The sequence below is a fragment of the Rhineura floridana genome, chromosome 1 (assembly GCF_030035675.1).
Source record: "Rhineura floridana isolate rRhiFlo1 chromosome 1, rRhiFlo1.hap2, whole genome shotgun sequence".
Taxonomy (NCBI): domain Eukaryota; kingdom Metazoa; phylum Chordata; class Lepidosauria; order Squamata; family Rhineuridae; genus Rhineura; species Rhineura floridana.
Window position 1 is genome coordinate 185,484,619 of NC_084480.1, and position 72,089 is coordinate 185,556,707.

General features: G+C 40.8%; 1 protein-coding gene across 1 annotated transcript; it reads right to left on the reverse strand.

The window, feature by feature from the left end:
* Nucleotides 1–3,174: 3,174 nt before the first annotated feature.
* Nucleotides 3,175–46,338, reverse strand: DAP (death associated protein). The gene is made up of 4 exons (XM_061589299.1): nt 46,195–46,338; nt 39,901–40,000; nt 7,618–7,660; nt 3,175–4,845 (listed from the first exon to the last, which is right to left on the reverse strand). Exons 1-4 carry the CDS (start codon nt 46,334–46,336, stop codon nt 4,726–4,728), a joined length of 405 nt encoding a protein of 134 aa, XP_061445283.1. The 5' UTR covers nt 46,337–46,338; the 3' UTR covers nt 3,175–4,725.
* Between the last annotated feature and the right edge of the window lie 25,751 nt (nt 46,339–72,089).

Genomic DNA, 72,089 nt, shown 5'->3' on the forward strand with positions numbered 1-72,089 from the left:
CCGCAATATCTGGTGGAACGCCTCTCCCAATACGAACCTACCCGTACACTGCGCTCAACATCTAAGGCCCTCCTCCGAGTACCATCCCATCAAGAAGCTCGGAGGGTAATGACTAGAACTAGGGCCTTTTCAGTGGTGGCCCCCGAACTGTGGAATAGTCTCCCTGATGAGGTGCGCCTGGCGCCGACGCTGCTATCTTTTCGGCGCCAGGTGAAAACTTTTTTATACTCCCAGGCATTTTAAACTGTATCTTATGTCTATTTTATAGTGTATTTTAACAGTATTGCATTATTGTTGTATTTTGGTGTAGTTTGGTTCCTTGCTTGTTTGTTTGTTTGTTTTATTCTGTTCTATCTATTGTATTTATATATTGTGCTTGTTTTATTTCTGATGTACACCGCCCAGAGAGCCTTTTTGGCTTAGGGCGGTATATAAATTAAATTAAATTAAATAAAATAATAATAATAATTGTCACTGTTCTGCGACTGATGTTTCATACACTGAAGAGTTGCCTGTGTTCTTTTGATGAACATAAGCCCCATTTTCATTTACATCCACAATAGACATCACATGTACAGTTAGTCAGATGAACAGACTTTGCATTGCACCTCATAACAATTACACTTGATACAGTAAAACATTTTATTTATTCTTTAGCGTAATTTTCTTTTATTACTAGAAGATGATTTTACCTGCACTTCAAGGAAGAATAGTTTGCTTCATTAGCTAAAGACACACCTTAATTATGTCTTTAAAAATTGCAGAAATGTTCTGGGGAAAAATTAGAACCAATTCATCTTGTCCTCCACAATATTTAACATCTATATAAAGCCACTGTGAACCGTCATCAGGAGATATGAAGTGAGGTGTCATCAATATGGAAATGACACCCAGCTCTCTCTTGTCCATCTGAATCAGGACAGGCAGTTGAGGTATAGGACTGGTGCTTAGAGACTGTGATGATGGATGTGGGCAATAAATAAATTGAGACTGAATCCTGAAAAGACAGAGATGTGTCCAGAGTTCTCATGTTCAGGAGATGGGAGATGGCCTGTCCTGGACATGATTTCACTCCCCTGGAAGGAGCAGGCCCGCAGCTTGGGGGTAACTTCCAAATCCAACATTGTCACTGGATGCTCAGGTGGCCTCGATGGCTAGGAGTGCCTTTTTCCAGCTCTGGCTGGCTGTCCAGCTTGAGCCCCTTTGAGAGCAACACAGAAAGCTTTGAAATGGTCACAGTATACCTTGAAGACAACTTGGAAAGTTCAACTGGTCCAAAATGCAGTGGCCAGATTACTGGCTGGGCTTCCCTTTAGAACTCACAACCCGTTTGAAAACAGTTACATTGTTTGCCCGTTTCTGGGCTCAATTTTAGGTGCTCACACTAGTGTTTAAAGCCCTTAATGATTTGGGTCCTAAATATCTGAAAGACCACCTCCTTTCCTCTTGGATGTTTGGGGCCCTTTTGGTAGTTCCAGCACCCTCAGAAGCTCGGGGGGGGGCAGCCCAGAAGAGGGTGTTCCCTGTGGCAGCTCCTAAGTTGAGGAACTCCCTCCCCACCATGGTGCATCTGGCTACTTCACTGTACAGTTTTCAGTGAATGCTGAAGCCACACCTCTTTACCCTGGTCTTTACACCTGAGATGTATATTTTTAGGGGGAAAAAAACCCCATTTATTCTGATGTGATTTTAGGTTGTTTTAATGATGTATTTTAAAACTGTTGCAACCCGCCCTGGGACCTCTGGGTGAAAGGCAGGTAATATATTTAAATAATAATAATTTTAAAAACAATCCAGGCTTACTCCTTTGACTGCACTTCTGAATTTGACTGTAACCAAATAGAAGCCAGTAACTTATTCTGGCAAATATTGCTAGGACTGCAGCTATTTTATGCACAGAAATCTGATCGGCAGATATGTAGACAAAAGTACAAGATATGTAAGGATTCCCTTGCTGAATCACACCCACTATCTTTAGTCTAGCATTCTATTTCCAGAGGGCAGCTTGATGATTGTGGATGCTCACAAGGCAGGGCATGAAAATCATAGCCTTCTCCTGTTGTCTCCACTATCTGTCATACAGAGAGATACTGCCTCTGTACATGGAGCTCTCATTTAGTTATCATGGATGAGAGCAGAAGAGGCACCCACAAGGAACGTTATTTTCCTCCTCAGAGATATTCTGCCATTTAAATGCCTGCAGGGTTTGAAAGCCCTTTAATTAATTAATTAATTACGTAAATCTTACCCTTCCTCCTAAAGGGCAGTTGTGTGTGAAAAACAGAAAGAACCATTTAGATCGTAACCATTTAGATACAAAGAGCACCATATCACCTCCATGTAAAAAAATCAAGGCAGCATGCTACATGTGACCACTATTCACAAGCTATGAAGATGATGACAAATTAGTGATTGGGTGGGTAGGTAGGTAGGTTCTATGGCACAGTGGCAGCTAGGCCATACTGCGCCAAGCACAACAGGTTTAGACAGTTTGCCTCTCATTTGTTTCTGCTCAAACATAGCTTCCTTCTGTCAGCCAGCAATCAAATCTCATTAATTCCCAAGATTTTCAAAGGAGAAGAGCCAGGCAATCATGTCTTAAAATGTGAGAAAACTATCTAGATTAATGTCTTCAACAAGAAATAAAATGATCCATATGTTGCAGATCAGGTTGCTGAATTCACAGAAAAGCTGGTGAACAGTTATAGATGACACTGGAGCAAAACATGCTTGATATGAGAGGAATGAATGATGCAATGCAAGCAACTAAAGCTATGTGTGGGCCCCATGTGCAATCAGTAGTTGAGGGCTATTATACACTTGCAGTTCTTCAGTGACACTTTTGACCACAAAGCAGATATTGATTTCCATTTAAAGAGCTTGTTGATGATCTATTTTCCCACAGTTCTGTCATCAGTTAAGATGAGGGGTAAAGAAGATCCTTATGTGCCTAACTGGAAGGTGGAAACCTCTAGACATGGAGAAAAGGAGTAGTACATACCCATACACACTTGACAGTAGCCAAGAAAGTCAACTGCATGATTCACCCCTTTGCGAAGCTTTGACTTGTGTTTTACCCACAGTCAACAGGGTTGAAGACACCAAGGTTGTGTTGTTTCTGTTTTGCTTCAAAACAATGGCAGTCATAAAATAATTACACATTTTTATTTAGCAGTATTTCAAAGGGTTTTTATTATTATTAAAACTCTCCTCTTGCAGTTTTCTCATGTTACTTGTCATTAAAAATAAATGATTCTCCAAAGCCCAAAGGGAGTGGAAATTTCCCATGGTTTGCCAGAAAAGGAATTGCAACAATGATTTATTAGCAGCCACTTTTCTGAAGTTATTAAAATGTTTTGAAGTCTACAAGATAAAAAATGGAGTACTTTAAAGTACCTATAAAACTGCATGTGAAATTTGGGAACACAGAACTAAGTGATTCTAAAGTACAAAGTTGTATGCATGACTAGACCTAGCTTTAACTAATAGCAATTTTTACATCCCCCCCCAAAAAAAACTACCAGTGGAGATTGTCATGTGCAACTGATGGAGATATACAGCCAGATGTGCATTCCAATGCTCACCTAGTTCCCCACTGAATGTAATGGATCCAACAGATGCATATGGGAATATGCACCTACATCTGGGACCACTTCTCACACACCTGAGGTGGTTCATGGCCTTTTTCTTTCATTGCTTGCTTTGATAAAGAAGGGATAAGGACTAATTATTGTCCATTAGTACATGTTACTCCACATTTTACTGTATTAACATAATATACAACTTAAGTTACCAATGTAAATTGATTCAAACCTGGAGGAATAGTATATGATGGAGTCTTTCCTGGACTGTAGTATTGAGACTGCAAATGGGGCATTAAAACATAAGATTCAGCCTGCTCCTACAATCTGAAACTATACATTTAGGAAAGACTGTACCATATGCTATTCCTGCATGTTTAAAAACTGTTTCAAGGGCCTGAAAAGTTCCTGTCTTTTCTGACTATCTAGAAAGCATAGCAATATGCAGACCACCTAATCTTGCCATTTTAGATTCTTGTTTCTTATTGCTCTTGTTATTTTGGAAAAAATGCAGGGAGTCCTGATAAAGATTATGAACCAACCAATTGATCAATCTTTGGCTAAGCCACCAGATCTATGACATGAATATTTTAAAGATCTACCTTGCAAGAGAGCTCTACCCATCTGAGAAATTTCTGGTCTTTTCATATCCTTTACTAAAATAAAAATTAAGAAGCATGCCCTTCCTCAAACATATTTAAGAAGAGAAGAAAAATTAAAAAGAATCACAGTGGCCCCATAAAAGTCTGACCCACACATTAAAAATCTCTCATTAAAGGAGGGCAAGTGAAAGTTATACATCTCTTCCCCTTCCCCCACCCCAATATGACACATTCCCATCGTGACAAAATCAAGGAATGAAAAAGTTTAAAATAATTATTCATCAAAGACATTGTCTGATGTAGGTTATCCCCATCCTGTTACATTTCTATGACCATAACATTTTTGACTGACAGTACACAGGAGCATAGTTTTCAGTTGAGGGGATGGAACTGAAAACTCTCTCCCCCCTCCCTTTATTAAACTATTTAAACCATAGGCAATTAAGGCAAAAGCATGAGATACCACTTTTAAAAGATCTGGTAGCACAAATCTCTTAATCTTCCCATCCGTAAACACTATGGCTGAGTCTTGGAAAGGCGATTCATTTACGAGGCTGGTGGATGTACTGGTTGACGTGCTGTGGGGGAGGAAGCTTTTCCACAGAGGGATGAGGTTTCTGATGAGCCACCTGGGCTGCAGCTGGGGGAAAATCTTTATCACCCTGATTAAAGAACAAGCACATCATCATTATTATTTATTATTATTATTTATTAAACTTATATACCGCCCGACTAGCAATAGCTCTCTGGGCGGTGAACATAGGAAATACAATAAATGACACAATATTATAGAATAAAACACAAAAACAGTCTAAAATCAATACAACAAAATTTTAGGATTAAATTAACTTAAATTAAAAAAGAACACGTCTCGTCTGCAAGTTGTACAAATCAAACTAACATAAGTGTTGCTGCTCCAGCCTGATGTATCAGAATGTCAGAGATTCATACAAACTGCTTTCTTAACCAAAATTCAGACTATAGAATACGAGTCTGTGTTCATTTTCAGTTTGTCATTTTACAATATAACACTGACCTGTTGTTGAAATGACTTTGGTATACACATTACAGCTTCAACCTTCAGATCAGCTAAAATCAATTGCTTGATAGGAATCTAGGAAGCTGTATGGGGAGGCACCAGGTCTGCAGAAACCATGGCAAGCTTTACTTAAGTAAAGGGTGAAGTTATACAATTTATAAACTGTCTCAAACTACAAGTGTTACACTTTTTTTTTTACTCTTGAAGCAAATAGCTTTATAACTTAGCAAATTGATGCATGTGATTTTATAATACTGTGGCAATATACACCAGCAGCAGCTTGCCCAATGGGGTAGAGCCACAATAATAGCATCCCAGCAACAGCATCACTGCTGAATACCAGGAGGGGGGAGGTGGTGGTGAAGTCAAGACTGTATGAGTGTGCTGGCAGAATAAATCCAGTGTTACACCCAATTCAGCTACGTTGCCCAACCTTGCTGTCACAGCATCCCTCTCCCTCCCAATATGCAGCAGTGATACTGCTGCCTGGAGGCTATTGTTGCAGCTCTGCCCTACCAGGCAAGTCACTCCTGATATATATGTCTGCAAGAAATACTTAATTTTCATTCTTTGAGATGGCTGCCTAAACAAAGCTGTCCAAGCTTTACCTGGACCATATCAAGTAGGGGTGGGGAACCTGCAGCCCTCAAGATGTTGTTGGCCAATCGTAAGAGGTGATGGGAACTGTAGTTCAGCAACATCTGGAGAGCCACAAGTTTCCCATCCCTGATCTAAAATCTCTGTCTGTGCATGTTGTCTGCATGTTCTCCCACAGGGAGGGCACTGTGAGCTGAGTTAGCAGCCTAGACAATAAAGAAGTGTCACCTTCCTGACAAGGACTGTCTAATCTAGTTTATTTATTTATTAAAATTATTACCTGCCCTTCACCAGCAGGTCCCAGGGGGGTTACAACAGTTCAAAATTAAACATTACAAACAATTATAACAATTGTAACAAATAGGGCTGTCACCTGATTAAAGAAATATTAAGTTGATTCATTGCATGATGACTAATCTATTAATTTGAATACAGACAACAAAATAATTCTGAATCAAGAAACAGGCTTTCTTTGTTTAAAATGATGTACGAATATGTCACAGCAAGCATCATTCCTTCCTGTCGTATGTCATAGCAAGCATCATTCCTTACCATCTGCAGTTTTAATAAGTACTTGCAATATATCACATATACACCCACCCACCCACACCCTGCTGTCCCATTAATCAAAAGCATATTTTAGTCGATTAAATATTTTAATGGATTAATCTAACCAATTAACTGAGTAAACACTGCAACCCTAACATGTGTGTCAAGATAATCTATATTTTGTGACAAGAAAAGTAGAATACAGCTACCTATAAAAAATTGGGCAAATGTGCATGGCTTTACTTACCTTATGCAGCTTTGGCTAGTCAAAGGGTATGACTAAGCTGGGGTCATGTTTGCAGCCATAATGCATGACATGTTACCTCACCTCTAGCCATAGCTTAATATCAACTTGAGAACCAGCAATACGAAAACCACTTGCAGCTTCTAACTGTAGCAGAGCGGCAAATTTAATTTAATATTGCTCTACTTATCCCCCCCCCCGTATGAATATGGGTCATCACTGCAATTGGGAGCTGGTCTTACCCTGGTGGCTCTTTCTCCTCCAGTACCACCTTTTCTTTAGAGTAATGGTTATCTCTCTACAGTTTTATATTTTATAGGATAGTTTTATGTTGTGTTTTATCTTGTATATTGTTAACTGCCTTGGAAACAAACGTGTGGAAAGGCAGGATATAAAATTTAATAATTATTATATAAAATATAATGTATCTCAAATGATCACTAACTGTTTCCATAACACAAACATACATTTAGATTTCACCACCACCTCATGTACCGGAATGGAGAAGAACATATTCTATAATATGCTATAAAGTGCACACCTACATTTTCTGCTAGTAAAGAAGACACAAAAAGATAAATGAGGTGCTCCATGCAGGACCAATTCAGATAATTTTCTCTTTCCTAGTGTGAGCCTGTGGGCAGGGACCATATTTTAATCTTTGTACAGCACTTAAAACATTAAGGATTTTGTAAGTGAATAATAAAAAAATTAAAAGTGAGGAGTAGAGACATCAGATCAAAACCAAAAAAATGTGGCAATGTTGTCTCTATGACATTGATTTTAGTTTGTTTTAATGTTTTTAGCTCCTGAAGAAGGGTAATTCCGAAACGCGTTGAGCTTACAATAAATCTACTCAGCACCAGAGCCTGTCTCTCTTTCCTGCCTTCAGTTTGCTGCTTTTCCCTTTTGCTTCTGCAGTTCATACTAAACTTAATTTCATACTAAAATCAAGGCATTCCTTGATTTTAAAACACATGAAAATTAACATAGATGAAAACTCACCCTTGCAATGACTCCAGAAATGAACACAGTTGGTTTAGGTGGACTGGAAAATTAAAGAGAAATATTTAGCTACATAACTGAACAACTCCATTTGATATAGCCAGAGGACAAAAACAAAACAAAACAGATAATTCCAAAGACTTTATTACTCAGACTTTATAATCAATTCAAGGTAACCCAGCCAGTTGCAAACTAACATTCTCAAAGCAACCCCAATGAATTCTCCATTTAGCCTACACTTGCTGCGCTACTTAATGTATCAGAAGTGCAAACACTGTTGAGTTTGAGAGAAGTGTTCTTAGATGTTCCAAGATTCAAAATTAAATTATGGAGGAAAAATAAAAACGAGAGTGCAATCATAAAATCTTCATCAGGAATGGGGAACTTCCAGCCCACAGGCCAAATTAGGACCAGCGATGCCATTTTCCTCAAGTCAAGCCCACCTGCCCCATATGATAACAGGTGCAGGACAGGTATAAAGACATGACTGCAAAAGACCAATTGTTCCTTGACAAGTGGGGCTTGCATTCAGTGTCTTTTAAATCTGATGCCAAATGCAAGCCCCACTAAGATTAGTTCCACTCACGAGCTCTCAAGTAGACCATATCTGCCAGAAATGGGGCTTGCAGTTGGCACTGATCAGCACTAACTGTAAGCCCTGCTGGAATCAGCAGCACTTGGGACTGCTAGATCTTCCTTTGTTGTCTGGCCTGAGTTCAAGCTGGGCTTCAAAAAAAAAATGTTTAAACTTTAAAGCTGCACTTGGCAAAGGAAGAAAGGAAACAGCCAAGAGCACACTTGGAGAGTTGGATGAGTCACAGGCAGGGCACATAGGCAATAACCATTTCCTAGAATCTGTCCCCAGGATTAGGCATATTAATGAACAGCTATTAGCCAAGATGGCTAAATTAAGCCTTCTTGCGCAGAGGGATGTCGCCCCTGAACACCATATTCTGGGGACATATCACAGTAGAAGGCTGTTACATTCCTACTGTGCTAGTGAGTGACCTCCCAGGTGTTCTAACATTCTTAGAGTGACATCATGTTTGCAATAAACATACAATACTGTTTCAGCAAGCTAGCAGTAACGTCTATGAAACACAGCACAGGCAGCATTTTTGCTTTTTAGTTTCTGAAACAGACCTTCTGTATCCAATGTCAAATGGCTCAGTTGATGCATACTAACATATGAGAAGGATTCACCTGTAATGGATAACATGCTGACAGACACAACACATTTAATTTCTCTTCAGTCTCTCTCACCCATTCAGTGATGGCCACCCTGTTCCTCTCACCCATCATCTCCCTTGCCAAGTTGCTATACATATTCCTCTCCGTGATACTGCTTTTTTGAGAAGTTTCCTGCAAGACACCTCTCAGATAACAGTATCACTACCCACCTTTGAGCAATACCACTCAGCATCCTATAAACAAAATGTTGACTCCTTGACACACTTTTTAGGGGGGAAACCATAGGGAGAGGCATCATCTTTGAAAAAACTCACTCTAAAAAAAAAGTTAATTCACACTTTTAATGTTTTTGCTTGTGAGTCTCTATCTCATACATCTCATACTCAACTACTCTTCTTTGACTAAAATAACACAGGTCTGGCCTCTGAAACTCCCTGGAAAAGAGATACATGAGAACCATACAAGAACTGTTTGGGCTCTTCGGAGAAAAACAGGGTATAGTGTAATAAGTAATAAAATAAAAGAGAGAGGGACTTAAAATAGATTTCAACGCTATTCATCCTGATTTCCAAGCAGGGCCAATCAAGCTATTCAGCAGGGCCAAGCTTCAAAAGGCACCATAAATGGGGTGGGTGGGTGGGGGGTTAGATGGATAGACAGATGAAGGCAGGAACTTTTTAAAGCACTGGCCCTAGAGAGGGGTTGGGGTGGCATTTAGGCTCTGCTTCAAGCAGCAGATCATCCTGGGCCTGCACTGTTCCCAAACAACTTTTTCTTTCTCCCCTCAGGTTTCTGATGAGCAGAGGCCAGTTGTTTGTTTTTTAAAGAGTGGATTTGTGTTTCCCACAACTGTGCTATCCATTTGTTTTTGCCTATAACCTGGGACATGGTGGGCAAAAATATAAACAAATAAATAAATAAATAAACTGCCTTGGGAGAATAATTTGTCCTGAAATGTTGCATTTTAAAAAGTCATTAAATAAATAAATTCACCAAACCTCCAAACCACACTGTGCCTCTGACCACTGGAATAAGCAAAGCACAAGACAGCTCCAGCTCCTTCTGTCTATTTTCTCTAGGGTCCAGCCATCACCTCCCCTCCTTTGCTCTGCTTAGTACAATGGATGGGGGGGAGGGGAGAGAGCTGGTGACAGGACTGTGGAGAGGATGGGTGGTGAGTGGGAGGAGCTATGACTACCTCATCACCTGCTTTAGCAGAAGATTAAAATGAACTGTTCCCAGGTTGGAAAGTAATCTCGCTCTCCCATAGGTCAAGTTTGAGTAGTAAAAACGAGGCAAACAACTTGAAATTCGTCTTCAAAACTAACACTACAACATCAGAATCAAGGAAAAGTAGCTATAACATTTCTCAGGAGGATGTTTGATTTACAAACTTTTAAAATTTGTGTTAAGCACAACAGACATGAAAGGAAATAAGAAAAAAGAATAGCAAACAATCTGTTAATCAAATATCAAATCTAGTTTTCACACATTATTTGCTTGCCATGACATTTTCTGAAAGCCTTCATAATGGCAAACTTGAATTTGAATGATTTCTTCACATATTCTCTCTATGGCCTTTCAGTTTTCACTGTTCTCTGTTGAACCATGAAGTTTCAGAACAGCATTTTCTGAAAAGCACTTACTGCCACTCGATTTATCTACTGGCACCACTCAGGACTATGCTTGTAGTGATGCCTTTTGTATCAGAGAAGATGGTAGCTTGAACTGGTTGTCTCTTCTGATGAAACTTTGGAGCTTTTCATGTGACAGCCATTTCAACCTAATGACAACCCCCCCCCCAAGAAAATGAGACAATACAACCACAAAGAGCACACAATTCTGTCTCAGAAATAAGTTTGGAAGTTGATTCAACAAGGGGCCCAACACACAAGCATCCGTGGGTTTGTAGATTACGAATCTGAACAGGGATCATTGACCCACGTCCTATCATTAGTAGGCTCTGATTGACAGAACCTAAAACAAACAAGAGCAAAATTCTAAAGAGACTGACAAGTCAAAATATTGAATTTTCACACCACTTTCTTTTTGTGAAAGAAACAAGTTAGGAACTATGAAAAGTTATAGGGAGCATCAGCTCATATTTTTAAGTACCTCTATAGTACATCACTACTACCACAGACTAGTACATACTATTTGTAGCAATTAAAAAATTGTCTCCAGACAACCAGGCAGGAAAGGTTTAACAACTAGAAGAGAAATGGGATCCTTCATAACCTTGTTCAGGTTTTCAGTGTCCCACAAATTCTTAACATGGTGTGTTGCACTAGTTAGTGTACACTAAAACTGGGTTAACAAAGGCTCAAATCCCACACAGCTCTGACACTCACTGGGTGATGTACCTCACACAGTTGATGTGAAGATAAAAGGGGGGGCATGTACATTGCTTTCAGCTCCATACAAGACAGGTGGGATATAAACAAACATCAAATCAAATCAAATCAAAATAAAGGTGTGGGCAAGGCTGAAAGAAATAACCTCTGACAACCTGACTGCAAAATATAATTTGAAAGGGTGGAATCCAACTGGTGCCCTTGTGCTCATGAATGTGCTTTTGATTTAGTGGGTGCCTCACTGACAGAAGATGGGTGGTGATTTTTTCTGATTCCCACTGTTGCGCCCAAAAATCAGCTCCAGAGAGTTGGAGGACCCCTTCAGAATAGAGTGGAAGGAGTCATGAATTGCTGCTGACAGAAGGGCAAACTGGTGAAAATCACCTACCCTTAACAGAGGCACTGCTAGATCAAAAGCTAAGTGTAAGGGTGCCAATTGGATTCCACCCACTGACATATTTTTCTTCCCAAATGTAAGAACCAGGCTGGGGTTGTGACTGATTGTACCTAAATACAAGCCTGGAGTATGTGTCTCCAACCAAGAGTCTCTGAGCTGATTTACTGGAAGTGAGGACTTGCTGAAACCTGCTTGCTCTGTTGATCAGGATGGGGAAGAAGACCAGGGTACGAGTATTTATATCAGTCCTGGCCAATTCAAAGCCACCAAACCGCCTGCCAATCACAGGGTTCAATATTACATATCTCTGTTTCCTGAAGAAGTCTGAGTCTATTTAGTCTTCCATCTTAGACCACAAGATTTCTGATGCAAGACGTAGAATCCATTATTTTAGCTTGTTTACAGCATCTCAACACTAGCAACACTGTCTCTCACAAATAGGTGCTAAAAATAGAAAGGGACAGAGAAATCGTGACAGCAGTCTCCCCCCCCCTTCTCCAATCCTTCAAAGAAACGGAGGGGAGGAGGAAACAGGGTTTCACTCTTTCAAGTGCTTAACATGCTGCTGGTGTTTCATGCAGTGTAACCTACCATTCTAGTATTTTGTAAGCTATAATGGCTGCTTTGAGGATATATTTAATCTGATGAAGAAAACCAGTTTGACAGATGTTGTTTTGAAGATACAACATAGCTTTTTCTTTAGGCTTTAGTAAATAAAAATGTGTTTTTTAAAGTCCATTAATAGATGGAATCCTTGCATTTCACAAATATAAATAGGTTTTTTTTAAAAATTGAAGAAATTCCATTATAAAACCTACTTTCAGAGAGAATATTCTCATCTGTTTTAAAACCAAGAATTTATATATAATTATAACTATAACAGATGGAGAGAAATCCAGCACCTGCTTACAGTGAAATGTTTAAAGCACTTACTATATGCTACTATTAAGAAATGCACCTGCTGAACATCAATAACTTCAAGGAGTTCATTTATTCTTAATCCTATAAGGTGGAACTCTAACATTTCCTAATACTAAAGATTAAACAATGCATTTATTGACATTGCAAAGAAATCAGACAGAAGATTAATTAGTTGAAAATACCACTAAGTCAGTGAAATGAGATATGATGAATACTAAAAATGTTTTTGCTTTATCCTGTAAGATTTTGGGTCTATAGTTTCAGTGCAGTCATTGTTATTCATTATTATTGTTCTAGCATTTCCATAGCTCTTTGTATGAAGTACTCATATGCCACTCTGAAATTTGTTCGAAGCACTTCATATACATCATTGCAGTAACCTTTACAATAACTTTACAAATAACTACAAGTATGGTATTATGCGCTTCTATATTCTCTCTATGTGTACTATTGTCATTTAGATCTGGAACAGGATAGTCTGTGTGGATCAAGGGCTGAAACTGAGCCTGGAACACTTGATCCAAATTCTTGCTTAGTTATGGACAATCCTCTCCTAAAGTATACTCAGCTAGAGATATAATGGTAGGATATATGGGGTGGAATGGGGTTGAGGTACTCTCTTAGGTATATTAGCTTCAAGTGGTTAAGGTATTTGCAGGTGAAAATCAGTACTTTGGATCATAAAAGCCCTCTTCAAGCGTTATAATCCCCCACATGAGAAGCCTGGTGCGGGGAAGCAGGGAGTCTCCTGCACTCTTGAAAACTCCCCGTGCACTTTTAAACTCTAAGACCAGGGTACTAAATTGCACAGGACATGATTAGAAGCCTTAATACAACTGGGCACCTGGTGTTATCAGGTTTCCTCATCTCCAAGGTCAGAGGGTGCCCAGGAAGCAGAAGAAGTTGAGGAAAAGAGCAGCATGCACTGAATGGATGAAAAGGGGCTCTGGAAATGCTGTGTTCCAGTAGGTAATGGAGGGTGGGATCCCAAATCTCCATGGAATTCTGAGAGCCAGGACAAAATTCACATTTTAATTATGTACAAATTGCTTATGGAACTATCCCATTGCTGCTATGCTCATTCCTTTGCGGAAACTGGATAGTAGACCAGAGCTCAGTATAAGCCATTAAGTGTAAAAAAAAAATGTTCACAAGGGCAGAAGAACTGTAAAGTTTTTCTAAAAAAAAAAGTGTTTCCCCTGAGGGAAGATAATAAAAACTGTCTATTTTGACACAGCTGGAAGTAGGTCTCAATCCTACAGGGTCCAAGTGTGTATCTAATAAGGGAATTATTTTGGTTTTCCCCCTCAAGTTTTGTTCTACTGTTTTCAGTATTTCACGTGATCAATGTGACTTTTCCAATGAGTGGTCCTAAAGTTACAGTTGTTTGAAATTCTTTACCATCACTTACAGATCATTTGCTTCTCAGAGAGCTAATTCCTTGCTAGCACATTGACACAGAATCAAGCATTCTGCAACACTTCACATAAAGAAGTCTGCTCATCTGGCAACTTAAAGTATGCTGCAAATGTGCAAGGTTTTCCACAGGATGGCACTGCTGAGCCTCCAAAACCTGTGGAGATGCAAGCAGGCAGACAAGCTGATAATTTTTTCATAAATTACAAACAAAAACACAGAGTTGCATTCTCTCTCTCTCTCTCTCTCTCTCTCTCTCTCTCTCACACACACACACACACACACACACACACACGCATATGTTCAATTCATGAAGGTATCATCTAGAAGTTCAACTAATCTTAAACAAAGCATATCATATTGATCTCTTTTCCTTCCTCCAAGGAACTCATGGACACATATGGAGTTTCTCATCTTAAATCCACAACAACCCAATTAAAATAGGTAGGACCAAAGCCTTATTCACATGTTCAAAGAACACATATGTGTATAAAATATGGCAGGACTGTGGGGCTATGCACATCAGCCAAAGCCCCCGTCTGCTCCACCGGAACCTTTCCACAATGAGCAGGAAGTTCTAAAAGGGGATTTTTCATGCAGGGTTCTTCATCTGGAGGTTCACCAGAACGGCCAAGTGTTATTCCTTCAGACCTTCAAGCTCAATGTAGGATAGTCAGGATAGATCTGGTAAGGACAGGATGGCACTTGCTGCCCCACCCTCCCTCTGGACTTTATGTTCACACATAATTCTTTGAATGAAAAAATAGGGTTTCTGAGACAGTGATTAGCCTAAGGTCACCCAATGAGCTTCATGGCTGAGTGGAGATTTGAACAAAAGTTTTCCTAGTATAAGTCCAATGCTCTATCCATTATAATTCACATACTTTTAGTCACACAAATAAAAACATGCAGATATATTGAAATAATCTAAGTTCTCTCAATGAAAACAATTTACAAATTGATTCAATAAATGCAATCTTTGTTGTTGTTATGTGCCTTCAAGTCGATTACGACTTACTGCGACCCATGAATCAGTGACCTCCAAGTGCATCTGTCATGAACCATCCTGTTCAGATCTTGTAAGTTCAGGTCTGTGGATTCCTTTATGGAATCAATCCATCTCTTCTTTGGCCTTCCTCTTTTTCTACTCCCTTCTGTTTTTCCCAGCATTATTGTCTTTTCTAGTGAATCAGGTCTTCTCATTGTGTCCAAAGTATGACAACCTCAGTTTCATCATTTTAGCTTCTAGTGACAGTTCTGGTTTAATTTGTTCTAACACCCAATTATTTGTCTTTTTTGCAGTCCATGGTATGCTCATAGCTGTCTTCCAACACCACATTTCAAATGAGATGATTTTCTCTTATCCGCTTTTTTCACTGCCCAACTTTCACATCCCTCCATACAAATTGGGAATACCATGGTCTGAATGATCCTGACTTTGGTGTTCAGTGATACACCTTTGCATTTGAGGACCTTTTCCAGTTCCCTCACAGCTGCCCTTCCGCTCCTAGCCTTCTTCTGATTTCTTGACTATTGTCTCCATTTTGGTTAATGACTGTGCCAACGTATTGATAATCCTTGACAAGTTCAATGTTCTTGTTGTCAACTTTAAAGTTACATAAATATTCTGTTTTCATTACTTTAGTCTTTTTGACGTTGAGCTGCAGTCCTGCTTTTGTGCTTTCCTCTTTAACTTACATCAGCATTCTTTTCAAATCATTACTGGTTTCTGCTAGTAGTATGGTATCGTCGGCATATCTTAAATGATTGATGTTTCTCCCTCCAATTTTCACACCTCTTTCATCTTGGTCCAATTCCACTTTCCTTATGATATGTTCTATGTATAGATTAAACAAGTAGGGTAATAAAATACACTCCTGTCTCACACCCTTTCTAATGGGGAACCAAACAGTTTCTCCATATTCTGTCCTTACAGTAGCCTCTTGTCCAGAGTATAGGTTGCGCATCAGGACAATCAGATGCTGTGGTACCCCCATTTCTTTTAAAGCATTCCATAGTGTTTCATGATCTGCACAGTCAAAGGCTTTGCTGTCATCTATACAGCACAGGGTGATTTCCTTCTGAAATTCCTTGCTCTGTTCCATTATCCAACATATGTTTGCGATATGATTTCTGGTGCCTCTTCCCTTTCTAAATCCAGCTTGGACGGCTGGCATTTCTTGCTCCACATATGGTAAGAGCCTTTGTTGTAGAATCTTGAGCATTACTTTACTTGCATGGGATATTAAGGCAATAGTTCGATAATTACTGCATTATCTGGGATCCCCTTTCTTTGGAATTGGGATATATATTGAACGCTTCCAGTCTGTGGGCATTGTTTAGTTTTCCATATTTCTTGACAAATTTTTGTCAAAATTTGGACAGATTCAGTCTCGATAATTTGTAGCAACTCTGTTGGTATGTCATCTGTTCCTGGTTATTTGTTTCTTCCAAGTATTTTAAGAGCAGCTTTTACCTCATATACTAAAATTTCTAGTTCTTCATCATATGGTTCCTCCATGAATGAATCTGTCATCCTTGCACCTCTTTTATAGAGTTCTTCAGTGTATTGCTTCCATCTTCCTTTTATTTCATCTCAGTCAGTCAGTGTGTTCCTCTGTTGATTATTCAACATCCCTAGTCGTGGTTTAAATTTCCCTTTCATTTCTCTCAATGTTTTGAATAGGGCTCTTGTTCTTCCCTGTTTTTTGTCCTCTTCTATTTCTATACAATAACTATTGTAATAGTTTTCTTTGTCTCTACGTACTAGTCGATGTATCGTTGCATTTAGGGTTCTGACCGTGTTTCTATCGCCTTTTGCTTTTGCTTTCCTTCTCTCTTTAACCATTTTAAGAGTTTCTTTAATCATCCATTGAGGTCTTTCTCTCTTTTTAACTAGAGGTATGGTCTTTTTGGATTCTTCCCTGATCATGTCTCTGACTTCAGTCCATAATTCTTCTGGTTCTCTGTGAACTAAGCTTAAAGCCTCAAATCTGTTCCTTATTTGATCTTTATATTCTTCTGGGATGTTATTTAAATTGTATTTTGGCATTATGAGTGCTTTGTTGTTGTTCTTTAGCTTTACTCGGATTTTCAATACAACCAGTTCATGATCTGTACCGCAGTCTGCTCCTGGTCTTGGCTTTGCTGAAAGTATAGAATTTCTCCATCTTCTGTTGCCAATTATATAATCAGTTTGATTCCTATATTGACCATCTGGTGATGTCTACGTGTACAGTCGTCTTTTCGGTTGCTCATAAAATGTGTTTGCAAGAAACAAATTATGGGCTTCACAGAATTTAATGTCTTTCTCCTGCTTCATTTCTGTCACCTAAGCCCCATTTCCCCACAATTCCTAGTTCTTCTTTGTTCCCTACTTTTGCATTCCAGTCCCCCATGATTATCATCATATCTTGTTTTGGTGTGTGATCAATTTCCTCCTGTACTTCTGCGTAAAATCTCTCCAATTCCTCTTCTTCTGCGTTTGCCGTTGGACCGTAGACTTGGATGATGGTTATGTTAATAGTTTTCCCGGTTAAACTCATTGATATCGCTCGCTCAGACCTTGTGTTGTAGCTCCTAATTGCTTTTGCTACATCACTTCTCACTATTTAAAGCAACCCCGTTTCTTCTTGATTTCTCATTTCCTGCATAAAATTTTTTGTAGTTGCCTGACTGAAAATGTTCCATTCCCGTCTATTTTAATTCACTCACGCCAAGTATTGTAATGTTGATACGTTCCATTTCTTGCAATTTCTAACTTTCCCTGGTTCATACTTCTCACATTCCATGTTCCTATTGTGTGCATCGTAAAACTCTGGACTCTCCTTTTGCATTTGGTAAGCCTAACTACATCATCATCTGCATTGTTCAGAGTTTTCAAAATCTCTTAGAGTACTTAAAAAGATAGTGCTTACTATTTTTGCTTTGCTCTAACTTTTTAAAAGATAGTCATATACAAGTAGTCAGGATGTGCTACTGATCCAGTTCTGAGGGCACATTTGGAATTTTGAAAAAGTGCCATTGGTGCCAGTCACAAATGGCTATCACATGGCATGGGACAACACAAAATGGCTGCCACATCTAAAACAGCAGAGAAACAGACAGCGCCACAAAAGGTGTGGTTATGTCTCCACCATCACCCACCCCATCAATAGGGGAAAAGGCATCTATATCAGCCACCACCACATTCATTCACAAAGAGAAGCTCTTTACACCTTTCATCTGCTCAGAATGGGGGAACTGTGTCCAATGAAATATGGGTATGTTAAAAGGACTGTGTGTGCTTCAATGTACAAAATGTTGAGCCAGGAACTGAGCACAGACCTAACAAGCTCCCATGCACTGTGGACTTTTGAGGGAATATTTGCCCTTTTGTGGGTGCTGTAAAAGGTACTGATGGGTAACCTGGTGCCCATGGGAAACTTCTACTTTAATCTCTCCTGTACCCCATCACTACAGTTTGATGGCAGGTAGCACACAGAGGTAACATTCTGGGGCCTCTCCAATCATTACTTCTTCCCCTGGGCCAATGGAGGGTGGGTGGGTGTGTACATGTGTGCGTACACATGCACAGGGGGGTGTCGGATGGAAACAGCACTAATGAGGCTTTTTGTTAACTTTGAGCAGATTTTTCTTTGCCTGCGTTCAAAGTTGTGAGTTGTTTGCTAGCTTTTCCCAATAATTGCTGTTTTTCAAATAAAATCCTGCTCTTAAAAACCCAGTTTGCTTTCATCACTTGTCATTATTGTAAGTACTCATTTCAATAGCAACTAGAATCAAGATCCCTTACATGCAGGCCATGAGACACAGGAAACTTATCATACAGCAGCAGATTACATCAGTATGTTTTAAAAAGTGGGACAAACATTCCATTATAAAACAGAGTTGTCTTCTACCACCTTCATCTGATTCATAAACCGCAGTCATCTCTGGATAAAGATAATCTGACCACAGGAATCCATGATCTGATAAACCCTATCTCCAGATAGATTACTGTAATGCATTATATATGGGACTGTCCTTGAAGACAGCCCAGAAGCTTCTGTGAGTATAGAACTTGGCTGCCAGAATTCTAACTGGTTCAGCAAAGTTGGACACCAATTTTAAAAGAACACCAGCTGCTCATTTGCTTCCAAGCCTAATTCAAGGTGCTGATACTTTTGTTTGTTTGGTCTCAATTTCCATGGAGGTTTGAACAGAACATATTTATAAGTCAAACTACAGAGGCTTGCAGTGTCAGGAAGTGTTGTTACTCTGCCTCTTCCAGGACGGCTCTCACCACCACTAGGGGTTCTACTACTGCCCAGTCTAGTTGGGCTTCTCAACTGGGCAGGGCTGCCTCTCTGAATCCCTGTCAGATAAACAGCCTCATGGGCCAAATGGGGAGGCCCAGCAGGTCAAATTGGGTCTGCAGGTCAGAGGTTCCCCACTTCTGATTCTGATCAGAGTTTCCATACAAACTATGAAAAGACTCAAATCTGCAGGGAAACCATTAGTTGCCGACAGTTTAACTTGATTCATCTACCTGTACACCAGTAGTATATCCCACTATCTGTTGCACCATTACTTCACTGCTAAGATCGTCTTACCCCTTAAATACCCAGTCGATCACTGTGAGGCGAGGGCTTCCTGCAGATACCATGTCATCAGGAGGTCTGTCCCGCACAACTTAGGAAGTGGATTTTTAGTGTTGTGACACCTACCGCTTGGAATTCCCTCCCCTTAAATATTAGACAGGTGGCACCTCTATTATCTTTTCGGCGCCTACTGAAGACCTTCCTCTTTCCATAAGCCTTTTAAGTAGAGACCTTATCCCAGTCTGCATCTGTGTTGGAATTGTTTTTAAAGATTTTTTAAAGCTTTTTAAAAGATGTTTTGTTTTAACATATTTTAAAGTCTGTTTTTAAGATGTTTTAGAGTGTTTTTAGTGTTTTGTTTGCTGTCCTGGGCTCCTTCTGGGAGGAATGACGGGATATAAATTTATTTAGTTAGTTAATTAATTGTTATTGTTAATATTATTGTTAATAACAACAACAATAATAGTGGCAGTGTTGTGCCTATCCACAACACTGCTGGTAATATAAAGATGATTGGTTCACAAATGCATGAATGTCACTTGATTGCTCTACAGCTGACAAATCATGGGCTAATCACTGTTAAAAAGCAATTGTCATTGGCCAGGACAGCAGTTGTGTTTGAGGTGGCACTGGCCAATATCAAAAGTCCTGTCTCTGTGTTACACTTGTCACAGCCAGGGATGTAGTTGTTCAGGGTTGTGGCAGGTCGCATACCCCTGACTTTTTTGGAAGAAGAGTCCCAGCCAGGTCCCTATGTACAAGCCAATCATCATGAAAGGGGAGCGTGTTACCCACTGAGAAGAGTACCTGTCCTTTCGTGCTGATTGAAGCCAATCAAAGGGAAAGGAGGTGTGTCAGCCACTGAGAAGACTCTTCTCAGTAGCTAACACAGCTTCCCCTTTCATGCTGATTGGCTCCTAGAGATGTCTGTTGCAGTGGAGTGTAGACTCGCAGACAACATGGAGAGCAAGGGAGATGAATGAACGTGGGAAAGGTGATGGGGCTGTGAAGGCATGGTGTGACTATCATGAAGGGGCCCACCCTTCTGAATTTGTCACTGCATTACTGGTGACAGCTCATTTGCACAAGCTAGCCATCACTTGATGTTACAGTGATCAATGCAATAGCAACAAAGATGCATGGATGAACTAACCTTGAGAACTGGTTCCAAGGATCTTATTAAGTTTTAAACTGTTTTCAGATATGGGATTGACTAGCAAGTACGCTTCCACTTTTTTTTTTTTTTTTAAGGGAAATATCCTTAAAACAAGCTACTGCTCATATGATTTAAGAACAGAAGACAGCAGAAACATGAGTAAAAGGGTTATGATAGCAAACTTCCACCACATCTCTGCTAAGATGTTCAGCTTCTCAAATTGTAATTTTTTGGTATTCCACAGGAGCAACCAAATAGATTGGGGGAAAGTCTCACAGATAACTGAAGACTGATTACACTTGTTTCTGATTTTTAGTGATGTTATAGACTATATATTGCAAAAGCCTCCAAGAAGGTTTTCTTCCATTCCAATTTCCTCTCATTCATGATTTTCCCTGCACAAGCACAAGGAAGCAAATACCCTCAAAAAATAAAAGTATTAAGCCATTGATTCTGTTGGCAAAAGCTGAAAGAATACAGCAAGAGTGAGAAAAATGTTTACAATTCCATATCCTAAAGGGCTACTGTCTTCATCTGTTTTAAGTCAAGTTAACTACCAGACTGTAATCCATCGCTGGGACAGAGTTTCTGAGCAGACAGTTTCAGGCACAAGCTCTTAAAAACAGTAATTCATTTCTGCCAGATCAAAATATTTCTGTTTACAAGGCATTTGTGAGGCACTATCTGAAGCCATGGGCTATCTCCCCTTTGCAAGAGGGTGTATTTATGTGGCATGTTAAGTTTCTTGATTGCAACTACATACCTACTGGTAATGCCCCTATTAATATTATGTTATCAGTGTCTATGTGTTATAGGTATTGCATTTTTCCACACACATAATTATTTTGTCAGGGTATATATAACTTTCCCCCATAATTTTACAACAGCAGCTTTTCACATGCAAGCAATTTTCCTCTGTGAAAAAGGACCTCTATAATAGGATAGATGTTTTTTCATTTGTTCCAGGACAAGAACTTACAAAAGAAAGAAGGGCAATATAACTCTGGAGATTCACCTACCAGGCAATCATCTAATGGGAGAGGGCCCTGGGAGATAAATGGGGTGCAACTGTAATTTTCCACTGAGGCACTCCCCTCAAATCAAGGGCACTGTCAGGGCCAGGCCAAGGCTAGTTGTACCCAAATAGATACCTGAAGGATGTGTTCTCCAGCTCAAGGTAGCTGAAGTCAGTCAATGAAGTTGACAAAATTGGGCTCCTACTTGGGCAGGATATAAATACATACATACGACAAACAGCACCTTGCTTATAATAATCAGAGCCAATTTTGAGGATACTTGAGATCGGCTGATTGCAGGGCACGATGCTGCACACACCTATATCCTTACTGCTTTTGAAGCTGTCTCCATGGACACAAAGTCTACATTAGTTCTCTGGGCCAGGCTCAGGTTTAGATTTTGAGGTTCCTGATTCAAGCCACAGAGTCCCTGTTAGGCATCATGTTGCTTGCAAGAAACTCCAAGATCCTATATTCAATATTCAGTGCTTTCTCCTTCAAGGCATGTGTCATCTGACTGACCTTTCTGATTTTTCCACCTTTTAAACCGTTTCCCTGTAACCCCAATCCAGATTTAATCTAAGCACATATATTGTTTGTACACCAGTCTCTTTGCTTGTGTATCCAAAATGATACACATACATGTACATAACCATAACTAAAATCAATATCCACACACTAAAACAGCCTTCCTCAACCTAGTGCCCTCCAGGTGTTTTTGGACTACTCCTCCTGTCATCCCCTGCCAACACGGCTATGATGGCAGGAGCTGATGGGAGTTGTAGTCCAAAAACATCTGGAAGGCACTAATTTGGGGAAGGTTTCATTAGAACATAGAAACAGCCTTCTGGAACAAACCAAAGGCCAATTTAGTCCAGTATTGTATTTCTCACAGTGGCCAACCAGATGCCTCTGGAAAGACCACAAGTAGGACATGAGGGCAATACTACTCTCTTGGTGTCATCTCCCAGTAACTGGTAGTATTCAGAGGAACACCAGTAATATTATATCCAAAATGTCACAAAATTACCTAGTGAAGCACAGAAAAAGGATGTCAGTTGCTAGCCTGAAGACAGAAGTCTCGGGGGGGGGGAATATGTTGGTCTTAATTTCATTCATGGGGTAGGGAGAATGAAAAGAGCCATCTGCCACATTACACAGATTACATGAAGATTACAGCGTTGCTCAAAATAATGCTTTTTCAGCTCCTGCTTCCAAAACCGCATGTCATTTGGCATTACATAAATGGCTGACAACAGCAATACTCTGCAGAGAGTTATCCAATGAGCTGAGTGGCATCTTAGCATAATGTCTTACTATTACCAAGTTATGCAAATATGTCCATTATTTTAACTCTAAAATATGTCTGATCAAAGCAAGGACAAAAATCTACTACTTTCTCCATACACTCCAGTGAGCTCTATCACCATGAACAGAGTATGGGGGCAGGGGAGAGAGAGAGTAAGAATAATTGTGTGTGCCTTTCCTCTTTGGTATACTTTTCAAGAATACACCAATTAACACCCCCTTTTTTCTTGGAATTCATCAATCTACTATATCTATCCTCCCGGGTTACATACAATTCCCTGTGGAATTCCCTCCCCTTAAATATTAGACAGGCGCCATCTCTGCTATCTTTTCAGCGTCTTTTGAAGACTTTCCTCCTTCAACAAGCTTTTTAAGTTGAGACCTATCCCAGTATGCATCTGTGTTAGAATTGCTTTTAATATGTTTTCTTTAATATGTTTTTAATCCTTTTTTAAAAGGTGTTTTTAAAGCTTTTTTAAAAATGTTTTTAACGTTGTTTTGTTTTAATGTATTTTAAGGTCTTTTTATGATGTTTTAAAGTGTTTTTAGCATTTCTGTTTGCTGCCCTGGGCTCCTGCTGGAAGGAACGGCGGGAGATAAATCAAATAATAAATAAATAAATAAAATGGCCAGTTCCTCTTAGAATCACACACTATTCAGAAGTTTGCATTGAAAGAGCGGGGGGGGGGAGAACCCACCAGTTAACCCTGATGGACTGTTAGGGGACAAAAAACTCCAGGTAAAACTAGCTTCTGTATAGGAAGGTTTTTGAAGCTGGCTCACAACAGGCAAACCTAGAGAACTCTTCCAGAGTGGAGTGGAGTGACCCAGAAAACTAAAGCTAGCTGATTCTATAAATATAGCTGCTAACCACACTGCTGAAGTTTTCTTGAGGTTCTAGGCCACACCCTGCTTTCTTCACTTAGAGGGTCAAAATATAGCATCTCCCATGTGAGATTTTGAAAGGGAATCCATCCTCTCCGTAACAGAGACATTATCCTAACTGTAGATTTTCTAGTAATCCATCATAATGTCTAACCTCATTTTGAACTCTACTAAGCTTTTTGGCCTCAATGACATCTTGTCAAAAACAACCTTTGCTCTCTTGTATACCAAGTGCCCAAAATACACTATTTTACAACTTAGTAGGAATGCCTGTGAAGAGTGAACAGGTACACAATGGTGCCTGGTTCCAACTATTTACAAAAGCTGCTTCACATGCTGTGTTAGGGTCATGGGACCTCGTCATGTGAACATAAAAAGGGGCCATACCAAGTCAGGCCACCGAGTCCATCTAGCTCAGCCAGGGTTCTCTCCCATTGGAGATGGTGGGGATTAAACCAAGGATCTGCAGGCCAAGCAGATATTCTACCACTAAGCTGTGGCACAAAACTTAAAACATACACATGTGCACACACGCACAGAGTAATATAAAGAAGGAACCTCCATCAAGACACTTTCAGAATTTGTAATAATTTCTTTTGCAGCTTCAGAGTACCTCCATAACCTGTTGCGATGCAAGTGAGCAGCGCGTTCTTCTCCCTGCTCCCAGGTTCAGAGGTGCTGTGGAAAAGCACTACTCATGACTACACACTGTGCTTTGGATTGGGCAAAAAAGCTTCCAAGTGCATTCCAGTCTGGTTTAAAGTGAGAGGCTGACCACTCCTCTTTCTGATTCCTCATGGATAGGAAACTGACTCCACCCTTTCTCATAAGAAGCAAGGATGGGAGTTGGCAGTCTTAAATTCAGTTCCCCACATTTCTGCAGCAATTCACAATTTATTTATTTTTTAAAGTCCTCATGAAAATTCTTCAGCAGTTTAGTGCAAATTTCTTCTAATAGACACATTTTTGTATGCAGTTCTGACGAACGTACTCATTTTTGCAAGCAATGTCTCCTAATAAAATGCTGTATTAGGATGTTATTTTAATTAATTTAGGGTGCAATCCACCTCGCATTTACGCCAGGCTGAGGGGATTTGGATGTGGCAGATCTCCAGCTGAGCCAAATGGGTCCCAGTTCAGCTGGGCTACACCGGCATAGGTCCCTCAGCCCAGCTCAGCCAAGGCCAGTGTAAGGTAAGTTAGCATAAGTCCCCAAAAAGAGGTGTATCAGGTGAGGGGCCAAGCTGAAGGGATTCAGGCCACATCCAATTTGTATTCAGAGCACTCCTGCAGGTGCCAATTCAGGCCAAAGTTACAACGGGAAAAAGGTTGTATTTGTTTTCTTAAATACAATAGAAGTCAATGAAGAGAGCTTACTTTCCAGCAGGGGTATTTGGGAGAGCGGGCTTTTACTTTCTGGTCTCTGCTTGCAGCTCCCGGCTGAGCCAGTGTCCAGCCAACCGAGAGGCTCCTGAATGTTAATGCAGCCAGTTTCTTTCAAGCTGAACTTTATGCTGGTTTCTCTTGTGCTGGCACCAATTATGCCAGCTTTCCCTGACTTGGCTTGCTCCGATCGTCATTTTTAATGCACACTTTCCCCTAATATATGCATTTTTGTAAACAACATTGTGCTGGAAAACTGCATTGCAAAATTTAGGTAAGTGTGAATGCAGAAAGATGGGTGTGTTTTGGTTCTCATGTTGTTTCAGAAAGTGTGAATTTGATAAGATTCAGCTTTAAATGCAAACCGAATTTCTCCCCCACCCCTAGCTGTAACCGAGACCAGCCAAAACTTGTGTACCCCCCCCAGGCAAAAATGATACATAAGAACGATAACGTCTACAATCCTATCCAAACTTCAAAATTATGCAATTATGTAGGGTGAGTTCCTTCTAAATTAATGGTAGAGCTCATGCTTTGTATGGGAAATGTCCCAGGTTCAATTCTTAGCATCTCCAAATAGGACTGAAAAAAACTTCTCTCTACAACCTTAGACAGCCACTGCTAGTCAGTTCAGATAATATTGAGCTAGATGGGACAATGGTCTCACTTGCTTCTCACTTGCCTTCTAGGTGGCGGATTTTTCATCTTCATGCCATGTTCTGCCACCACCCTTGTATGCAAGAGCAAGTCCAGGAGGATGAGAGATTGTAAATTGGCAGTGGCAGCCAGGCAATTGTCTATCTAGCCAAGACCTAATCCAGGTTGATGTCTGAAATCCTATTCTTATTAGCAGCAATTATATTTTTTCATTTCAAAGCCAATATCACTGTGGTACACTGTCAGTTTTCATCTTATCCTGGACAGAGCCTCAGAGCATTCCCTGACTGTGGAAGAGGCAATTTTAATTACATTGGTTTGGAAGATAACAATACCTTACAGAACAGACCCTTAGTTATCTGGGTTTCAACCAATTCTTTTGAACTTCTGCTTTGACCAAAGGAAGCAACCTCACTGCCCTTTTAAGATTCACTGATGAAAGTCTCATATGACCAGAACTTTAAATGAAATTTTAAGTGTGTTACGATTTTTTTAAAAAATCAAGAAGTCCAAGCCTTACATACTTTTGGGACACGGTCTAAAAAGAAAAAAAGAGTAGTTTGCTGACTATGTATTTTAAGGAGCTGTCTGTTTTTAGCATCGGTCTTCAAAATTAGCAAACTTATTTTGCAATCTTAAGGAAAAATCCACTTGTAGAGTTATATGGTAAAAGCCTTCTCCCCTCAAACACAGACAGCTTTTTGCCCCATGAACTTCGGCTGCTTGTGGAATGTAAGCATGTCAGAAAGATAACTAACCTCCCTAATGTGTCAGTTTGCTACAAAGAGGGACGGTATGTTTTACATGTGGGGACATATAAACCTGTGAACCCCATTTGTATTTTGAAGTGGTATATAGGTCCTAAACACAGTTGGCATTGATGCTAACTGAAGTTAGAGCTTACCAAGTCCTCATTTCACCCAGTATCTGAACGAGGTAGGATGGGAGTTAACTACAATAAGGTATGAAAGCAGAAATTTTCATTCCAAAACAGAGAGGTTGGAAGCACACAATATCACATGTAAGCAATCAGCAGTGTTGCATCTGAACCAGCAGTGTGAGATATTCCCACAGAACCTTTAAACGTTTATACAAACCAAAGTCTCTCCTTCCAGTTGAGCAGCCATTATTTTTTTCCACACTATATGTTTGTTGCATGATATTTCAAGTTTAATTTAAATACAGGGTGAGGTAATTACATTTGTCATTTGTCCACTATCTTTAACTCAATTATTCAAAGTAGTAAAACAGTAATTAATATACTGATACTTGTTCCAAAGTGAGAAAAAACTGTAAAACATAAAAATTTATTGATTTAAGTAGGAAAACATTCTCTAGTTCCAAATACTCCTCAAGTTCCCCTTAATTAAGAAACTGAACAACATGTGATCACATAGCTTTAGTTTGTTGAGTGTTCAGTTATTGCTGGAAGTTTACAGCTATGTATGAACAGCATACTGAATAACCATCTTTCTACCACTTCCAAATCTTTCTTCATCTATGTTTCAGAAGACGATGTGCAAAAGGTAGGTAAAATGTACATAGCGGAAGAAGGGCCGACATTTTTTTTAATCTGCTAGAGAGTAATAAATGATATTAACCAATACACACAAATAATATGGAGCAAGAAAATCCAGCCTAGGGAAATTAAAATAGACTAAGGCTTCTTGACAGGCCTTTAGAGAGCCAGTGTGGTGTAGTGGTTAAGGTGTTGGACTATGACCTGGGAGACCAGGGTTCGAATCCCCACATAGCCATGAAGCTCACTGGGTGACCTTGGGCCAGTCACTGCCTCTCAGATTCATGAAAACCCTATTCATAGGGTCGCCATAAATCGGAATCGACTTGCAGGCAGTACGTTTACATTTTTTGACAGGCCTTTAAACTAAAGCTTTCAACTCTATAAAACATTCACGGGCCTTTCTGGAAGAATCTGGAGCCACTGGATTAAACTGGAAGTAATGGCCAACTCAAGAGCTAATTCTTTTAACAAATCCATTCCCAAACCACCCTAGGTGTACTTTACCTACTCCTTTGCTACACACTGTAAATTTCTACCTCTTTCCCCTTCCCTTCCTGATGTTTTTCTCAAATAGACTGTAAGTTGTTTAGGGAAGGACCATGTCATTTCTATATAGGATACTATTAGTGATCCCCAAAAGTATCAAACAGTAGCACATTCTCATATTTTCAATGAAAAATATGAAACTTTCATTTTAATCCAGAGGTTCATGAAAGCATAGCAAAAATAGAGGGCAATGCTGAAGGCCTTTTTTCAGAGCAAACAATGCTGAATGCAGAACTTAGCATCACTGGCATTTATATAGCAGAGTCTTACCTGATAAATGAGAGCCAGTGTGGTGTAGTGGTTAGAGCGTTGAACTACAACCTGGGAGACCAGGGTTTGAAACCCCACACACCCATGAAGCTCACTAGGTGACCTTGGGCCAGTCACTGCCTCTCAGCCTCAGAGAGAGGTAATGGTAAACCACCTCTGAATACCACTTGCCATGAAAACCCTATTCATAGGCTCGCCATAAGTTGGGGTCAACTTGAAGGCAGTCTATTTCCATTTTACCTGATAAAAATATATTTACAGATATGACGGAGCATGTGCAAGCCAAGCAATGCTTACAAACTGCCAACAGAACACTTTTCTTTTTCCCTTCACCTTATGTAGTCAACTATAGCTGGACTGGAATCCAGAACAAGTTTTAATTTTTTAGCCTTTCAAGCTGTCACCCACATGGTAGATATGACAGGAAAAAATGCAGCAAAGAGCGCACACACCACACCAATGGTCTACAATACAACAGAGTTTAAAATTTGCTTCTTTAATTGAACTGTGACTGAAATTCCAAGTACGGAGAAGGTAGCAAAGTATTTTTCCTGACCCAACAGCATACCAAAAGTGAGGGATATTTTATGTATGTGTTTTAAAAGGAACATGAGTCAAGAGGGCATGAGATCAAGCATTTAAGGGATTTGTCTTATGAAAAGAGGCTTCACAGGCAGCACAATCTGGTTTTTTCACTGTGTGAGAGATAAGACACCACCTGGGGTATAAACCATATACTGGGTAGCTGAAAAGCTTGCAGTAAACTTTGTGTAAGATCTGTATGTTTACAGAAATGTACTTCTAAACAAACACTCTCTGAGTTTTAACCTGAACTACTATGTCGAGATTGTTATAAAAAGACAAATGTCATTAAGGGCAGAAACTTCTTCATCCTTTTCAGTTATTAAAGCTGCTGTTATAAAATTGAATAAACTCTCGTGCCCAGTTGTACACAGTTGAGCACTTGGAACTTCCTCTGTGTAAGCAGCACTGAAAGCAATGGAATCTGTGCATGTGTATTGTGCAGCTCCCATTCATTTCAACTGAACTTATAAAGGAAGAATTTTCCACTGATCAGTTCTTTTTACAACAGAGCTAGTCATGTGGAAATGAGCGCAAAACAAGTATGAAATTATGAAGGCTTTTTAATATGATTTGTTAGCTATAAATATAATCCTAGCTGGGTTTCATTCCTATTAGATCTAGTAAAAATTGAAATGAATATTTGAGACTTTCACTAATGTTGGTTGATTTCCTGAAGATGAAGATATATGTATTGTTACACATGAAAATTTATCTGATACAAGCCCCCTCTCAGAAATGCTTCAGCTTAATACAATCATCAAGAGACTTCTAAGTAAGGATGACACAGGAGAGGCTATTGTGAACAAATATACCATAGGTATTGGCTGCATTCAGATACAAACTTGTGCCTGCATGTGCAGCCCCTTCTCTCCTCAGTGCATCATATTTAACCCTGGAAGTCTTCAGTTAACCATTATTGCCCATGAAGGATACGAACAGTGTGTCAGTACTGAGAAGGGTCACTCTGGTCACCACCTGCCTTACCTCAGTTGACAGGAGCCCCTGGAAGAAAACAAGCCAGGATCAAACTGTGGCTTCAGATCCTGGCTTCTACTGAAGTAATAGCTTCAACAAACCACATAGTTCCCAGAATTCAGATACTACATGGAACTGTTATATGAACAGATCCATCAATTACGTGTTGCTCACTTTGGCCTGGTTTTCAGAAAGAGCAGATGAAATGGTAAGCTTGTTTTTTGACTATACCACTTCAGACCCCAGGTGGGGAACTGTGTGAACGAATGCTCCTTCATACGAAAACATTTTCTCCACAAAGAAAACTACCTCCTCCTCAACATGCAAAATAGGGGGAAATTCAGTCATGTGATTCCCCACATGCAATCTGAAGTGATAAGTAACACGTTATTTTCATTTGCTATTTGTGAAAACTAGGCCTTTGTATAAAAATCTTGTTGATTATTCGCACAGTGCGATGAAGGGGCCATGTTATTACAGCAAAGCAGGACAGTCAAGCTTGTTTTAGCAAAAGCAAAAATATGCATTTTTAAACTTTAGACTGAGGGGAGATAGTATTTCATATCAATTTTCCAAAACATGGCTTATGTACCTTATTGTTAAGCTTCAACAGGGCAGGGTTAGAGTATTATGATCTACTTTTAATTAAGAATGCCCTGGGAACCTACAGAAAGGCGGACTCCTCCTCCTCATTGAATTTATATTCCATCCTTCCTTCTGAAGGTGCTCAGGAGGGCAAACATAAGATATCAACCAATCAAATCAAATCAAAAATGTTGAGGCAAAAAATGTTCTTTGTTCAAAGCAGCATTCAGCATTTACAAAGTGGCAGAGAAAGAGAGCATATCCTTGCTGATTCCAATGTCAGGTTAAAATAATCAAGTAAAAGGACTCAGATTTGACCTGGAATAAATAACTGCTCCAATTAAAAACATTTCCCCCATCAATCAGAAGCAAGATCAATATTCAATGACAAATGTCACCCTTTTGAAACATATGCACACACAACACACTGGTAGAAGCCTGTAGTTTGGGAGTAATGGAATAAGTATGGCATAGTCATGCCCTTTCTTCTGTACGATGGCATTTTAAGGCATGTAGCTTATGTTATAAATCTGCAAAATACATTGACCTTCAAAGTTCTTTATCACGGGGAAACAATGATAACCGCAGAGAGGTCATTTTGAAAGCTGCCAACCAATGGGCCAAGAGAGGAACTAGAACAACTTGTACTACATCACCTCTAGTTGCTGGGAGCATTCAGTTCCACCTTGAATATTTATTTGTACTACTTATCAACCTGCCTGCAGGGGGAGGGAGAGCAGATGTGTTTGCAATACAGTCAGTATTATAAGGGAAGAGATAATTGAATAATGTATAATTTTCCCCTATACAATCCCAAGTAACCTTTTCAGACCTAGACATTGCCTTTAACATCAGCTTCTAAGATGCAACATGCTTTTATTTTAATTTTTTAAAATACATCTGCCTTTGTCCATTGGCCTCTTTCCTCCCCATCTTTTCTCCACTCTTTCCTTCTCTTAAAAAATAAAATAAAATGATGCCACTGCAAGAGGAGTCTAGTTGTGCATCATAACCCAGCCAACTTGAAGATCAGTATTATAAACAACAGCAATAAAGGCATGTCAAAATCAGATCATGCTTGTAGGCTGTATAATACACACCTAAGTCACACTGTGGTAGATGGGGTCAAAGGCCTTGATGCAGGATTTTTTTAAAAAAAGCTCTTCAGAGTATCTAGAACAAGGACATTGATAAAAGCAGTAACAACAAAAAAACTGATGGCAAATTAGATGCGATAGCAGCAGACCATGCATTTAAACTTTGATCTGCTATAAAGCATGGAAGCAGGGGGTAGGGGACCATTTTATTTTTTTATCTTATTTTATTAGAGAAAAGGTTTGTGAAGTGGGGATGTCCTACCTTAAGCTTACATCCTCATAGTCTTTTCCCCCAAGGTACTTTTCTCCTAAGTTGTGCTGATATCAGAAGTGGGCATGGCTGGGAGAAAACTGCTGCTGGGAGAGGTTACAGGGAGGCAACAGATGAGTGCAGGGAAGGTTCAAGCTTCCCTCAACAATGCACTCCTTCTGCTCTAAAATTCAGCCCCTCTCCTGCCCCTTGCTTTATATTCACGTGGGCACACTCAAGTTTTAATTGCCACTGTCATGTTTAGTAAAGACAAAAATGTGTGCTTTTATTGCTTATTTCAATGAAAGTCAGTATTGAGCCCTTGGAATTCATAAAAGATAAAAATGTAGTCAGGGGTCAATATTCTTCCATTCTACCCTTGTCAGAAAGCAGCTACCTACAAACAAGCAAACAGAAGGAACAAAAGCAGATATCAAGAAAAGAGAGACTATATTCCTTCCAAAATAGCTGAACATTGTGTGTGAGAGAGCGTCTGTATGTGTGTGGGAGTGTGCACATGCGCAAACATACATATATCCAGAAGGCCAGGAAAATGAAAATAATAGAGCTGACAAATGACAGCATGGTTTAAGTAGCTGTCTCTTGAAATGGAAATGGTCTGCCTTCAAGTCATTTCTGACTTATGGCGACCTTATGAATAGGGTTTTAATGGTAAGCGGTATTCAGAGGTAGTTTACCATTGCCTTCCTCTGAGGCTGAGAGGCAGTGACTCGCCCAACGTCACCCAGTGAGCTTCATGGCTGTGTGGGGATTTGAAACCTGGTCTCCCAGGTCATAGTTCCACACTCAAACCACGACACCACGCTTACACATGCATTTTAACTAAAAAGAAATCTAGAATCAGGTTCTGTTAATGCATGATTATCCACAGGTTTCAAACCTATTCAGCTATAGTGCTTTTTCATGAAGATTCAATGCCTGGTGCATGATAAAACAATTCTAGGGAGTAGTAGCGTTGTTCTGTAAGGTCAAACAAATTGACCAATCCACAGAATATAGCTTTAACTAAACTAAAATATATATAATGTATGTGCTCACTGTTGCATGACACTGGATTACAAATTACAAATGTACTCTTGAAACATTTGTGACTGTTCACCTAATACCTAAACAGAGCCAAGGAGCCTTGTAGCATCATAAACACTGATCAATTTATTCTTGCATATGCTTTCAAGCACCAGAGTCCACTGCATCAGTTCCATAACAGCAGCTGAACAGGTTACGGAAGACTCATTTCAATCAACTGAAGCAGAAAATTTCACAGTCAAACAAACTATGGAATTCTCAAACACTACAATCTGCATTTATCTCATGATTGAGGGTACCCCTCTCTTTTGTCACGTTTTTCTATTTGTTTTTGTAAACTAGCAAACCTACTGGCTCTGTGCTGCTTCAATGTTGTACTTCATTTGTCTCAAAACAATCTTTGCCTTATCCTAGCCAATTATCTGAAGCTGGTTTTGACTCTGAAATATAGAAGATAACTATAGCAGCAATAAATTAATGCACAAGCAAGTACCTCACCACTGAGGAAGTGTCCTTTCTACTGCAGATCAAACAAAAGTAATGCAAACAATTTTGGAATATTTAGAGCCAAAACAATCTTGTTTCTCAAAGAAATTAACTATGAGGCCACCCATATTCTTTTACTAAACTAATTGCTGCTTATATTTCTTGAAGTGCACAAGCAAAGGCTAATAAACACTTTAAGAATTACAAAGAAATGCTGCCTATGTGTCCTTCAAGTATATCTACTGCATTAACAATCTAGATTTTGAAAGACAAGTCAGCATGAAACTCTCTGCCTGCTTCATACGTACAACTCTGGAGGCCCAATGCAACAGGTATGAACATTTTAGTCTAAATAGCTCAGAATATTCCACCATCCTGTCATCATTTGTGACAACAAATGATCCTGCAAAATGATCTATCGTTCTCTCAGGAATACCTAATCTAAGGTTTTAATTAAAGTTCTTCATCTTAATAAATATGACATGGCCAAGCAGCTGCAGTTTGCATATGACTGCCAATCAAAACTACAGTCAGACAATGAATGAATAAACCAGGCTATGAGCAAGACAACTGCACAAAACTGCTCTTAAATATATAACATAAATGTTTAGATTTTTATTAGAAACACAAAGACTGAAAACCTATAATCTGTATTTAAGTATTTTTCTATATTTAGAATGTCCAAGTTCAAAGTTAATAGAGTAACTAAGATGGGACTCCATTCCGAGCTGCCCAATAACACTATCTATATTCGTTCACCATTTGTTGTAAGTTCAGTATAACCTTTCAATACTTCTGCAATCCACAAGCACCTTTAAGTGTGCAGAGTGTACACACAGCAGGATCAGGATCACCACTATCCTCAGTTTGTCTTGTTTCAACAATCAAATCTTCCCTAATGTGGAAGACATGTGTCTGTCCGGCCTGTATCAGTTCAGACTACAAGTGGAGGCTCACATAATAGAACATTAGTTCTTATTTTAAAAAACCTTTCCTGCACTTAGACAATAAGCATGTGAGGGAAGAAGGGTAAGCTGCAATGTCTATATCAGTCCATTTATGTGTTAAGTACAGCACGCACAAACCCAGCCCATGAGAACCTTAGTGCTTAATGTCAGCGATAAAGGTCATCTGAGTCAGGCCTATGTATACAAGTCCCATACAAGTCTTGAGCCCAGCAAATGGATACAAGTTGGACCTAGAGGCAGGTCAGGTACACTTGTGGGAAAACAATTCCATTTCTTCACAGTAAATACACTATACAATTTAAGGTGTGCAAGAACAAGTCTTGTGAATTATCCCAAGACAAAACACTAACATGGTTTTGCCAATTCAATGTTATCTTCTGCAGCTAAAGCTTGCTCCCTACCTATATTAGCTAGGAACCTACCTATTTGCTAGGAACTTAATAATTCTCCAAAGGCCGTTCCCACAAAGCCACCTTCTTAACCTTCCTTTCTGCAAACTCCTACAGTTTCTTAAAATACCAAGGTTTTGCCCCAAATTAAAGAGTAACTGCATACAATGTTAAGAGGAGAAACGGCACAACCAAGAAATGCCTAAAAAAAGCCTGCCTTTTTTATTCACTTTATATGACACAGTCTTTACTCCGTATTTCTCATAATGTATTTCTTTTAGAACATTCAGTACATATCATCCCTACATTCCTTAAGACCTCTGCAGTTTAATGTGGTATTCTGGCCCACGGTTGTCTTACAAAAGCAGCAGTTGACTTCCAAACTGAACAAATATAGTATATGCCCCACAACTTGGGTGTTTTAAAGAATTAATAATGTTACCACTGATAACACATAGGCAGAATATTCTTCAGGGTAGCCGAACAGCATTCCCTTAAAGATTATTCCCCATTATTTACGTAGGGGAATATCCACTTGAACATTTCACTTGTGGCAGTGGGGGAGGGGGAAGAATAACTATCACAGTATATTGTAGGCATGCATTTCCAAATATAAACGGAACAGATAAACAACAATGCGCCTACAGAACACAGAAAATCATTATAAATAATAAAACACATATTTACAACACTGATGTTGTAATTTATCTTGAAAACAGCTAAACCAAAACATAACAAAGTTATCCATTTTATTTCTAAAACTATCAGAGAAGTATGTCTATAATGTAACATTCAGTCTGCATATGCTTTTTTCCCAATGAGTTCCAATAGATATTTTAGCTGCTACTGGCTCTTAGGAAACTTTGCTAGCACCAGATGAGATACTGAGTTTTCTTATGGATCTGTAGCTGGTTAAAAAAATTAAGCAGAGAACAGGAATAAAACTTAAAAGTTCTCACAATGCAGAGATGTAAGAAGTGGGGTTCTGCAAGGACCTGCTTTGGGACCAGTACTTGTTCATAAAAGATCTGGAATTAAGAATGAGCAGTGAGGTTGTCAAGTTTACTGATGACATCACATTATTCAGGGGCAGGGGTGAGAAATATTGTAAAGAGCTCCAAAATGACCTCTTCCAACCAGCTGAATAGACCCAAAATGGCAAATGAGGTTCAGTGTAAGCAACTGTAAAGTGATGCACATTAGGGAAAAATCTTAACTTCATATACAGTAGGGCCCTGCTTCTCAGCGTCCCATTAATACAGCGGTGGCCCAGCAGGGAGCAAGAGCGCCCTGCCCTGGAGTGGGAAAGCTTCTTGGTGCTGTCATTGGCGGCACACTCTGCCTCGGTCCTGAATCAGGATACCCCGAGCCAGTTGGAGGAGGAGGAGGAGGAGAAAGAAGCAGCCAGCTAGAGACTCCCAGTACCAGCCTCCCTCCCTCCCTCTCTCCAGCCCGCAGCGAGGGCGAAGTGGGCCGGGCCAGAGAGGTGAGCCTCCCAGTGCAGCCAACGCTGAGGCCAGCCCCAGGAGGCAGTGCGGTGCGAGGAGGCACCGGAACCCTCAGCCTTCAGTGGCTCCTGCAGAGCGGCTGCGGCACACTGGCCAGGACCAAGATGCCCTTTGTGGAGCTGGAGATGAGCCTCCCGGCTGTGCGGCTACCCCGCAACCTGCCCACCAAGCTGTGCGCAGCGGTGGCGGGCATCTTGGGGAAGCCCCAGGAGGTGAGGAGGGAGGAGGAACCTGACGGCCTCCCCTGAGATGACACAGTCCCTGCGCAGCCCGAAGAAGAGCAGGGAGGCTGAGGCTGGCACGCCCCAGACCGCCCTCATCACCGCTTCCGACAGCCTGGCTGCAGCCCCCCTAAAACAAAACCCTCTGAGGGACCCCCCCCCTCTGGAACCACCGTAATCTACTTTGCAGCGATTTTCACTCTTCAGCAGGGTTCTGGAACCTAACCCACCATATGAGTGGGGCCCTACTGTATACAACATTTCGGACTTTTTGGGTTGCAGGGCATGGAGGTTTACAAAAGCATGCATGGTCTCCAGAAAGACATGGAAAACTGCTTCTCTCCTTTAAAATACTAAAAACTTGGGTCATCCATGAAGCTGAATAGTGGGTGACTCAGGACAGACAAAAGAAAGTACTCCTTAACAAGTTCTATATTTTAACGATGCACTGTGTTATCAGAAAATGTGGTGATGCCCACCAACTTCGATAACGAACAGGGGATTCGACAGTTCATGGATGATAAGGCTACAAATGGTCGTGATAGCTATATACGACCTCCAGGATCATAGGAGGCATGCCTTTCAACATCAGACACTGGGGAACAACAACAGGAGTGTGTTATTGTGCTCTGTCCTGCGTCTCAGGTTCACACAAGCATCTACTTGGCCAATATGAGAAACAAGAGTCTCAACAAAAAAAGCCTTTGGTCTGATCTAGCAGAGCACTTCTTATGTTCATCAAATCTAAGAGTTGCATTCAATGCTAGCCCTACTCAAAGTAGACCCATTAAAATTAATGAACCTAAGGTAATGTTCATTAACTCAATGTGTTTACTCTGAGTAAGATTAGCACTGCATGCAACCCTAGATTCATTTACACATCACCTTTTAAATAACCCAGTGGGTTTTTTTCCCCTGGGGTGGGGGATCAGCAGTGAGTTGATAATGTTATTTCATAAACCTTAACCAGGATTTCTTTCCAGGATTTCTGAATGAAAGGGCAGGACCATAAAATAAGCAAACCTGCCTCTGAAGAATTACATCTCCAACATGTATTATAAGCTATGGAGTAAAAGACTTTGTGCCTATGCAGTGTTAAGATAAACCATTTTGCAAAGGTTTTCCTTGGAGCTGGCATCATTTAATCTTGTACTAAAAATCTATGACCACTTCTACTCTTATAGCACCTTTACCCTATGTCTTTTTAGGTTGTGTTCCTCAGCAAATAACAGCATTATAAAGCCAGCAAAATATTTTATGGTGCTTACATAACAATTGCAGTAAGTATGCACCAGCACAAAAGGATTGGGCTGCAACACTTTAAAAAAGAAAACTTACGGTGTAGTCTAAAACTTTTCTACTAAGTCTTGAGTTTTAAATATGCATATGCAGCTACATTACCAGGTTTCTATGAACAGAAATTATATGGATGCAAAAGATACAATCTGCTTACTAACCGGATGCTAGGGACAGGGGTGTAGCTGTCTGGGGTCGTGGAGAGTCATAGACCCCTTATTTTTTGGGGAGCAGTGTTAGCTACTGAGAAGAGTCGTCCTCACTTGGCTAACAACATGCTTCCTCGTCCTTTCATGCTGAATGAAGTCAATAAGAGTCAGTCACAGAGAAGACTCTTTTCAATAGATAATACACACCTTCTCTTTCATGCTGGTTGGTTCTTAGGGTATGTGTGAAGTGAGCTTCATGGCAAAGTACCTTGGTCTCCCAAATCCTAGTCCCACATTTGGCTTCATTTCAGAATTCTTAAAATCAAAACATTTCTGGCAACGTTTAGTCCCCAGACAGAGAGAGAGATTGAGCAGGAGGAAGCCTATGCACGTATCAGTTTTATTCTGGTTCTATAATTATGCAATTGCAGACAAGATGGTGAATCCGGGGGATGTGGCTGAGAGAGCGCATGGTGAGATGATCATAAAGGGACCCTGCACTTCTGAATTTGCCACTACACTACTGGCAAGAGTGATTGGCTACGTCCTCCATGACCTGTTTGTGAGCTTCCCAAGAGCAATTGGACTGACCACAGTCAGAGACAGAATGCTGCACTAAATGGATCTTTGATCAAACCTGGCACAGCAATTTTATGCTCTCAGAATTATTAAGGAATAAAATTCTTCCGATACTTAAGTACTTATTTCAAATACACGCAAATGAGCACTTTCTGTATTGATTTTTCCCTTTGTTATCTACTAGCAAATGTCATCTGATAAAAGGTGAGGTTCTTTGCCAAGTTTACTATATGCAAACAATTGCATCATATAAAGAATACCGTACATGCCACTGGTACCTCTGAATACCATATGCTGGGGAAAAACAATAGAGAAGAATTGTAGCCTTCATGCTCTGCTTGTGTGCGCTCTGTGTAGGCATCTGGCTGGCCAGTGTAGGAAAGAAAATGCTGGATCAGACAGACCCTTGATTGGATCCAAGAGGTTTCTTATTTTTTTAGGCCTATCTCAGATAGGATCCCTAAAGAAGACTAAAAACATACAGAAGGGAGTTAACCTTTTGGGTTTTTTTTAGAAAAATAATTAAATAATTGTTTACATTTAAAACTTGAGATTTTAACAATTAAAAATCCTAGGATACAATGCAGGCATTCTTGGCACATTTTTTAAGTCTTTTTTTTACATAAACACTTTCCCCCTCTATTGCCCACCTGACTGCAGTGGTTATAACCTCATTAATATGGTTCTAGGTAGTAAAACATGAATAAACTAGTAAATCAAGTAACATTTAATTTCTACTGAAAAAGTAGCTGTGCATAATAAGAATGTAAGAAGAGCCTGCTGGATCAGGCCAGTGGCCCATCTACACCAGCATCGTGTTCTCACAAGTGGCTAACCAGATGCCTATAGAAAATGTTTCTCTCCTCTTATGCAGACACACCATGCTTACAACCCAGGCAAAAATAACCAGTGCTACTGGCCTCGTTCCATCACTTCCTGTGTATTTTCCATTAAAGCCTACTTGGAAAAGCTCTGTGCTCAAAACATAATTATTTAAACTGCTTATAGCCCTTTTCCTACATATCTTGAAGGAGTAAAAAGTTGGTCTCTATGCCTTGGGGAAAAAGTTGGTCCTGAGAATCATTCTTAACCTTTGAATAATAAACACCCACCTCTCCAGTTAATAGCCTTCCCAAACTGTCTCCTCATTTCAAAACAACCTTTCCCCATCCTTCATTAAACCACCTGGCTTAGCTCCTTCTATTACCCCCAAGAGAAAACAGGAGGTAGTCAAACTAGCTTTAAAAAAGAAACAGGCAAACACATGGTCATCCCCACCAAAGCAGTTCTTAGGAATCGTATGATTCCAGCCTTTTCTCCTTCAGGTTTTGCCCAGTTCTCTTCCCTGTATTTTACTCTCTGCTAGACTGTGTTATTAGGAACTGTGAAACAATCACAGATAAGCCATGGACTAGAATAAATATGGTTTGTCAAAAGTGTGCTATTTTACTTATTCATCAAAATTGTCAATTTTTCACATAACACTGCTTAGTTGGAACAGAGTAAGCACCTCACTCATTTATAATACTTTATGGGAGGGATTTCACCTTGTGCCACTTTCCCAGTCCTCCTGTTCCTTGTCTTTGTCCTCTTTGGCATCTACAGTGTGTGGATGTTTCTGCACAATTCTCATTCCACCAGCTTTGACTGCAATAAAAATGGGGGGGGGAAGCCTGTTAGATTAAGACAAAAAGCACATGAAACATTAGAAATTAAGGTCTACAGTATAGAAGAAAACACAGTTTGGGATAAATTAATTTGGAATGGGCCACTACAGTCATAGGTTCAAATTCAACAGTCTCCCACCATGATGGACCTGGTAACTGAATCCTTAAAAATGCGGGGGAGAGTTCAACAGTGGAGGCATGTCCTATTATTGTAGACGGTCCAAAGTTCTACATTTCCAGTTAAAAGATTATCAGGGGACAGGGCCCAGAAAGACCTCTGCCTCAGACCTTAGATGGCTGCTGTCAGTTGACACAGACCAGGGACAGGAAACCTGTGGCCCTTCAGATGTTGTTGGGAGTACAGCTTCCATCATCCCTGACTACTGACCTTGCTAGCTGGGGCCAATAGGAACTGGACTTCAACAACATCTGGCAATACAGGTTGAAATTGTCACGCAACCTGGAACATTCATATGTACTCATATTCAGATTTCTGAGCCTTTTGAAAGGCCAAGAAATGCCACAGGATTTCTTTATGAAGCCCAAGGAGTGATCATGACCAAGCTCTCCAGAATGTGTGTGTGTAGTGGTGCAGAGTAGTAAGCGGCAGTAACGCAGCCGAAGCTCTGCTCACGGCCGGAGTTCGATTCCAATGGAAGGAGGAAGTCGAATCTCCGGTAAAAGGGGTCGAGGTCCACTCAGCCTTCCATCCATCCGTGGTCAGTAAAATGAGTACCCGGCATATGCTGGGGGGGTAAAGAAAGGCCGGGGAAGGAACTGGCAATCCCACCACATATATACAGTCTGCCTAGTAAACGTCGCAAGACGTCACCATAAGAGTCAGAAATGACTCGCACTACAAGTGCGGGGACACCTTTACCTTTAGTGGTTAGGGTGTTGGACTAGGACCTTGGGAGACCAGGGTTCAAATCCCCACGCAGCCATGAAGCTCACTGGGTGACACTGGGCCAGTCACTGCCTCTCAGCCTAACTACCTCACAGGGCTGTTGTGAGGATTAAATGAGGAGGGGGAGAACCATGTGCATCATCTTGAGCTCCTTGGAGAAAAAGGTGGGATATAAATGCAGTAAATAAATACATAATAAATGAAATGCGATTGCGACTCAAGTCATCCTTAAAACAGAATTTGTTTATGCACATTTCTGATTATTCAACATCCCAGATCTTGTAATGCCCACTACACAAATGTCATTTGTTGTTTATAAACATGAGAATGACATACAAAAGTGATAGTAACATTACTTTCACTGTGGTCCCCGACAGGAACAGAAAAAAACAATTGTTTTCATTTCCTATAAATTATATTCCAACCGCAGGAGCGTCTAACTAACCACTCCTTTCATTCTCCTGAACCTTTTAGTTGCACTGCTGATGCCGATACCAAACTGGCTATAGAGAGTACCAAAAGCAAAAGCTTTCCTTTACAGCCATGCCGTTATCTTACTTTATTTCCGCAGTTTCTGAAAACTAAATTTAGACTTTCAACAATATTCAGTTTCACTCCTACTGAGTCAAATTGCTACAATGAGTTTAACAGATAAGCCTGATGGCACAACTGAATTTTGGGAAAATAAAATTCTTAAAGCTATTTTTGCAGGGACAGTGTTTCCTTGTGAATCAAATCAAGACACTTACAAATCCATGTCAGAAACGAAGTTTTCCCACCAAGGCTGTGAACTATATTGTAGCTGGCAATAATGTGGTCTGGAATTAGGATGAAAAACTCCCAATCTTTTTAACTCCAGTGATTAATCTCCCAGGGATTGTGGGGCACAATCCAGTAATTTGAAAAAGAAGTCAACACAAATCTGCAATGCACATGCACAGCTGAAAAGCAGTGGTGTGAAGTATTACATTACAGAGGATAATTCCCTGTTAGAAGTTAGTGAGATATCCCTCAATACAGATCTCTGAATTCATGTAATAATACGTTCGTCACTCTGAACAGCAATATCCTTTCTCTGCAAAGATTCCTTTCAACAACAATTCCCTTCAGAACTACAAAAGGGTGGTGGTGGTGCTGTTTTGCAGATAATCCAAAAATGCACATCTTGTCTAAGTGCCTTGTGGATTTAGTTCAACAGCATCACAACTGTTTGGAATAGCACAGACCCAATACAGGAGTAGATTTGGACCTGCCTATGACATAGACTTGGTCAACTCATTCTTAACCCGAAAATTTAAACTGGAATAGTGACCTATTTCATTAGGTGAGGTCTGTAAAGCACTGTACCTGAGAACCATTCATCTGGTCTTCTAATACAATCTTCAGTTTGGGAGTACTTACGCAGAGCTCAAGATCTTGTTTACAAGGCCTGTAGAAGCATCACTCTCTTCTGGACTGTGTTGATGCACATGAACTATGTACGGACTGACTGTCTATACCTTACATGTTTTTCTGAAGCAGAGGGACTTATGATTGTTTATTTGCACAGCCTGGCAATTATAATGAGTGTCTATTAACGTAACATATTAATAGCCACCTGTTCCTCTCCAGAGTAAATTGGAAATTCTGTAAAGGCTACTTCTCTTGTTCTCTCCGCACGTGAACATCACAATCCATTGCACAATTACGAGCACTTAAATCTAGGTGAAATTTAATGGAGCTTAAACCTACACAACGGTGTGCTAGACTGAGCCTAAAAGCACTGCATATGACTGCTGGAAGGGGGGTAAGCCAAGGAAGTCACCAGTTTGGGCTGGTTATTGGGAGGGGAAGAATCAGGAGCACACACACTGGCCCTTAGAAGGGCAGGTGACTCGCAGCCTCTCAAAGCAATACAAATTGTAAACTAGTTTCAGATCATTGGTTTCCAGAGATTTATTTTTGTTTATTTATAAATATGTATATACCACTATTTCATTTTTTTAAAAAAAATCAAAGCGGTTTACAACAAATAAAAAGCCATACAGTAAAAACCATTAAAAATAATTAAAAACCATTAAAAATACAGCACAGTAATACACTGTGCTATAACTGCATTCATCTTTAAAAAGCAAAATAACAAAGGGTTTCTATAAGCAAACTATCAATGCATCTTCCCCCCCCCCAGCACTCCGCTGCCTGCCAGCTGGCTCAGGTTTGCCATCGAGGGGTCCTTCAAGAACCCGAGCATCAATCCTTGTTATTATAAAATTTGCATAGCTTTGCATATGCCTGTGTGACATCAATAAAATTGTTCTCCTGAGTCTCTGATTTTCTTCACTGGTGAATTCTGGCCAGCACTGCCCAAATCTATTGTGGCCACCCTGGTTGCCATGATAACTGAACAGTTATTTCAAATCATGTTTGTGTTTATTGCACCCGTAAAGATTAAAATCTGAACTACTGCTGTGGACAGACATGTGAAGGCCTTAGGGGGAAAACAGGAGGTTAAATGTAGCAGCACCATTTTTTCCAGGCCTTCACATTTCTGAACATCTGTCAAGAAGAACAGGGAAAGAAAAAAGCAACTGCGGGTCCAGGTGAATACTGCAATTGTTGAAGAGCATGTCTAATGGCGCCAAGGTAACTCAAATGTTTCTCAAACTTTTTGAACTTGCCCTTCCCTCCTAAACTTAATCTGCCTTTCAGCCCCCCTTTTCTAATCATCTGTTTGTTTTTTTATTTATTTTTCAGAGTGTATATACCACTTGATTGTAAGAAAACCCCTAACTGGTTTACAAGAAACATTAAATTATCAATGAAAACAATTAGAAACAAGTAATTTAAAAGATTCAAAAGACAATTAAACAGCAGTAAATAAAAAGACTAAAACACATCGACATCTATGTGTCTGGATAGTTTGTTCGATGAGGTAATACAAACAGATCTGTGGTGAGGCATGAAGATATTTTATTTGGGGGTCCACATCATATTACAGAAATAGACCAGTGCTACCCTGCGTAAGAGTCCAGCATCCCACCAACTTTTGTAACAGGAATCCATCTAATGAAAGAAAACGCAGAAGGGTTCAAAAGCTGCCTCTTGTACAAGTCCCTTCTCTTCTGTTGGATGGCATCCTAACAGCTTGATTCTGTAACTGCAGTCAGAGGAAGGGAGAGATCAGTAGCTGCCAAGGAGGAGTAAGGCTGTTTGTCTCCCAGTAGCACTTACAGACTGGGGAAGGCTTGTAGCTCCGTGGCAGAGCATATGTTTCACATGCAAAAAGTCCCAGGTTTAATCCAGGTAGGGCTGAGAAAACATACCCCAGACTGGAACCCTAGAGAGCCACTGTGGAGTAAATAGTACTAAGCTATATAGACCAATGGTCTAATCTCAGCATGAGGAAACTGCCTAGGATCCTCTGCAGCTGCACCCCGCCCTATTCAAGGTGTTTTACAGAGTAGAAGAGGAATGCATGGGCCTATGACTATCCAAGGATTTAGGAAACAGTTGGAAAGGAAAGGTTTTCTTCACTCCCATTTAATTAAAAAAAGAAAATAGAATATAGGGACAAATTTCCTAGATCTCTGGCCGTCCTTTTATAAGGAAATTCCTTGAAACTGTTTTCCAGACTTTCAGCGTAGGATTTACCATGCTCAAGATTATGGAATCACCCAATAACAGGCAAAAAAGTTCGTGTGGGTCAGTAACAGACTGAGAAAGGGCGGAGATATAAGATCTGTTAACCACAGTAAGGCATGTACTGCCTGCATGCAAGCAATATATTCCAGGAAGGAAGAAATATCAAATGTAGAGAGACACTCAGAAGTGCAGTTCTTGTTTCTCCACTGGTGTTTTCTCAAATCAAAATGGTTTACAAGCACAACAGCTTGAACACAACTCCATATTCACTAAGAGCATTGCACAATGTTCAGGAAGTTGCTTAGCCTTTGCTTTGAATAACAAATGTTAAAGTTTGACAGATGAGTTATTCAATATGTGAACACAAAACCATTACACTCCTGTTACCTCAGGACTGGGGGTGTTGTTTTGTTTTAAAAAACTACTGAATATTTTGCTTCTCAAACATTTTATTTTTAAAAAATCCAGAGGAAATATGAAGAATAAGAATTTCCTATGCACTAAAATGATTAATACAAAATAAGAAAACTGCTTACATTTTTTCCCATCTCTTATTTTAGGACATGACAAATTCTATTGATAGTTGCTTTGGGGTTTTTTGATCAGTTATTTAACAAAGTTTTGTTACTTTATTCTATTCTACTGTTTATTGCTTTTAGATGTAGCTTTAAGTGCTATTATTGCAGAGAATGCAACAAATGTGTGTAGGATTGCTGCAGATCTGGGATTAAGCACCATGAAACTCAGTGGACTAATTTCTGAGTAAAAACATATAGGATTAGCCTGCAATAGTAAACAATACACTTACAAAGAATCTTAACTATGTATTATGGCATCCGCACATGTTGCAGTGTTTCTCCAGATTATGAAGTCCATAAACTGGACTCCTATGGATCCTTAAGAAAGAAGCCCAACCCTAGGATCCACCTCATGGCCTTCAACTGGCTTTTCACCAGACACTTGAAGGATCTGTATACGTTGGCAAAACGTACTCAACTGAAAAGGGACGGCCAGAGTCCTGCTTTCTAGGAGTTTCATCATGTCCACGCACTGCATTTAGAAGGTCCCTGTATTAGCCCAAGAGAAACTATCATCATTATTATTAGTTGCTTACTACAGCACCTTTTGACTCAAAGCGACTGTCAGCCCAAGAGAAACTTTTGTTGTTTCAGGAGAGACGGCAGCCTGCTACGAGGGAATGTATGATTTGTGAAACACCTCCCATGCAGCCCAAACCTCAGGATGTTGACTTGGAAGTAACACTGCAATCCTGTTTTCTCTTAAGAAAGTGATTTAACGGGACTTATTCTCTGGTAAGCATACTTTAGATTCCAGCCTAAGCCTCTAGAACGCGTGCACAGGATTATAGTCCTATTTAAAGGGGTTTACTCACAAGTAAACATGCATAGGATTGCAGCTTTAGAATTCCTGATGTGCGAAATAACATATACACAAACAGGATTTGGGTTCCTAAATTGTCTATTCCGCACTATCAGTTCGGAAGCACATGCAAATATGGGGGGAAATTTTAAGAAAAATAACCAACTTCCTTCCCTAATCGTACCGCCCACAATAAACGCCCTGGAAGATACAAGCAAGATCCGGGGAGATAAGAAAGAGAAAGCGGTCGCGAAGGGCAGCAGTACCAGCAGGAGGATGTCCAGCTCGGGTCTCTGCTTTGACTTTAGGTGGTGAAGACATGCTTGTTCGGCTGCTGCCGCCTGCCGCTACCGCAAACAGAGCGCCGCTGGTCTCGCACCAAAAGCTGGCAACGACTCGCTCAAACATAAGACCCGCCCCCGTGTCCTCAGTTGTCAACGTGGCCTCTCCACCTCCGCAGCGCACGGCTCTGTCGTCAGAGCGCGGTGCAAAGCGGGAGGAGAAAGGGTTACTCCTTCCTCTTCCTGCTTCTACTGGTAGCAAGTAGACGAGCGGCTTACACGGGCGCTGCATCTTTCCTGTGCTAGGCAGTTGCTCGTAAACGGATAGAATTTTTTTTTGAAGATGAAAAGGGTGGCTTGTTTGATTTTAGTATGCGGAAAGTCTACGGAAGACAGACCTATCAACAACAGCTATTAGTCGCATTGATTAGCTAGAGCCAACACTTTCAGAGACAGTATACCTCTAAATACCGGTTGCTTAAAATGACGGGAAGTTGCTGCTACTGCTGCGTTTATGTCTTCTTTCCTTGAGACATCAGCGGAAACAGAGTGCCAAACAAGACAGATTAAAGAAAGTAAAAGTGAAAAGAACATTTTGACTAGGAAAAAAGCAGAAAAATAGCAATGCAGTATTTCTTAGTGTAAAAAAGAGCCTGTTTATGTTCATAGCCTCGGATTTACGGCTAGCAGCATTCCACAGTAAACTTACAGTACAATCCTGTATATTCCTACCCAGAAGTGTCATACTGAATTCAATGGAGCTTATTCCCAGGTAGCTGTGGGTTAGGATTGCAGCCTTAGACCTAAATGTGTGATCACAACCTTAGAGTGTTCCAAAAACCTCATTTTGTTCAGACTGTTTCAAAACGGAGGTAACTACATGACGTCAGACGAAGGGGTAAGGACAGGAAGTCTATCTCCTGTTGGAGCAAACAACAGCTGGAATCTCTTGAAATGTTTCAAGCCCAATCCTGTTGTGATCCAGCATTCCCACCTGAGTGCACCAAAATAAAATAAGTGACAGAAGTACTGTATATGCCCCGTTTCAGAACCCTCAACCTCTGGAAATTTTTTAGAACTGTCACATTTTTAGATTTCATTTTGGTAACTCCAGTAGCTACAGAGTGACCAGTTCTAAGAAATATGTCAAAACAGTTAAAGTGGGCCTTTTAAAATGTGGTTTTAAAAATGAAACAAGTACATTTTCCAGTTATCCCCCACCTTCAAGTGTTATCTTATAAATATTGTACTTTGATTTCTAAAGACAAATAGACATTGGCATTGTTTCATCATTTGTAGTGTTTCTTGCTCCTAATCTAAAGCAGGACCTTAATGCCTTGCATAACTGCAAAGTCAGAAGCTATTTAGCAGGCGCTTCTCCTGCCAATGAACTGTTGGGCGTCAGACTGTTAAGCTAGAGGTGCTGAAAGACTGGTGGAGAGATTTTGTTTATTTGGTGTTTGTATTTTTGCAAACAGTAAACTTATCACACAAGGGAGATACAGTTGCTAACTGTTTTGAGTGCACTATCAGACGTTCAGGCTGTTAATGTGATGGTAGTAACTGGGTTAAAGATATAAAACCTGGACTGTGACATCAGTTGTGCAAGCTTAGATACACTGAACCTGGACATCCATCTTCAGAGCCGGACATGGTGTGACACTACCTATGCTACTGTAATATTCCATTACATGACTCTGTGGCTTAGAAACCTCACAAAGTGTTAGCTGACATATCAAGAGGGTGAATGAAAACCAGGGAGTAATACTAGATGGAAGAAGTTTTAACTGCTTTTTAAAAATATTATTAAAATTTAAATATATATGGGTTGAGTACAGAAAAGCCTAAATAAATGTACTGTAACATGTCAAACAACAGAACATAAGAAATGGAAATGTATGTAAAGAAAAGGAAAAGGGCATGAGGGCAAAGGGGAGGTAGGGAGATGGGAAGAGGGCAGGGAGCAAGAATAAGGGATCGTGCTGTTTTATTGTAATAATGTGAAAACCCTAATGAACTTATATACATCTCTTGCTTGTATTTTCAGCCCCCACTTGCACCTTTACATATGTGATAAGGAAATTCACAACAGGGATAGGAAACTTTTTTCTGCCCAACGGCTGCATTCTTTCATGAGCAGCCTTCTAGGGGTGCATGCTTGCCAGAGGCAAGTGGATGGAGCAACAGATGTGATTTACCTTTGTACAGTAAGCTACATTCAGTCAGAGGGTTCATTGTAGATAGACACAGACACACATTTCACTAGCCAGCCAGGCAAGCAAAAGGCATTATCACATTTCAAGAACACATCCCAGCCAGGAAAAAGCACTTGAGGATGTAGAACAGGGCCAATGAGAGGTTTGACCTAAAGAAGATGTGGCCCGGGCAGAATCCCAAGGGCCAGATGCAGTCCTTCAGGCCTAAGATTCCCCACCTCTGGTATACATCTTGGAGTTGTTTGCCCCCGTATCAGGTTGTGCTGCATGTGGATTTCTGTGATCTTGGCTGACTGGCTGCCAGGATTTGTTTAGTTTTTGTTTTTGTTTAGGAATCCTGACTGGTTGTGGGATGCTGAGTTTTCTGTTTTACTCATAGGAATCTTCTTGTGGTTGGTATGGTATAGCATTTAGGAAATCATCACTGTCTTTTGTTGTTCTGTTTGCATTTCATTTACCTTTAACTCTTATATTCATAGAAGTAATAACAGTGGTTCCATGCGCTCAGCTCAGTGCCCTTAAAGCCACTGATGATCTGACCTTCGTGGAAGAGCAGGCTATATGATAGAAGAAAATGTATTCACCTGTGGTATGATGCAGGTAGTTAGCTCTGTTTCAAAGGGAAAACATCAGGGTGTTTCCTTAGGGGAGCTTCAGAGGCCCAGTGTTATGTGAGAGGACTTGAGTACTAGGGTTGTCTGGTCTCTGGCTTTTGCCTGGAGACTTTGGATTTTTGGAAGTGCTGTCTGGGTGAGTCACCGTAATCTCTGGGCTTTCAGTTTTCATTTTAAATTAAGTTTCTAGGTGATCTGGTTAAGAGATATACGCCAAAACATCAGCCGCCCCCCCACAACGTCTGTTAAATGAGCTGTAGTTGGCTACTCTAACCCCACCATGTCAGGTTTGTAGCCAATAAGTGAAATCATGATTGTGATTTTGTTGTCCTCCAGGCAGTATCTAGACTCTCCAGGTGCTGAAAAGAGTACGATGAAGGCATCTGCCTAATGTCAATAGGCAGGGAGTTCCAAAGTGTAGGTGCTGCCACACTAAAGGACAGATTTTTTGCAAGAGCAGAACAAGCACTATGTGGCACCTGTACCATGGAAAACACATATTGAACTTGGCCTGGTAGCAAATCAGCAGTCGGTGCAGATTTCAGAGCAGAGGTATTATGTGTTGATAGGGTCTCATGTCAGCAATCATGCAACAGCATTCTGCACTAACGTCAGCCCCCGTGTCAGGTTGTGCTGCATGGGGATTTCTGTGACCTTGGCTGACTGGCTGCCAGGATTTGTTTAGTTTTGGTTTTTGTTTAGGAATCCTGACTGGTTGTGAGATGCTGAGTTTTCTGTCTTACTCATAGGAATCTTGTTGTGGTTGGTATGGTATAGCATTTAGGAAATCATCACTGTCTTTTGTTGTTCTGTTTGCATTTCATTTACCTTTAACCCTTATATCCATAGAAGCAATAACAGTGGTTCCATGCGCTCAGCTCAGTGCCCTTAAAGCCACTGATGATGCACCTTGTTGGTTGCATGACAGTTTGTTTCTTGCCCAATAGTGGTAAAAAAGAATTCACATACTGGGAAGCGTAGCTGCAATTGCTGTTGTTCCCAAGCCGCTACCTGTAAATCTAGACCAAACCATGTCTGTTTTCTCTCTGACAATTGTTACTCACTGAAATTGGGTTGGCTGTCAAACTGAGTTTATAGCAGCCCACACGGTAAACAGAAAAGGGTAGAGAATCTTCTTACTCTTACTCATTTCTCAGACCTCTTTCTGAAGTGAAGGGTCAAATCTGTAAATAAATTTGGAGCAGCCATGTTAAAAGGTAGGGGCAGGGCATTGCAGGCAGGGATGCTTGGATATGGATATCTTTTCAGAGGACCCCTAGTCAAGCTTTACCAACAACACGATCCAAACTATATCTACTCAGAAGTAAGTCCTATTGAGTTCTATGGAGCCTAGTCCCTTAGTAAGTGTGTTTAGAATGGCAGCCTCCGGGGGTATCCATCTTTACTCCTGAGTGCTTCCATCTAACATCACAATGCTAGGCTCCTTTCTTTTTACAATGGTCTTCTGGTGACTAGCTTGGCCTGAGGGTACTTAAACCCTTCTTGCCAGAAGCAAGTAGGTTAGATTACATGTTCTATCTTAATTTCCAATCAGATAAATGTTTTTATTTGAATTGTATGCTCCAAGCAACTGTGGTTGATGCTTAATGTATCATGCTTAATGACATCACTAGGGCCCGCCCCTGAAATCTAAAGGTTTGTGATGCTTGTGACCTGGCAACCCTATTTATAGTGATATTTCCCAGCATTCCTCCAAACTCCCACCTCAGCCTCTCCAGGGCCCAGGCTGGAGCTGCAATTGATTAGGAAGGAAAGGGTTAATCAGTAATTTTTTTTTCTCAGTCCTGTACTCATCCTGACCCCACCCCCTCCAACTGCTTTTTAACATCATAAAATATAGTGGAGAACAGGAATTGCAGCATTACAACTCCAAGATATTGTCTCCAAAACTGAGCAACAAATGAAGGCCCAACAAAAAAAAACTGGTGCTACATTAAGCTTTCCATATTTCCAATTCCTGTCAGCAGCTTTGCTTCCCTGTTTTCTTGTCTTACAAGTAGTCGACTGGGTACTTGCTGTTGCATGAGCTGCAGGTCTCTGGTACACGATTTAAGATTTCTGTTAACTTTGTTCCATACTTTATCAATCACAAGGTTCAGGGCTTTGCTCCCTGCATTTTTCTCCCAAAGAATATGAACTGGTAGTAGGCTATAAATAATGCATTGTGAAGGCCTTGCATTCTGTCTCTGCTAAGGCTGTGTGTAATATAACCTCATCTTTTTCATGTAGAGAGCTTGGTGAAGTGTATATAGCTAGGCTGTAGTAGACAGTATTAAAATAGGGTATGTTTATTTTAAGAGAAAAATCATTTATTTAGAGAGAAAAAGGTACTTTCAGCCTGTTTTTAAGTACCAGATAATCCTCTAATTATGACAGTTGTATCCTCAGTGAATGAAATCTGGTGTCTTCAGAACTGATAATTGTTTTTTCCTGGGCACTTTCTACCTAGAAAATGAAGACAATTAATGCTATTGGACTGGCAATTCATCATAGTTAAGCACCTTGTGGGAGGCACATTTTTCTTCCAAATTAATGCATTCTAGGCTTCTTCCCATTCCTTTACAATCAGATGGCTTTCCAATTTCATTTGGGATGGAAGGAAAGCAAGAGAAAATACAAATGTAGGTATTGATCCATGGGTTATGGGTGGGTGAGGAATCCCAAAGATCAGAAGTTATCATGAATTAGCAAACAGTATAGTTCCTTGTTTCAAGCATATGTTAAAGGACCAAATTATTACTGAGCTAGAGCAGTCCTGTACCTGTACCCAAACTTTTGTTGGATTATTTCAAAAGTGAATGAATTTTTGCTGGCAGCTCAACAGGTTGTGGGCATATGTACTTCTCCATTTCCAGTGTTCCTTCCAATCTCAGAATCGTCCCTCTGAGCATTACGTCTTCTTCTGGACCACTTCCTCTTCCAATCCCCACCCCTTTGCTAGCCTCTCCTCCTTCCCTTGGCTCTGCTGTCTTCTCAGGAGCTTGCCTCCTCCTTTTGAACTCCACCACAGTTCTCCAGTACTTTCCACCTGCTATGCCCCTCTATGACTTGGGCAGCTCAGCGAATCACAGCCTGAAACTTCGCCAGGATTCTAACAACCTTCAGTCAGTGCAATATACTATTGTAGTAGTTTATGGGAACTAGGGTTAAGCCAAAAGTGGGTTGGTGCTTTAGGCAGCAGTCCTGTATCCACTTACCTGCAGTAAGGAGACTTACTTTGGAGTAGACCTGTATAGGATGGAGCTATTGTTTTTAGCTGATCAGTTGTGTACTACGAACTTACAGGAAGGGACAGTGCAGTGCATACATTTGTGCATAGCCAACATCTTTTCAAGTCAGTCATCCTTTCTACGTTCCATTTTTCCTAACAGAGGCTGTTAGGATTTCTTAGGTGGGTGATAAGGGGTAAGGAAAATTATTTTTCTTGGACATATTGCAGCTTCTTGTAGAGACATATGAAATATTCTGACAGCACCAGGCTGGGCCAACAGTCTAAAATGGGATGACATATGCTAGCTTAGTAATGAGACCAATAAAAATAAAAGCTTTTGTTTTGTCGCTGGTTTTTACAAGCAAAGCTGCCAGGCATGGCATGTTGCAGGACACCTGGGGCGCTTTCCCATGTTAGCAGCTTCTATTGTATGTGTATGGTGATGAGCACCAGTCTGCCTTTTTCTAAGATTTTTTCCCTCATTGAGACCAATTGACATTAATGTTGCTAAATGCATTCAGCATTTGGTTTACTGGAATCCTACAGGATTCGGTCTCCTTTCCAACACATGCTGGGTTCACATGGAACAAGGATGTGGCACACACAGTTAAAGAGATCTCCTGTTCAAATTCTGAACTGCAAAGATCCAAAAAAAGGATTAAAGGAATGCAAGAAAAGCTACTGGCAAATGTATTATGCCTGATGTTGACACCTATATTTTGTTGAAGTCAACACATAAATGATATGTATGTTTCCATATTGAGAGAGCCGGTATAAGACCTCTGTCTAGACTGGCAAACATGGATTGCCATTTATTTTTTACTGCTGGAACTTCATCATTTCTCCACTCCTTTTAGTGCCTGCACTTGATCCTCAAGACAAAATGTGGTCACATTTAGCCAAATACAGTTTTCAAAGCTCTCAATTTGCAATGAAATGTTAAGATTTATATCTGCCTGAGGTCCCCAATCCAGTTCAGCCAATGGCAGAGGGCTGATTCACACCACTTGGTTTCTTAACACTGATCTAATTACTGTATATTTGATGACTGGCAACTGGATTTGTGAACTGACCCCACTGTGTTTCAGGTGATGGGAAATAATATGAAAGGTCTATCTCTGGTGTTATATCTGTGATGGTCCATTCACACATGCAGGTAGGTTATCTTCCCATATCATAGTCATGAACATGCATGTGTTCAATGAGTCTAAAGCTGCAATTCGAAGGATAGTTTCTTAACAAAAAATCCATCAAAATCAGTTGGATTTACATTTGAGTGAATGTTACCAGAATTAGGATGAAAACTAGCTTAAATCAGGAACTTCTAGTGACCTACACATCAGGCTGAGTGGGGGGGAAAATCAAGTATTCTGAGAAATAATGTGAGAATCCATGGATACAGAACAACTTAGTGGTACTTGCAGGAGATCATTATGTGGCTGACTGCAGGCAAATTGCATTTGCTCAGTGATTGAGAAAATGGGATACAGATGGGAAGTGAGCGGTAGGAAACACCCTACTGTTGGAGTGTAAAATAAAGCAACTGTTATAGGATATAGCATTACCTAGCACGTTGACGTCAAGGAAAGAGGCTGAAATTACCTTCCCCCCACACACTTTTTCTGCTTAAATAGCTCTTTTAATTAATTTTTAGCAATGTGTGGTTCTTGCCAAACAAGTGTCATAATGGCTGAGAGCAGCTAGTAATGTAAACTTTTTACTGGGTATAGTTGAAGCGATTGGTAGCATTTCCTGCAAAGCAGTGAAATAAATATCAGTCTATGCAAGCTGCTTTCAATTCACAAATGTAAATAATCATATGAAGATGATGACCCTTCTTTATTCATTTGTGGTGTTAGTAGATCACACTTGGCTGTCGCCTGTAATGGAGGAGATAGTTGCCAATAATTGGAGAGCCACAGACAAAGGGACTCTGAATAGTTTGGCAGGCTATTAAATGTGAAAGACTTTCTAGAGATGAGTTATCCAGCTGGTTCTCCATTCTTGATATTTGGCTGCAGTCAAATATAAATACTGGTTAGCATTAGTCCTGCTGACATCTAGAGGATAAGTGAATTAAACAGCTTAAAGACTGCCATCTTGCAGATGCCATCTTATTGATAATTTCTAGAATGCTACCAAATATTATCTGATTTTGTTATTTGTTTTAAAACTAACATATTTTTATGAAGTTGAACAATAGCCAGGGGTGGAGTGGGATACTCACCTCAAAATAGTGTTGAACCAAAGCTGTTGGCCTCTTGTTTATCTGGCTGCTGCTTCTCAAAACCATTTTCCTTCTCCCTCGTCACTTTCACTGTCTTCAGCCTCATTGGCCTATACTGCCATTTAATCCTATGGAAAACGGCAACCCACATCATTTTGTTTATGGCACCCATGATGTCATAACATTCTATCAAGTGTCATGCATGATGTCATCAAACAGTTTGTCATAGCCATCAGGATTAAATAGCAATGTTGGCAAACAGGCCAAGGACAGTGAAGGCAAAGAAGAACAATATTTATTTGTAAAAATATTTGTACACCACAATTTCATAAAAAATATCAAAGCAGTTTACAACAATTATAAAAACAATAAAAAACACAGAATTACAGATCAACAGTTGTTTATTACGGAAAATGTTTTTCTTAATTATCTTCTTAAGCCTGGCAGCAAATAAAAGTTTTCAGGAAATATTTGAAAGTTAATGTAGAAGGCACCTTCAAGAGGATTCCACAGAATTGGGCCAATAACAATGAAGCCTTGATTTCATGTTGATGTCAAATGAGCCTCACCACCTCAGGGGACAACCTACATAATATCTCATTGATTGAACTGGAATATAACTGTTCAGGAGGTCCCTAAGGTACCCTGGACCTAAGTTGTTCAGGCTTTGTAAATGAATATACCACCACCAAAAAGAAAAGCAATGAAACAAGTGAATATGTGTACAATGGATGCCAACAGGTTCCAAGAGGTAGGTGCATTTGACACTGTAACAGAGCTGGCACCAGAGGGCAGCCAGGTTGGGTCCTGGCCAAGGGCCCCTGTGGCCCAGAAGGGACCCTGAAGGGCCCCTTCTCAGGATAGGAGGGTGGTGCTCCCATTCCGTGATCTGCAGCAGTGCTAGGTCCTGCAACCCAACCCTGCCACGGATTTCAGAGACGAGCTCACAGGTACCCCCACCAATACAGACAGTGCAGGCTTCAATAAGCCCACCTGCATACCCCACCTACCTCTCCCATCAGTGTGAAGGCTGTGTACACATACCTGACATCACTCAAGGGCTTCCCTAAGGGCTGATGCCCTCACCGCCACCTTGGTTGATGGTAGGCATGCACGCTATGCACACATGTCATTCACACAACACAAGAGGTAAGTGGGGTACATGGGCAGGCTTATTAGCCCTGTGCTGCCTTTATTGGGGGGGCAGCTGTTGGGCTACAGCACCGTGGGCCTGGGCCAGGCTGGTACCCAAGGGCCCAGTCATGCCTGGTGCTGACCCTGCACTGTAAAAGCAAACAGGAAAGAAAGTATGTCATTTTGATACCCTGGACCCATTGGTCTGCAACAATTACTGACCAGTCGCAAATAACCCCTTTTTGGAGAAGGTGATTGAGAAGTTTGTGGCACAGCAATTGCAAGTACTCTTGGATGAAACAGATTATCTTGACCTGTTCCAGTCTGGGTTCAGGCCTGGTTATGGGACTGAATCAGCCTTGGTCGCCCTGATGGATGACCTTTATCAGGAGAAGGACAGGGTTAGTGCAATCCTGTTACTCTTGATCTCTCAGCAGCTTTCGATACCATTGACCATGGTATCCTTCTGGGCTGACTTGGTGAGATGGGTATCGGAGGCACTGTTTTACACTGGTTCCAATCTTATCTCCAGGGTTGTTTTCAGAGAATAGCATTGGGTGATTGTCTTTCGGCCCCCTGGCAATTGTGCTGTGGGGTGCCGCAGGGTACCATCTTGTCCCCCATGTTGTTTAACATCTATATGAAGCCCTTGGGAGTGGTCATCAGGAGATTTGGGGCAAGGTGTCAGCAGTACGCTGATGATACCCAGCTCTATTTCTCTGTAACATTTGAATTGGGAGAGGCCATGCAAGCCCTGGACCGGTGCCTGCACTCGGTGGTGGGCTGGATGAGGGCCAGTAAACTGAATCCTAGAAAGACGGAGGCATTGTGGGTTGGTGGTTCCCGAGTTCAGATAATTGGTCAGTTGCCTGCTTTGGATGGGGTCATACTGCGTCTGAAAGAGCAAGTCTGTGGTCTGGGGGTTCTCCTAGATCCATCTTTGTTGCCAGAGGCCCAGGTGACCTCAGTGGCTAGGCATGCCTTTTACCATCTTCAGCTGGTAAGACAGTTGCGACCGTTTCTGGACCGGGATGACCTGACCACTGTTGTCCACGCACTGGTAACCTCCAGGCTGGATTACTGTAATGCACTCTATGTGGTGCTGCCCTTGAGGTTGGTCCGGGAGCTGCAGCTGGTGCAAAATGCAGCTGCGAGACTGCTCACTGGGGCAGGGTATTGCCAACATGTTACCCCGCTGCTGAAAGAATTGCAGTGGCTGCCCATTTGCTACCAGGCCGAGTTCAAGGTTCTAGTTTTGGTGTACAAAGCCCAATACAGCTTGGGACCAGGATACCTGAAAGACTGTCTTATCCCTTATATACTCAGTCAATCACTGTGCTCTGGAGGTGAGGGCCTCCTGCAGATACCATCTTATCAGGAGTCCGATCTGCACAGCATAGGAAATGGACCTTTAGTGCTGTGGCACCTACCCTGTGGAACTCCCTACCCTTAAATATTAGACAGGCGCCATCTCTGTTATCTTTTTGGCGCCTGTTTAAGACCTTCCTCTTTCAACAAGCCTTTTAAGTTGAGACCTTATCCCACTCTGCTTCTGTGTTGAAATTGCTTTTTAATAAACTTTAAACCCTTTTTTAAAAAACAATGTTTTTAACCTTTTATTTAAAAAAATATCTTCAAAGCTTTTTAAATGTCTCTTTTTATGATGTTTTAAAGTTTTTTTTAGTGCTTTTGCTTGCCACCCTGGGCTCCTGCTGAGAGGAAGGGTGGGATATAAATAAATAAATAAATTTCAACATATACCTTGGGCTAAACTCAGCAGGACTACAGCTGAATGTCAAGAAGACTAAATTATGACTACAGAAGATTTATGTACCTTTAAAGTTGAAAGTGAGGACACTGAACTTATCAATATCTTAGCACAGTCATTAACCAAAATGGAGACAATAGTCAAGAAATCAGAAGAAGGCTTGAACTAGCGAAGGCAGCTATGAGAGAACTAGAAAAGGTCCTCAAATGCAAAGTTGTATCACTCAACACTAAAGTCAGGATCATTCAGACCATGGTATTACCGATCTCCGTGTATGGATGTAAAAGTTGGACAGTGAAAAAAGCAGATAAGAGAAAAATCAACTCATTTAAAATGTGATGTCGGAGGAGAGCTTTGCACATAACATGGACTGCAAAAACTACTAATAATTGGGTGTTAGAACAAATTAAACCAGAACTATCACTAGAAGCTAAAATGATGAAACTGAGGTTATCATACTTTGGACACATAATGAGAAGACCTGATTCACTAGGAAAGACAATCATGCTGGGAAAAACAGAAGGGAGTAGAAAAAGAGGAAGGCCAATCAAGAGATGGATTGATTCCATAAAGGAAGCCACAGACCTGAACTTACAAGACCTGAACAGAGTGGTTTATAACAGATGCTATTGGAGGTCGCTGATTCATAGGGTCGCCATAAGTCAAAATCGACTTGAAGGCACAGAACAACAAAAACTCGAAGACTTGTTTGTGATCATGACTGGATCTCTAATTCCTTCAGGTTTGTGATGGGGTGGAGAGCCCTATTTGGATTAGGGCATTGTAATTCCAGAAGGAGTGTCTAAGCTTTTCTCCTGGGTCATTTTTTCCATGTATACCCTCCTGGCGGCTATTTGGCCTGTTGGGGAAATATGCAGGTCATTAACAGCTGGTGAAGAGGGGTAATATATTTTGGGGAAATGTTACAAGGAAAAAGGTTAAACCCAGTGTGGGGAACCTTTGGCATTGCTGATGTTGCTGAACTATAACACCTATCATCCCTGGTCATTGGCCTGGTTGCCAGGGCTAATGCAAACTGTAGTTCAGCAACATCTGGACAGCCAAAGGTTCCCCACACCTGGGTTAAATCTTCATCCTCCAGTGTCACAGCCATGATCTGAATCAGGTGAGTCCACATCTGTTTCTAAAAGTAATATAAAGAGATCTGAAATATGATCATGGATTTCTAATATCTTGGCCAGTCTGGCCCTTAAATATTTCTACTATGCTAAGCTGACAGCTATTTTCCTGAAATAGATGCCTTGCATAGCTTCATAAAGGGAAAAGTCACACCTGCTATCTTGCCATGTGGCTAATAAACACATAAGACTTTCTGCCAGGAAAGGAATTGAAAACCATTGTTGCAAACTTCTTGATATTTCATTTAGAAGGCAGTTATACTAACTCCTTCCTTGGTACTTTATGGCAATGTCTGTGAATTTCTCTTATTGTTATGGCACATATTAAAGTTGGGATAGGCAAATGAGCTAATGTGTGAGGTCCGGAAAGGAGATTCCTTAAAATAGTTTCACATCATCATCATCATAAAGTGAGTAAAAAGGGAAAGAAAAACACAGCAATATTACACACCAGATAAAACAAACCAAAACAGTCAAGAGGAGGGCAAGGGTAGAGTCAAACATCTACTAAAACTGCATATTTTATTCGCACCTAAATGCTGTTAGAGAGTTAGCTGAGTGGATCTTCTGGGGCAGAAATTTCCTCATCCTGGACGCTGCCATGGAGAATGCCATTTCACAAATCCCATCTACCACATCTCAGACAGAGGAACAGAGAGAAATTGATCCTCCCCCTCCCTCACCTGAGCAGATGGACAGGTTCATTTTGGAGGAGCTGGTCTTTCAACTATCCTGGGAACAAGCTATTTAGGGCCTCAAAGGTATTCACCACAACTTTGAACTGAGCTTGGAAATGGATCAAGTCACAGGCTATGGTCTGAAGGCACATGAGGCTAGCTCCTTGCTGAAGCTAAGCAGGGTCAGGTCTGGTCAGTGCCTGGATGGGAGACTACCTGAGAACCATATGTAAGCTGCCTTGGGTTTCTATCATTAAAAGAAAGGCAGGGTATAAATAAATAAAGCTGATACAACAATGGAGTCACATGCTCCATCAAATTGCTCTGAATGCTTTTCAAAAGCAGCTTTACACAGAGCGTGTTACAACAGAATCCAGTTTGGATGTAACTAAGACAGGGATGGGGAGCTTGTAGCCCTACAGATATTGCTGGACTACAACTGCTGTCATCCTTGACAATTGGCTATGCTGTCTGGGGCTGATGGAAGTTGGAGTCCAACAATATCTGGAGGGCCACAGGTTTCTGGAGGGCTGCACTTTATAGCTTCAAGGGTATCAGTTTTGAACCCAGATTTCTTTAACAGATTTTGCTTGGTTACAAGTTTTCTTGAAAGAAAAAGGATGAGCAAAGGAAGAACACAGGAACTTGCATGTCTGGTGGTTCCTGACATTAAAAGAAGATTTTCCCTACAGCTTGTGTTCATTTAAGCAGCATCTAAATGGCCTAGGTTGATTACAGTGGCTATTGAGAGATGGTCCTTGTTAGCTAATGAAAACCCTGGACAGGCTTGGACAGTGAGCTTTAACCACAGTGCACATTTACTCAGGAGTTTAAAGATTGTTCAGCAATAGATGCTGATGTTCTTCTCCCAGTCATTTTAGCATGCGTTTTTAAATTGTTTTTAAATTTTTTAAGTTGTGTTTCTAAATTGTTTTTTGTGTTTTAAAATTTGTACATTTGTTTTTCATGTTTTTAATAGCTGTAAACCGCCCAGAGAGCTTTGGTTATGGGGCAGTATATAAATGTAATAAATAAATAAATGATGTGTCTACTGATCATGTACCTTGCAAAGTGTCAGGTCTATGGAATTATGTCTTAAGAAAGAACCTCTAAATATGGTAGTTCAGTTCTTCCACAGACTGGCAAGACTGTAAGAGACATGACACACAAATGTGTCAAGAAATGTGTGACAGAGTGAGTTGCAATCTTATTACTGCTTTTTTCACTTATTTAAGAAGATGTTTTACTCCACAGTATGTGTGTTGCTGTTTTAATTTTCCCACTTATAATGATTTTGTGATATCGTTGCCAATATGTTCCCACAGGTCACTTCCCATCTTGTTAACAGCATTAAAGATGGCAGGATTTCCCAGCCTACAATAAGTTTGTGGGCTTAATTCCAAGCCTGTTTAGTCCTCTGCGGAGGCTGCCAGATGAGATGCCAGTAAATATGTTATTAGCTCTGATGAGAAATTGGCAGTTGGAGATCCTGCAGCTTCCTCCCTTCTCAATTCGCTATCTCTGCATTTTTTCTAATACACCGTTAAGATGACATCTGGTTGCCAATCATTTGAACAACAGGTGTGATCTTTTAAAAGGCTGAGGCAAAGGGGCAACAAGAAATGCCACAGATTTCACTGCAAGCAATTAAATGGCCTCTTTGACATTTTCAGATCTAGGCTGTATTGTCTGCACTCTACTCTGAAGAGGGAAAAGAGGTTTATTGTTCTTGGTTGTGCTTATTTCCCACCTGTAGTCCTAATCCTCTGCTTGGAAAAATCACATTTACTTGGTTGCTGAGGCAGTGAATAGTGTCACACACAAAGGATTAAGATGTCAAAAAAAGACTAACCAGCTGATGCAAAAAATTAAAGATTCCTTTTTAATCAGAATGCTTTTATAATTGAAAATGCATAGAACATTTTAATGTATAGATGCAAAGTTGTTGCTTAAAATGGATGCTTTTCTCAAGGTTTCCTCAAGATGCAAAGTTGATGCTTAAAATGAATGCTTTTCTCAAGGTTCCCTCACAGAGCAAAGGGGTACAGCAGGCTATGTCCCTGATAACTGCAAATATATGGGGAGTATATGAGACTTTATCAATGTTGCCCAAATGTTGCTAGAGCTTTTGTGTTAAAAGTGTTCAGTGATGTGTGGAATTACTTTAGGTGCTCACCATGAATCTTTTACTGGTATTGTGTGTAACCATTAAAACACTGTATAACCCTGAAAACCAAAAATTTACAAATATCAAGGGTTACAGTAATAAACCCTGAAAGGCATCATACAAACAGCCTTGAAAAATTATTATTCTATAACCCTAAATCATCTTTAAGCAATTATCTTGAAACAGGTCTAGTAATTTCTAACCAACATGCAGCTATTTACAAACAATGCCGTGAGTAAAAACCAAGGCCTTCCAAATACTCTGTACAGCACAGGCCTCTTCACCTTCTTATCAGTCTCCCTGCCAGAGCTGGCAGATGTAATTTCCTGTCTTCCTTTTGAGGGCTTGCCATTAGATTGATAAATAGGAATGTAGCTCAGTCTTGTAAGTTTACAGAAGTTATGGGGGGGGGATAACTGGCCCATAAAAAGTGTAGTAGCCTGCAATACCAGGAAGGCACCTTCTCTACAGCCGGCATAGAAATATAAAGATACTGCTAGTCTAAAGAGAGAGAAAAATGGTTGGTGGTGGAGACTTTTTATCAAGCAGTGGCGCAGGGAAAACTGAGTGATCCACTCCTCTACTACTCTGATGGGTTTCCATTCTGGTCACAGAGGAAGGGGAGTTCCTTCCTCTACAGCTAACAAGTGGAAATCAGGTGGACTGTGGAGGAGGGACCATGAGATCTGTCCTGGCTTTGCCAGCCCACTTGGTCTCCTGAATGGAATTCATGATTGCCACAGTGTGGCTACCAGGCAAGCTGTTAAATACAAGGCTGATGTAACAAACGCTGCCACTGCTGAAGGACCCCATGTAGATTGGTACAGTTTAATGTTTTAAAGGAACCTTAATGGGAACACATCAGTTAGGTTGGGGATTTAAAAAAAGATTAAAATTATTTTAAAATGTAATCCCTGCACTTGGGTTTTCTGGTCTTTGGTTCCACAAAGGCAGGGACTAGTGGTGGTTAATTACTGCTGACTGTACAGACACATTGAATTGCACTGAGGATTTCTTTCAGACAGTTGGAAGTCTGTTAAATAATTGCATAAAGCTGATTGAATGTATTTTTCTAAAAGGAACTGCTTAACAGACAAAGAAATATATTTCATCCACTTGTTTATTTTGTTTTTTTTTTTTTTCAATAATTTTTATTCAGATTTTCATAAAACATACAAGACAAAATCATAAAACATTCAAAGACAAAAAACAAAATCAAAAATAGTTAAACAAAAAGAAAAAAAAAGAAAAAAAAAAAACAAAAATAAAAAATAAAGAGTAAAATATTGACTTCCCATTTGTCAAAGATCAAATCAGTTATAAGTCTATAATATATAACAATCCTGTCTCTTAAGTCATATTATAAAATCACTTTCCTCCAGTAGTTATCTTACTTAATCATCAAATCTCATAAACATTACTTTATTCTTTCCACAAAAAGTCAAAGAGAGGTTTCAATTCTTTAAGAAATATATCTATCAATTTTTTTTTCCAGATAAGCATATCGATTAATCCATCTCATTACTAATTATGATAATCTTATTGTCATAACCATAGTCAAAATAAACATTTCAATTAATCCATCACATCAGAATCTGTTAGGTTCAATAATTTCAGTAGCCATTGTTCTATTATCTCTATTAGTTCCATTTTCCATCTTCCATCTTCAGTAATCTTGTTAAGTCCAGTAATTTCAATATCCAATCTTCCATTATCAGTATTCCATAATAATCTTGCTGTCAAAGCCATAGTCATATAGTAAGAGTCTGATGGGGATTACCTCTATCCCAAATATTTTCTTGCCATCCATTCTGAATAGGTTGCTGAAATACTGCTGTAAAATCATATCTCTGTTCTTTTTTTCAAAATACACTGGGTCATCTCTTAAAAGTTTTTCCATTGTCACATGGCTGCAGATAATTCCATAGATTTTCTCTATATTGGGCTCCATCACATCATTCCAGTCCAGAAGATTATCCATGCCATTGATAACTTTATCTCTAGAATCTTCATTCATTTCTTCAGAGATAACATTGAGTTCCAAACAATAGATTTTATTTCTAAAGTCCATAGACTCCAAATCTTGTTCCTGTTCCACGTTGGTTCCAATCTCCGGGATCTCCTCTCTCACAGGGACCCCTATTCCAGTCTCCAGGGTCGCCTCTCTCACAGGGACCCCTGTTCCAATCTCCGGGGTCTCCTCTCTCACAGGGACCCCTTCCAGGGTCACCTCTCTCACAGGGACCCTTATATCTTTAATCTCCTGCTTCATTTTACTCAATTCAATTTTCATTATCTCAATCTCATCCATTATTTTCTGAAACATAGTTATTTCCAGATTTTCAGCCACTTTCTTAATTGCCATTTTAAAAGAAAAATATAGGAAAACCACTTCTTATTTCAGCAACAATTGGGTTAATACTCCAAACTTGGTGACATCACAGTATAAACAGAGCAGACAGCCTTATCTCTCCAATAGTTAAGTAAACAAAATGCAGTTCCCAGGATCGAAACAATTAATGGCAATCGTCAAGAAACAGATTCGTCAAAATAAAATAGACCAAAAAGAGAGTAGTCTCAAAACAGTATAATATTTTTCAAAATAAAAATCTGGAATAGAAATCCCTCTTCTGTGTATATCTTTAGAATGCAAATCCAGGACAGCTTTTTGCAACAAAAACAGAGATAAGCTATTAATTAGTGCGTAGCAGAGAGAAGTTATGGCTCCCCAGTGAGATGTCAAAAACTGATCAATCTGGCAAATCTCTTTTAAACAGCAACAATTTAAGTCAAGTAAAAGAAAAATATAGAAAGAAGGGTGCTTGCCTGTTAGTGCGTTCTCTCTTAGAAGATAAGGTGAACGTTCGCTTTATCAGATAGAGCTTGCTGTTAAAAATCCGTCCCACCTTCGTCGGCTGGACCTCGTCCCATAAATTAATGAGATCTGGTCGTCCCAACAAAAATAGGCTTTGAGGTTAATCTCTTCGTTTCTCCCTACCCGGGAGAAGTTTAATCAGTCAAAAAAAAAAAGAAAAAACTGACTGATATATCTGAATAAGCTTCTTTTGAGGCAGGAGCCCGTCTCAAAAGCAGGCACAGGCTAAGTCACCCTTCCCGGAAGTCCACTTGTTTATTTTGTTAGGTGAGTTGTCTAGTAAGGAAAAAATAATTTAATTTATTTATTACATTATATTCTATCTTGCTGTCATGTAGCAGAAGGTGGTATACATGGTGCTCTCCGTCTCCATTTTATCCTCACAACTATGTCAGGTAAGGTAGGCGGAGAGACAGTAGGCGGAGAGACAGTGACTGGCCCAAGGTCACCCAGTGAGCTTCATGGCTGAATTGGGATTTGAACCCTGGTTTCCAAGGTTCTAGTCCAGCACTTTAACCACTACATCAACACCACACTGCCTCTAAACTAGTGTTCACTCTGTTCTGAAATGGTGTTCTGCCTGTTCTGGATGGGGTTGAAATCACCTTGAAGGATCTGATTTGGAACCTAGGGAACATCTTAGCTCTAGTTTTGTCATTAGAAGCCCAGTTGGTCTCAGTAGCATTCTGGAAAACTGTGACCAAGATCAACTACTGTAATGCATTGTACATGAAAGTGCCTTTGGAAGATGGTTTGGGACTGACTGAGAAGGCCTCAGTTTTGTCAGACTGCACTGTAAATGGCTGCATGTTAGAAATAGCTAGACACATGGATCTTAAAAATCTGCTTTATTAAATAATTCTTCAAGGAGACCCTTTTGCAGGGGAGTAGTCCTCCAGGGTCATGGGCAGGGCAGAGACCTGTTACTTTTTTACCAGCCAGGTCCCTATGTATGAGCCGATCATCATGAAAGGGGAGCTTGTCAGCCACTGAGAAGAGTCCTTGTCCTTTTGTGCTGATTGGAGCCAGTCAGAGTGAAAGGAAGCGAGTCAGCCTCTGAGATAACTCTTCTCAGTAGCTAATACACAGCTCCCCTTTCATGATAATTTGCTCTTAGGGACATGTGTTGTAGTGGAGAATGGAGATGACAGAGAGAGTAAAGGAGAATGTAAAGGTTGTTTCTAATGCTGATTCTGATTTATCACTGCTTTTATTATTATGTATAAAGCAGGGTGTATTAACAGAGGGGCAGTGGTTCTTTTTTGGATTCAGGTAGGCAATGAAAGAAAAACCAAGTTTGCTCTTTAATCATAGGATGAGGGACTCAAGAACAAAGTAAAGCAAAAGCAGGTAATCTTATGGTTTTTTCTGTTGCTGGAGAATCCCCTCTCTTTAGCAGTGATTCTATACTCCTGTCAGTCAAGGTACATCCTCTTAAGGTCCCTTCTTCTCAAGGTATGTGGTTGGATGTCTCTAAGTGCCCTTCTCAAGGTATGCAGTTAGGGTCTCCTCACGATCTCACTGAACAAGGGCACTGTCAGTCTGAGAGGATTGCTCAAGGCACGGCTGCAATTGGCAAGAATTTTTTTTTAGAACTTTCCCCTCTATTTTATGTAATTATTGTCATAAAGCTGCTGCATTCATAACTTTAGGTGTGATAATGATCACCATTTATCCATTATATATTGTGAAAATATTGTGTTATTATCGCCATACAATGCAAAACATATTGGCTGCCTGGCCTGCTCTAGGCTACACATGTTTATTTATTATTTGAGTTATATCCCACCCTTCTTCCCAGCAGGAGCCCAATGTTAATTGTCAAATCATCCTGCAATTTTGTGTTTTTAAAACAAGACAAGGCAGAGCATTCTGAATCTCCATCCTCTTTTGTGTGAAACATGATGATGAGAATGATCCACACTACCTGCCATGCCCCCAACCTGCTTTTTTTCATTCTCCCGCCATTACACTGTGACTGTAGACAGTACACCAGCCACACCTGGACAGGATCGCCTCAACCCCCTTCCCCACGCTTTTGAATCTGTACTGCTGATGTGTGTGTGTGTAAAATACAAGGTGGTACTAGTGGTGGTGGTGATGCTGCTGCAGTGCTGCTGACAAACTAATTTGAGAACAGTGAATAGCAAGAGGGGAATCATTAAGCAGCACATCATTTTATTTATTTATTTATTTATTTATTAAATTTATATACCGCCCGACTAGCAATAGCTCTCTGGGCGGTGAACATAAAATAGCATAAAAATACAATGAATAACAAAATAATACTAAAATACAATCAACAATCCAATACAATAAACATTTTTAAAATTAAATCAGTGTAACTTAAAATGCTTCAGAGAATAGGAAGGTTTTGACCTGGCGCCGGAAGGAGAGCAGAGTCGGCGCCAGGCGTACTTCCTCAGGGAGACTGTTCCATAGTTCGGGGGCCACCACTGAGAAGGCCCTAGATCTTGTCATCACCCTCCGGGCCTCCCTGTGAGTTGGAACCCGGAGGAGGGCCTTCGTAGCAGAACGTAGTGCACAGGCCGGTTCATATCGGAAGAGGTGTTCCGCAAGGTATCGTGGTCCCGCACCGTATAAGGCTTTATAGGTTAATACCAACACTTTGAATCTAGCCCGGAAACATATTGGCAACCAGTGCAAGCTGGCCAGAACAGGTGTTATATGCTCGGACCGCTTGGTCCTTGTCAGCAATCTGGCCGCCGCATTTTGCACTAGTTGTAGCTTCCGAACTGTCTTCAAAGGTAGCCCTACGTAAAGCGCATTACAGTAATCCAAACGTGAGGTTACCAGAGCATGTACCACTGATGTAAGGTCCTCTTTACTCAAATAGGGACGTAGCTGGGCTACCAACCGAAGTTGGTAAAACGCATTCCTAACCACCGAGGCTACTTGAGCCTCAAGTGAGAGGGAAGAGTCTAAAAAGACTCCCAGACTACGAACCCAGTCCTTCAGGGGGAGTGTAACCCCGTCCAGGACAGGGTATATATCCACCATCCGATCAGAGAACCCGTCCACCAACAGCATCTCAGTCTTGTCTGGATTGAGCTTCAGTTTGTTAACTCTCATCCAGTCCATTGTCGCGGCCAGGCAATGGTTCAGGAGATCGACAGCCTCACCTGAAGAAGATGAAAAGGAGAAGTAGAGCTGCGTGTCATCAGCATACTGATGACAACGCACTCCAAAACTCCTGATGACCTCTCCCAACGGCTTCATGTAGATATTAAAAAGCAGGGGGGACAAAACTGACCCCTGCGGGACCCCATATTGGAGAGCCCGCGGTGTCGAGCAATGTTCCCCAAGCACTACCTTCTGGAGACGACCTGCCAAGTAGGAGCGGAACCACTGCCAAGCAGTACCTCCAACTCCCAACTCCGCGAGCCTCTCCAGAAGGATACCATGGTCGATGGTATCAAAAGCCGCTGAGAGATCAAGGAGAATCAACAGAGTTACACTCCCTCTGTCTCTTTCCCGACATAGGTCATCGTACAGGGCGACCAAGGCTGTCTCAATGCCAAAACCAGGCCTAAAACCCGATTGAAATGGATCTAGATAATCAGTTTCATCCAATAGCGCCTGGAGCTGGCCAGCAACCACCCGTTCCAAGACCTTGCCCAGGAATGGAACATTCGCCACTGGCCTGTAGCTGTTAAAATTGTCTGGGTCCAATGAAGGCTTTTTCAGGAGTGGTCTCATCACTGCCTCTTTCAGACAGCCCGGGACCACTCCCTCTCGTAAAGAGGCATTTATCACTTCCTTGGCCCAGCTACCTGTTCCATTCCTGCTAGTTTTTATCAGCCAGGAGGGGCAAGGATCCAGTACCGAAGTGGTTGCACGTACCTGTCCAAGCACCTTGTCCACGTCCTCGAGTTGAACCAACTGAAGCTCATCCAACAAAACAGGACAAGACTGTGCTCCGGACATCTCACTAGGATCTACTGCTATAACTTGAGAGTCTAGGTCCTGGCGGATACATGAGATCTTATTCTGGAAGTGATCGGCAAACTGATTACAGCGGGCCTCCGATGATTCCACCGTGTCCGGAGGGTTTGAATGGAGAAGCCCCCGGACAACTCGAAAGAGCTCTGCTGGGCGGCAAAGAGATGATTTAATAGTGGCAGCAAAATGATGTTTTTTAGCTGCCTTCACTGCTCCTACATAGCGCATAATTGTATCCGTCGGGAGTTCATCTCCATTTCCGCTCAAGCCGCCTCCTATCTTGCTTCATCTCTCTCAGCTCCGGAGTATACCATGGAGCTGTATGAGCTCTACACAGGAGAGGGCGTGCAGGAGTGATCGTGTTTACAGCCTGGGTCATCTCCGTATTCCACAGAGTGACCAGGGCTTCAGCAGGAGCGCCAGTCCTATCAGCCGGAAAATCCCCCAGAGCCCTTTGAAAACCTTCAGGATCCATTAGTCTCCGGGGGCGGACCATTTTAATAGGTCCCCCACCCTTGCAGAGGGAAGAGGTTACTGAAAGTCTAAACTTCAGCAAGCAGTGGTCTGTCCATGACAAAGGGAGTGTTGTAAAACTCCCCACATCCAGATCACTTTCCCCATGCTCAGTAGCAAAAACAAGGTCTAGAGTGTGCCCCAATACATGTGTTGGACCACTAACATATTGAGATAGCCCCATGGCTGTCATGGAAGCCATGAAGTCCTGAGCCGCGCCAGACAAAGTGGTCTCGGCATGAATGTTGAAATCCCCCAGTACTATTAGTCTGGGGGACCTCAACAATATATCCGAGACCACTTCCGCCAGGTCAGTTAGGGAAGCCATTGGGCAGCAAGGTGGGCGGTACACCAAAAGGATTCCCAGCCTGTCCCTCTGGCCCAACACAAGGTGCAAACACTCCAGGCCAGTAACTGAATGAACATGGTGCTTGATGAGTGAGATGGAACTCTTATAGACGACAGCAACCCCACCTCCCCGACCCTCAGATCTACCATGACGCTGAACCAAGTACCCCGGTGGGCAGAGCTGAGAGAGACCAACTCCTCCCTGCTCACCCACCCAGGTCTCGGTTATACATGCCAGATCGGCTGCCTCATCCACAATCAAATCGTGGACAAGGGAGGTTTTATTATATACCGATCTGGCATTTAATAACAGCAAGAGACAGACTCAAAGGCGATAATCTGCCTCATTGATATGTAAATAGGAAAGAAAACACATGGAACACTGATCATTCACATAAGCATTTATGTGAAAAATTATGCAATTTTTTTCCACCATTGAAAAAACCCATGTGGAACAGTAATCGTTTACATAAGTATTTGCGTTAACAATGATGCAATTTTTTCCCATCACCATAAAACCCCCATAGATCAAATCACCAAAAAAAACTCCACAGCAGATCAAATTGGCAAGTGCCAGAGCAAGCAGGAACAAAAAAAGGGCAGATTGCGATCGAATAACAGACTATCGGAATACAAGCAGATGAGAGCTAGGCAGTGAACCCCATCCCTAATGCAGACCCTTATAAACCATTTATTCTACACTTTACACATAGATGCCACCACCAGTGGACTGGAGGCAGTATTGTAGAAAGAGATTAATAGAAACAGAAGGCTTACCATCAGCAAAAACAAGATACTACATAACATAAATTAGACTTTCTAGCACTGAAATAGGCTATCACTGAGAAATTCCCAGAATACTTGTATGATGCTTAATTTCAGGTTTGGAGAGCCAACAACCCTCTTACCTATATCTGTGTATACCACAGATCAGGAAAGATACTACCGTGGCCAAGAGGATGCCTGCATGGTTAATGAGCAGAGTCAAAGAAGTTGTTAGAGACAAGAAGGCTTCCTTCAAAAAAACTGAAGTCTTGTCCAAATAAGGAGCCTAAAAAGTAACACGAACTCTGCCAAAAGAAATGCAAGAAGACAATAAGGGATGCTAAAAAATAATTTGAGGAGCAAATTGCTGAAAACATAAAAACCAATAATTTAATTCTTTAAATACATTAAAAGCAGGAGACCATCTAGGGTGGCAACTGCACCCTTGGATGACAAGGGAGTCAAAGGTATGCTAAAACAGGATAAGGAGACTGCAGAGAAGCTAAATGAATTATTTGCATCTGTCTTCACAGGTGTGGATATAGGGCCGATCCCTGTGCCTGAACTAACTTTTGCAGGGAGTCTGAGGAACTGAGGCAAATAGTGGTGATGAGAAATGAAGCTCTAGCCTTAATAGACAAAATAAAAACTGACAAATTGCTGGATCTGGATGACATCCACTCAAGAGTTCTCAAAGAACTCAAATATGAGATTGCTGATCTTCTGACAAAAAATGTGTAACGTGTCCCTCAGATCTACCTCCATACATGAGGACTGGAAAGTGGCTAATGCAACACCAATTTTTAAAACGGGATTCAGGGTGGATCCTAGAAATGACAAGCCAGTTACCTTAGCATCTGTCCAAGTAAAACTAGTAGAAAGTATTGTTAAAGATAAAATAACCAAGCGTATATAGGAGCCAGCCTTGCTGGAGCAGAACCAGTATGGCTTCTACAAGGGTAAGTGTTGTCTGACTAATCTATTAGAGTTATTTGAGATTCAGTTGACATAATGTGTTTGGACTTTCAAAAAGCTACAAGGTACTTCACCTTGTCAAAAGTAAGCTTAGCAGCCATGGAATAAGAGGAGAGCTCCTCTTCTGAATCAGAAGTTGGTTAAGTAGCAGGAAGCAGAGAGTAGGAATAAATTGACAGTTTCCCCAATGGAGGGCTGTAGAAAGTGGAGTCCCTCAAGGATCGGTATTGGGACCTGTACTTTTCAACTTGTTCATTAATGACCTAGAATTAGGAGTGAGCAGTGAAGTGGCCAAGTTTGCTGATGACACTAAATTGTTCAGGGTTGTTAAAACAAAAAGGGATTGCGAAGAGCTCCAAAAAGACCTCTCCAAACTGAGTGAATGGGCAGAAAAATGGCAAATGCAATTCAATATAAACAAGTGTAAAATTATGCATATTGGAGCAAAAAATCTGAATTTCACATATATGCTCATGGGGTCTGAACTGGCGGTGACCGACCAGGAGAGAGACCTCGGGGTTGTAGTGGACAGCACAATGAAAATGTCGACCCAGTGTGCGGCAGCTGTGAAAAAGGCAAATTCCATGCTAGCGATAATTAGGAAAGGTATTGAAAATAAAACAGCCGATATCATAATGCCATTGTATAAATCTATGGTGCGGCCGCATTTGGAATACTGTGTACAGTTCTGGTCGCCTCATCTCAAAAAGGATATTATAGAGTTGGAAAGGTTCAGAAGAGGGCAACCAGAATGATCAAGGGGATGGAGCGACTCCCTTACGAGGAAAGGTTGCAGCATTTGGGGCTTTTTAGTTTAGAGAAAAGGCGGGTCAGAGGAGACATGATAGAAGTGTATAAAATGATGCATGGCATTGAGAAAGTGGATAGAGAAAAGTTCTTCTCCCTCTCTCATAATACTAGAACTCGTGGACATTCAAAGAAGCTGAATGTTGGAAGATTCAGGACAGACAAAAGGAAGTACTTCTTTACTCAGCGCATAGTTAAACTATGGAATTTGCTCTCACAAGATGCAGTAATGGCCACCAGCTTGGACGGCTTTAAAAGAAGATTAGACAAATTCATGGAGGACAGGGCTATCAATGGCTACTAGCCATGATGGCTGTGCTCTGCCACCCTAGTCAGAGGCAGCATGCTTCTGAAAACCAGTTGCCGGAAGCCTCAGGAGGGGAGAGTGTTCTTGCACTCGGGTCCTGCTTGCGGGCTTCCCCCAGGCACCTGGTTGGCCACTGTGAGAACAGGATGCTGG

Coding starts and splice junctions, on each gene's coding strand:
- DAP (XM_061589299.1), bottom strand. CDS start 46,336: ATGTTTGAGCGAGTCGTTGCCAGCTTTTGGTGCGAGACCAGCGGCGCT. Junction 7,661..39,900: donor GACTGGGAAAGTGGCACAAG/GTGAAATCCCTC, acceptor TTAATTTTCCAG/TCCACCTAAACCAACTGTGT. Junction 4,846..7,617: donor TTTCTGGAGTCATTGCAAGG/GTGAGTTTTCAT, acceptor TTCTTTAATCAG/GGTGATAAAGATTTTCCCCC.